The 72,089-nt window shown below is 35.6% G+C and overlaps 3 protein-coding genes across 3 annotated transcripts; 2 read left to right on the top strand and 1 right to left on the bottom strand.

Moving 5' to 3' along the window:
* The first annotated feature begins 13,876 nt into the window (after positions 1–13,876).
* Positions 13,877–23,151, top strand: LOC125823069 (uncharacterized). The gene is made up of 8 exons (XM_049502485.1): positions 13,877–14,705; positions 19,057–19,133; positions 19,265–19,433; positions 19,576–19,664; positions 19,762–19,926; positions 20,117–20,194; positions 21,607–21,710; positions 22,656–23,151. Exons 1-8 carry the CDS (start codon positions 14,195–14,197, stop codon positions 22,759–22,761), a joined length of 1,299 nt encoding a protein of 432 aa, XP_049358442.1. The 5' UTR covers positions 13,877–14,194; the 3' UTR covers positions 22,762–23,151.
* Positions 23,152–27,336: 4,185 nt separating this feature from the next.
* LOC125823129 (FT-interacting protein 3-like) lies at positions 27,337–32,471 on the top strand. The gene is made up of 5 exons (XM_049502551.1): positions 27,337–27,344; positions 27,451–27,571; positions 28,119–28,553; positions 28,755–28,771; positions 30,401–32,471. The coding sequence occupies exons 1-5, from the start codon at positions 27,337–27,339 to the stop codon at positions 32,139–32,141; spliced, it is 2,322 nt and encodes a 773-aa protein (XP_049358508.1). The 3' UTR covers positions 32,142–32,471.
* Positions 32,472–34,411: 1,940 nt separating this feature from the next.
* On the bottom strand, positions 34,412–59,720 carry LOC125823087 (exocyst complex component SEC10b-like). Its single transcript, XM_049502507.1, has 24 exons — positions 59,610–59,720; positions 59,247–59,504; positions 59,087–59,161; positions 58,610–58,711; positions 58,246–58,296; positions 58,019–58,124; positions 56,322–56,441; positions 52,340–52,439; positions 51,876–52,042; positions 51,716–51,792; positions 51,352–51,450; positions 51,161–51,251; positions 48,799–48,884; positions 48,064–48,237; positions 47,256–47,309; positions 46,083–46,208; positions 45,876–45,968; positions 45,580–45,726; positions 45,297–45,394; positions 44,929–45,013; positions 38,066–38,124; positions 35,803–35,901; positions 35,633–35,716; positions 34,412–34,869 (listed from the first exon to the last, which is right to left on the bottom strand). Exons 1-24 carry the CDS (start codon positions 59,703–59,705, stop codon positions 34,791–34,793), a joined length of 2,526 nt encoding a protein of 841 aa, XP_049358464.1. The 5' UTR covers positions 59,706–59,720; the 3' UTR covers positions 34,412–34,790.
* Between the last annotated feature and the right edge of the window lie 12,369 nt (positions 59,721–72,089).

Genomic DNA, 72,089 nt, shown 5'->3' with positions numbered 1-72,089 from the left:
CATTTTTTATTTTTATTTTTATTTTTTGAAGTTGAATTTCGAAAGATATATTTTTCGATAAAAGAATATAATTTCAAGTTGAAATCCTGCAAAAAAAATTATTTTTACTGGAGAGAATAATATTTGTTGATCAGTGTTTAATTATTTATGTGTTTTAAATCTTAATATTTCAATTTAATATTTATCTTATCTTATAAGAGAAATCATAGGCATGTCTACGAGACACCCTTAGAATTCAGGAATTTACTTTTATGTTTTTCTCCGTACTTTTAGATTTTCTTCTCCCTATTTTAATATTTTATTCCTTTAAACTCATTTCTTCAACTATTGTGTCCCTTTAGACTGTTATAACCCTTCGATAGCGCCTCTTTAGGAACTACCTATAAAAACTATGCAAATCATATCCGTTGTTGTATCTTCTTCTTCGTGACAAATTTCATCCCTAATTTCTGTAGAAGTTCGTCAATTTTTCGGAAGTCTACTTTGGATCTTCACCCAAAAAAAAAAAGAAACAAAACTATAATTTTTTTATAGTTTTTTCCTCCATTCAACATGTTAAAAGAAAAACCATTTCAACTGCTCAATTCTTAAATAACTAATCACAACCATGACAATTTTTTTATTCGTAGCTACTTCTTTTTGTGGATTTTTTCCTTATGTCATCACTTTGTCCGACAATTTACGTTTATTCAATATTCTTTAAAGTTTTATCTTTTACGAATTTAATTTGTATTGAATTACTTTTGTGTTTTTGGCTATGTAAACTTTTTAAACATTTTTTATTGACCGATATGGAATAAACACAATCCTTCAAAAAAGTCACAACTCATCAGAAAAAGTTACAATCTTTCAACGTGAAAAGGTGTATGCTTTTAATATATTTTATAATATAAATAAATATAGTATGAAATATTTTTTAGGATTTGGCCTAAGGCTTTTGTTATTAGTCTTTATCTAGCTTCTTTGAGAAAATCAATAAATCGGACCAATGGTCCATAAAGTTGCTTAAAAAAATGTAGTATGAAATATAGAATATGTACTAAATTGGGTGTTAAAAAGAATGAAAAAGGGCCTAAAATACCCTTGAATTATTGGAAATGGTACAAAATTACTCTCCGTTCACCTATTAGCCCTTAAATACCTTTGGTGTCTACCTTTAGGTAGGGGTGTGCAAAAACCGAACCGACCGATAAATTGAATCGAAAAAAGTGTTATTAGTTTATTGTTATTGGGTTATTGGGATAACGGTTATTTAATGGTTTTACAAAAAAAAATTGTTGGGTTATCGGTTTGTTATTGGTTTTTAATATTGGGTTAACCGATAACCCATTAAGAATATAATAATTTACTATTTTAATTTTTAGTTATACATATATATATATATATATATATAATATATTTAAAAAATTTAATATAATTAGTAGTATATTAGACTAAATATATAAAAGAGCAACTTTCACATATAGCAAACATAAAAATCATATTTGTATGATATAACTATAGTTTGCATAATTGCACTCCATAACAAACTTTATGTTTGATATGACTATTAATATGTATATTTCGCTATACATATACAAAAGAAAGCAATTGTATAATATGTTTCGGTATACATATACAAAAGAAACAATTGTATAATTTGTGTTTGTATAAAGCGAGAAAGAGAGAAAGACAAAAGAAAACTGGGCAGGGGAAGATCGTATTTGTATAATCATAAGTGTATAGGACAAAAATATATGCATTTGTATTTGTATATACAATTTTCTCTCGCTTTATACAAACACAAACACAATGTATTACATTTGTGTTTGTATAAAGTGAGAGAGGCGAGTGAGAGTGGTGAGCGAGATCTGGGAGAGGGGAATGAAAATATATGTATATATACAATTTTCTCTCGCTTTATACAAATAGAAACACATTTTATACATTTGTGTTTGTATAAAAACGAGAGAGGCGAGGGAGACTGCCCAGCGAGAATGAGAGTGGCGAGAGAGATTCACCAGGGAAAGAGGCAAAATAACAACAGTTTGCTATGGGGTACAATTAAATCAAACTATGGTTATAACATTTAATTTGAATTAATAGTTTGCTATTATATACAATTTTTCCTATATAAAACCCTACGCAATAATTAACACTACTTAACAATTAACTCTCCTCTCTACTTTTAGTTATTTAACCTTTAGGTTTTATTTTTTAGTATTACTTATTTACTTTAGTTAGTTTATAATTGACTAATATTAGCTTTTGCACGATTATAAATATCTGCAATTTGATTAACGTTAGGAATTCAAATTGTGTGTGTGTGTTTTTTTTTAAAATAACGTAAGAACTTCATTTAGTTACCATAAGCATGGCCTCATTTGCTACTGTTTTGACTTTTGTCTATGATTTGGTTTTATTTGATTCTCTTTATTGCATAAAGGGGACCTCGTTTTATATATATTATGGTGATCGAAAATTAACCAAGTCTTTGTTGTGATGACCGAAATACAACAAGTTGGTCCTTGTTGTCCTGTTTGGAATGATTATTTCGATGTATGTGTAGCGCGTCAAATTATTGGATAAGTCATATATTTGTTTTGAAAGTATTTTCTTATTGGTTAAATTGAAAATCGAACTGTTAAAGACCTTAAACCGATAAACCGAAAACCGATAACAAATATCTTATTGGTTTGGTTATCGGTTTAGCATATTTAAAAACCGATAAACCAAACCAATAATACTTATAACCAAATCGAACAGAACCGATACACACCCCTACCTTTAGGTCCCATATTGCCCTTTTTTTTAACAGCCCCAAACTTAAACCCAATTAATAAATTCATTAATGATGTGGCTATTATCTATTGATCAACAAATAATCTAAACTAATTAAAAACCCATCCATTCCCAAATTAGATCCAAATAAAATCCACCCAAGTTCATCTAACCCATCTTCCTCATAATTTTTCTGAGTTGAATCCTGACCTTGAGGGATGGGTAAGTCTACTTTGCTGAGCAGGTCTTTCATGTTCTTGAGTTGGGTTCTACATGACATTATTCGTATTCATCTTGATGAATAACACCTTGCAGCTTTTCATCATCTATATAAAAGTATGTTCTTGACCCGATTTCATGAAGTTAACAAAATTAACAGGTGACAGTTGAATAAATCTAACACTTTCTTCAAACATATTCAGCATTGGATTATGTTGTTGCTCAGTATCTTAGATGGGGCATAGTTTATCAAATTTTGATTTTGATTTGCACTGCAAATTTAGTGGTATCTAAACAGAGATGTGCATAACTTGATTATTTGTTACTTGTTTTGAAATTCTAAAATAGTGGTATGTATTCTGTACTTTTGGACAACAAGTGCATAAATAAACAGAAAACCAGATCTTGTCAATGACATGAAATTTCATCATCAATGTCTGCTTGTATTTGATGAGAATGAAATCAAATCTTTTGGGTATACCTTATTTTGGATCCATTAGATAGATTCTACTCAAAACTTTGCTCAAGAAATATCATAATATAGGTCTTGTTTCTTTTTCAAAGAATGTAGCTGGGACAAAAATAAGAAAAAGAAAACGGTGTAGCAGCTTCTATGCTCAATGATTTGTTGCGAGGAAGATGGGTGATAAAAGATGAGTTAAATGAATTTGGGGCGGGTTTGATTTGGAAATGGGTGGCTTTTTAATTAGTTTAGATTATTTAAAAGTTGACCAATAGATAATAGCCACATCATTAATGAATTTATTAATTGGATTTAAGTTTGGGATGTTAAAAATAACGGTAATATGGGACCTAAAGGTAGACACCAAGGATATTTAAAGGCTAATAGGTGAACGGAGGGTAATTTCGTATTATTTCCAATAGTTCAAGGGTATTTTAGGCCCTTTTCCGTAAAAAGAATAGAACAAAAAACTTAGAAACTTTGTGGTTTATAGATGTGAGAGAATCCCTCTATTTGTATATAAACGTATTTTTCACATATTGCTTTTTAACCTTTCACATTCTTTATTTAGAAAAAATTAAATGTTTCAGTTGCTACTTTTTTTTATTCTTTGTTAATGGTTAATACATGAAAAAATTGGAGAGTCTCAACCATTATAACTACTGCTATTATGGACAATGATATGGAAGAGCAAGGAGAACTAGCTGCTATTGGCTGAAGAATGGATAATAGGTCACCAAATTGAGTATCTTATACTTTGAATGCACATATACATAACAATAGAGAAACTGATAATTAACTAATCTATGAAAAATCATTCAATATTGAGAAGCCAATTATATCAAAGAGTAAATATTATAATTGAAAATACGTAGAAGATAAAATTCATAAAAGAGTAAGAATTTTACAATCTTTTAAGTTATTAATATATGTGACAATACCGAATTTCTAATATTTAGATATTAGAAAAATGATCATTCACCTTCTGACGTGGCGCGACAACAAGCAAGGAATCCCTTTTTAACTCAATCTAAATTTACTCATCCCATCTGCATCCGAAACTCAAAATAGAAACGACGTCTTCCACTCTTCAGCCTCATGCCCACTCTTTGAATTTGTTCAAAATGAACAAAAACAACATCTTACCATCTTCAGCCTCAAGCCCACTCTTTGAATTTGTTCAAAATGAACAGAAACGACGTCTTCCCCTCTTCAGCCTCACACCCTTTCTTTGAATTTGTTTAAAACGAATAGAAACTACGTCTTCCCCTCTTCAGCCCCAATAGACCTCAACATCCTCTTTATTGATTTCTTTTGAACGCCTTCATATCCTCTCTTTAAATTTGTTCAATACTGTAACATCCGACAATTTGAAACAACTATGAAGAGGCTTAGAATTGGAAATAATCATTTTTGGAAGGAATTCAAAATTTGGAAATTTGGTTTAAGTATGGGAAAAAAATGAGTTTTTGGCCAACTTTGAACGGTCATAACTCCTAGCTCAAGATGAGTTAGGTGTAGTTCCAGTTATTTTTGCGAAGCTCGTGGAACGATCTTTTCAACGCCACCGAGTTTGCTCGATTTCAAGTTCGTCTGAGTGAGTTATGCCCTTTGGAAGTTGGGCAGTTGGCAGGGAAGTCCATCCGAATATTTTAAGGGTATTTTGGTCTTTTCCCTAGCCATTTCTTTTGGGTTATATTGAGGTGTTAGACTGATTTTAAATCAGTTTTTCTTTTTTTTTAAAAAAAAAAAGAGTGAGAGTTAGGGCTTTTGAGAGAAAAGAGGAAAAATAGGAGAAAGAGAAAAAAGAGCAAGTTTTCGTCAAAGATCGTCGTGGATATCGTCGGGGGTGATCCCTACTAGGTATGTGAGTTCATAGTGTTGGATTGGTTCTTTTTCCCACACGCCAAACTCGTTTTATTTCCGAGAAAAGATTGATTGTGTTGTTGAAGTTGTTGGTTGTGTTGTTGGAAGTGTTTGTTGGTTTAGTACATGATTTGATTGTGTTTTTGAGTTGAATCTCTTGTATGTTGAGGGATTTTATGATCCTTAGTGTTTGGAGTTGAAACCCTTGAAGTTAGGGTGGTTTAGAGTTGGAAAAAGGAAGGAGAAAAGTCGAGTTTTCTGGGGTCAGGGGTGGGGCGTCGCGCCTGCCAGCGCTCCCCAAAAGAGTTTCTGATTTTTCTCCCTTGGGGCGCCGCGCCTAGCAGAGCGCCAGCAGGTCCTTTTGAGCTTCAAGGGCTGGCGCTCCGCGCTTTGCAGAGCGCCAAGGACGCCAAGTTTCCCCATTCTTTTCACACTTTTTCATGCATATTCCTTGGTATTGTACCTATGTTTCCTAGTTGTTTCCAACACTCCAAGGTATGTTTAAACTTCAATAACTCGTCCATAACATGTGATCAAACACCTTGAATCCAAACTTCCAATTCAAGGAGAGTTAGTTTCCAAGTCAAGTGAAGTTAAGAGTTGAGTCTAGAAGTTAAAGAAGTGAGTCAAAGCAAGTCTTTAAAGTTGTTCAAGAGTCTTTATTGAATGTTTTAACTTCATTTTAAGGCTCAAGTTTCAAGTCAAGTAAAGAGTAAAGAGTCAAGAGTTTCAAGTTGAGTAAATAGTATAGAGTTGAGTTCATTTCTCAAAAGTTATTAGGGAACTATGTATTCCCAAAGAAGTTTCTAAATGTTTCTACATTTGAGTAAGAAAGGAACTGTGATTCCAAAAGAGTCTTTGGGTTAGTTTTCAAGAAAAAGGAACATCGTTTCCAAGTGAGCCTTTGGGCTAAGTTTTGAGTAATTATCTCAACTAAGAAAGATGTGTTTAAAACACTTAAGAGCTAAAGTATTTTTGGGAGTAGTCTTGAGCACCGAATTGGGGACACGAGTTCATATTAACTCAACTCTCCATAAGAACCATGTAGCCAAACATGGGATTTAACGGGTCATACTTTTTAGATGATCACGTAAGTTAAGCTAGTGGATCCACTTGGAAAAGTTAGCTTCTTATATCACGGCAAGGTATAGGATGGTCCTTGGGCAACGTGAGGTAAAACGTTGTATCACCACTTAGTTTCATAGTGGTGGTTGTCAGTTAGAGAATCTCCCACAAAAGTTATATTACTTTTATATAAGTAAAGTTGACCTTGTTATTGTTTTATTATTAACGAGCTAAGTTGTTTACACTGTTTTACAAGCTTTATATATTGCATGTGTCTTATTGCTTTATATATTGAGTTCAGTTATTCATGAGTCGAACAGAGCCAATGTAAGTGTTCCCTTGCACTCTTTTCAAGCTTAAGTTGTGGTTCAACATCCAACACGCCGTTGATCCAGTTGAGCACTTCAGAGTCAGTGGTGAGCCTCCTTGCTTTCCGGAGGACTTGGTTATTTTGTTCTCTTAGTTTTGTTTTTATCAGGATGTTGCGGGGTCTGTCCCAACATCCATCTCAGTATTTTAGAGGCTTCATAGACAGTCAGTCAGTCAGTTAGTGTTGAGTCTCTCATCTGTATATAATATTCTATTTTGAGACTCGAGTTGCCTTTTTGGCCAGATTTTATCAGTTGGTTGTTTTATAACCTTTCATTGCATTGAGTTATGTTGTCGAGTTAAGTTTCCGCTGAGTTAAGAAAGTCAGGCCAAGGGTTCGCTTGAGGGCCAGCAATGGTCTTCGAGTGCCGGTCACGTCCAAGATGCAGGCTCGGGGCGTGACAAATACACCGTTGGAAATTCTTACGGTCTACACAATTCTCATGTCATTGTTAGGATTTTTCCCTGATTTTCTTTCCTTGTTTGAAGTTTATTTTTTTTAAAAAGAAAAGTCAAAGTATTACCATAAATGCTTGAACTTTTTCTGAAAGGAAAATATAATTTTCTTCCATATTTGGTTTATTCTTTACTTAGAGGAAAAGTTTGGAGATCTATAAATTGAAAATCCCTACTCTCAAAGTAGAACACAATAGAATCCACAATGAGTCGTTTAGAAAGTTTTGTTTATGGGGAGATTTTTCTCTCAACAATTTTAATAGTTTCTTTTTATTAGTTTTTAATTATGTAGGCCAATTGGTCTTATCATATAATAATATTATGTCTTTTAGTATAGTTTTATTTGTCATCTAATTTATCGCCTTATGATTTGCAATTGTAAGCTTCCGCATGACGCTCTATTCACCTTCATAACCCAACAAGTGGTATTAGAGCACATGGTTCAAAGATCTGATGGTTCAATGATCCAATGCTTGAATATGGTTGAAGACATGCTCAAGTGGTTTCAAATCAATTTGTAACTAATTTGATGATAAAGAAGATTTTTGTCCAACTACATGTGGAGAAAAGATTAAAACCATATTTTTGACATTTCTGTTGTTGCATCTTTGAAAATAAAAATAAAATATTTTAAAATCATTTTTAACTCATATGTTTTAAACTTTATTTTTAACCATGGCAAGCAGCACTGATGAAGAATATGTGAAGAACAAAGATATCATGTATGTGAAGAAGACAGATCAAGTTTTATCAAGAAAATCCAGCCAAAAGGGGAGATTTGTTAGGGTTTTGCCCTGATTTTCTTTCCTTGTTTGAAGTTTATTTTTTTCCTTACAGAAAAGTCAAAGTATTACCATAAATGCTTGAACTTTTTCTGAAAGAAAAATATAATTTTCTTCCATATTTGATTTTTTCTTTCCTTAGAAGAAAAAAATGGAGATCTATAAATTGAAGATCCATATTCTCAAAGCAGAACACAATAGAATCCACAATGTAGTCGTTTAGATAGTTTTGTTTATGGGGAGATTTTTCTCTCAACAGTTTTATTAGTTTCTTTTTATTAGTTTTTAATTATGTAGGCCAATTGATCCTATCATATAATAATATTATGTCTTTTAGTATAGTTTTATTTATCATCTAATTTATCACTTTATAATTTGCAATTGTAAGTATCCGCATGACTCCTATTCACCTTCATAACCCAACAGTCTTGTCAGTGCAACATATGCCACTACGAATACCTACGACCAATCGACATGTCAAGTTCTCATGCCCTACGATTGAATTTATTTAACACGCTGCTTGAAGCTATTTACTACTCCTAACATATCATTTTAAATAAGTCAGTTTTACTATTTCATTTGGTTAAATTGTTCTAAAAAAAATGAGTCTTTTTATCCATTATTTTCAGTTTCAGGTACTTATCATCTCCCTCTTCTTTTTTTACACTTTATTAACATTTATGTTTTTGAGTCGAAGCAAGGTTTTGTGATTTCTAACTGCATTTGTGTTGATTATAATGTGATTCAATATATGTATTAGTTTAATTTTTATTTTTCATGCATGATAGTTAATCTTAAGAGACATATACGTTATTATAATAATAATAATAATAATATTAATAATATGTGTTTATCTTTAAATTAAAGTAATATATATATATATATATATATATATCATTCAAAACACAAGATCAATATAACATAACAAATAAAGTTTCATATTGTGTTCAAGCTGAAAATGATTTATTTGTAATGTGGAATCTAAAGTCATTATTCATGGCAACGTCTGTCCGAGTGTTCGTGGAGAACAATTCAATTCAAAATCAAGCTATTTAAATCTTTAAATCAAAATCAAAACAAAGATTTAAAATAAATCTATTTAAATACTTGAAGCAAAATCAAATTCAAGCTCAATAAATACTATATTCCTATTGGAAAGTATAAGCAGGGTATCATAGAAATTTTAACCAAAGATAAATATTATCACTAGTAGATAATTTATTTTCATCTTAAACCTTTAGCACAGAGATATACACAAACAGCTTTAATTTTATGAAAGAAAAAAAAATGACTTAAAGCCCATTTGGATAGGCTTAAAAATAGTACCAATTTTTAAGTCAAACTTAAAATGACTTTTAAGTCAAAAAATAAAAAATAGGGGGAAACAATATTTTAAGTTATTTTTAACCTAGCCAAACACTTCCTAACTTATTTTAAGTCATTTTTTTAGACTTATTTTAAGTTATTTTTATATTTGTCAAACACTTTCAAAAATAAAAAACTGACTTAAAAATAAATTTGACCAACTTTTAAGTCAATCGAAACACTCTGTTACTAGCATCTTAGAGAAAGGAGCAATAAGAATATATAATCCTTTTTTTTTTTTGGTTTAAGAATATAATACTTCCTAGTTCCTACATATAGTGTTAAAAAAAAACCTAGCATACATATGGTTACTTTATTAATAGGAACCCTTTTTACAGGGATATCTTGCTTGCCACACGGGAAAACCATATAGCTACAAGCTTTTGACTTAAATCCTACCAAACAAAGGATTAAATAATAATATTGTCAGAAATAAATATTTTTTTCATCATGAATCACTGAAAATTGATGTTATATAACATGATTTTTTTTTAATTTCCTGCTAAACTAGCTCATGGAGAAATGCATGGTGGAAAATAGTTTCTCATTGAAATAATATGAAGTTTTCTAACTTTTTCATATGAAACAATTACTATTTTTTTCTTTTCATACTAATTCAATCAAATATCTATGAGTGAATATTTTTCAATGAAAATTTAAGTGGAAAAATAATTATTTTTAGTAAACATAATATTTAGTGGCAATTAAACTATTATCAATAACTAATTGCCATTAAAAGTTATTTTTGATGTAGTACAATTAATGTGAAATAGAAGGGGTAGGTATTACTAATTATTTATAGCAAACATAATATGATAATCTAGAAAAATAAGTTACTCTAATAACATTGAAGTTGGGTGAGTGCATTTCATTTTTGTTGGAGATGGGCTGAATCATAGATGAAATCTCTTTCTTTTGAGTGTGTTTTGATATTGGGGTGACAATTAGGTGGGGTGGGCAAATGTAGGCGAATCATGATGGGTTAAGATAATAATTAGATCAAGATTTAATACAATTTGAATTTGCTTGGGTCGAAACGGGTTAGGTAATGAATTATATAACGATTCAAGATCCAACTCAATTCAATCTAATTTTTATTAAGTTCAGATATTTTATTTATTCTTTTAAACTATTTTAGTACCTAATAAAATTATTTTATTTTTTATTATGACTATATATAATATATCTTGAAAAAAAAAAGTTTTAAATTTTTTTTTTGACAAGATTTCTCATGAGCCAACTAATTACATATCAATTCAAATTTTAATGAGTTTAAATAGATTAGATCAAAATGAGTTGAATGAGTTGTGTTTGATTTTTCGTGGCTTTGCTTAGACTACACTCTAATCCTGATTAATAGGTGGGCCGCTCCAAAGGAATAATATCACATTTCTATAATTTTTTAGCAAACAATTTGTCAATTTTAAGCTGGAAATTAATGCAATTTGTCCGTTTTGAAAAATATAAATTAAAAGAGGAAAAGGTGCAATTTGTGTATGTCAATTTCATAATATTTTCTAGCTTGCATCACTCATTGTTTTTATATGTGATAAAACAAATAGATACTTATAAACTAAGATATTTGCCAAATAATTCCTTTTCTTAATCTGATATGTCCCAATCAATTGTCGTTGACAAGTGACAACCAATTATGCAATGCAAATGATTAGTCACTATAATAGTATCCATCTGCCATAACTTATTAACATATGTGATAATAATTATGCTTTAAATAAGTCTTGTAAACTAATTCATGTTAATTGCTAGTTTAAGTGGTGGTTCACTAGTTTAAAAATAGTAGCATTTGTTTATTATTGGATAGCTTTAAACTTCTTGAGGTCTTTGAGCGGTTTGGCATTATTAGCTCAAAGGGAAACGTACCTATACTAATTTAAATTCGTATTAGGTAAGATTTATTAAAGGGAGAAACACCTTTTATTAGAATTTTTTTTAAGTAACTTTTTTTTTTTGTGGAATTGAAAACCCAATACAAGCCAAACAATTGAAACAAAGACAACATTATATATTTCTTGGTGTTATTTAGAAAGCGGTCGAGGTGGTGTCAATATCGGAGAAGGATTTTCACTAAGGATGTTTAATATATGAAGGAGTAAACACACGAACTATCTAAAGTATAGTTCAACATCTATTATAGTACTATGTATACATAAAAATAATTTAAAATATATATAAATAATGTATTAACCGAGGGGGGTTTGGATGACCCCCCTTGCCCCAAGCTAGCTCCGCCTAATGTGTAGATTTAACGTTGTTTTGATTGAATTCAACAAGGTTTTTTTACACAATATATAAATGATATATTACTAGATTTTAATATACATGATATGGCAATTTCATAATTTAAAAGGCCATCAGTCTAGTAATAAGAATATTAGGTTGAATTAAAGAATCAAAAATTCAAAATTTAAATTCTAAATCTGCTCATAAAAGGTGGCATTGTCTATTATGAATAAAGTATTATAATAGCAAATGTAAATGTAACCATTTGCTATACGGTCATTTTGAGCATTTGGGCTCCTTTCCCTTGAGAAGACTTTTTTCGTTGTTTTATTATGAGAATTTTGATTTGCCGGGATGGATAGTACAATATTTGAGGTAATCGCGTTTCGAAGGAAATCAATTTTAGGATTTTGAGAAATGAAAATTCGGCTAAAGTCAACAAAAAGGTAAATGAACTCGGAATTAAATTTTGACGGTTTTATTAGGTCCAAAATGTGATTTTCAACTTGTGTGGATGATTTGTGCGGGTCCCAAAGGGCGCGAGAGTGTTTCAAATGCTTGTTGATTAGTACTCCCTTCGTCTCATTTTATGTAAGGTAGTTTGACTTGACACGGAGTTTAAGAAAAAAAGAAAGATTTTTAAAACTTGTGGTCCAAAATGAATGATAGAAATTTGTGTGACTGTAAATCATTTCATTAAAGGTAAAATAGACATTTTATAGTTAAATTGTTACTTAATATAGAAATGTGTTATTTTTTTTGGGACAGACTAAAAAGGAAAGTAAGTCACATAAATTGCGAAGAAGGAGTAATATTTAAGTTTAAGGAATATGGTTGACCATGATAATTTTTTTGTCAAGATGACCTCAGATTAGTGTTTTGAGTATTTTTGTAATCTAGGGCATATTTGATTTGTATTTCGGGGGATTTGAATCAGTTCTGACCGTTGACTCTACGTCTTGGGTTGTTTTGGGCATTGCCGATGGGATTTGCACCATTTCAACTAAGATTTTTGGCAATAAACAGGGAGGTTTTTCCTTCGTTTTTGAATCAAATTTTTCTGCATCTTTTCTTGTGGGTATTTGAGGTACTACAATTCCTACAACATATATAATTGTTTTATCGTGAGAGAAAGTAATTCATAACCTTGGATACAATAATGAGATTAAATTCCTTAAGGACATACAATGAACTTTGTATTCTCGGTTAATTCTATTTAAAGTTTCTACTTTCTATTTTCCAGTTTATAATTTTTTTTTGATTTGAAAACATTAGAACAACAATTGATTCTTGTCGAGGTCGTCCCCTTCCCATTCCTTGCAAATTTTTTTTATTTCTTTCTCATTTTTCTCAACTATTAATGGATGAAACAAATCAGACAATTTTGCATAGCTAAGGAATAAATTTAAACTTTTCCCTTTTTAAACATTTCTTCATTACTTGAAGCATTTAAACTCAGTATTTATTTGAAAATTCTAAGAGTTAAACAAGTATTAATGCCCTGAATTTATTGATGTAATAACAAGCAAGTTGTTACAAGATGTGCACCTTTATCATATTATATATTTCTTCGCCGCGTATGAGAATTTTTCCAAACGGACCGTTTACGCAAGCAAATATGTAACTCTTATTCAACGCGCACACACTTTGCTCTTTATCAAAAACAAAAACAAAAAGACTAGTATTCAAAATATTCTTAAATGACAATCTTGAAAACACCCTTCAATTTGATTAACTGAACTTAAATATATTTACAATCTTGTTACATGAGTAAAATACACTCCAAATTTTCACCAAGTTTAAAAATATTTTCAACACTTGTCTAGATTTTTTATTAAAAACTTCGTATTCCTATAAGAGTTTGGATAGCCTCATATACTCTTACAAGAGTTTAAAATGTATTTCTTGCAAGATCAAAACTGCATCTAAGTTTAGTAAGTCAAGTAGATAAATATTTTAAAGAAATTACTACCTCCGTCCACCTTTAATTGTCATGTTTCGTTTTTTGAAAGTCAATTTGATTAATTTTTAAAGTTAAATTAGATTACATTAATTCAATATTTTAAATAAAAAAATTAGATATTCAAAAACTATACGAAAAGTACTATAAATTACAATTTTTATACATATCAATATGAAAAAAAAAATACATTATAAAATATTAGTCAAAAGTTCTTACAACTTAATTCTAACTAAAAATGAAAATCATGAGAATCAAAAGTGAACGAGGGACTAATAATTTATGTTATGTTGAAGATATTTGTCTCCAAAAAGAAAGAAAAATTACGTTACACGTTAATGTTTAATGCTTCATCTTCCCTAAAACCCCTCTCTCTATAACTCTTCTGCTAAAAAGCTCTGTTCTTTTGATCTTTCTGTGATATTTTATTCTTCTGTCAGTATCTGAACATCAATTTTCTTTACGTTTGTTAGATTTAATAGTATTTTTATATCACGATTTCTCACTCATCTGACTTCTCTTACAATTTGAACATTTCTTTGTGAGATTCTTGTGTCATACATACCCTATTCTTCATCTTCAAGTAATACCCCATAAAAGCCATTCTTGGATCAATACAAATTACACAATCACTGACTGACCCTTTTGATGGATACTTCTGATAATGCAAATGTTTCTCCTTCATCTCCTACAAGTTCCAATTTGTCGACTTTTGGAGTACAATTCACACCGCTCTGGTTCTTCCAATCCCCTGTTTCCACTTTGCTTGAGTATTCCGGACTCTTTATGGTTCGACCCGATAACCCCGAAACGGACCCTCTTGTAGCTGATGATACTGTTACTAACGACGCTGAATCCAGTAGCAATGTTGATGGAGGTAATAGTAGCAGTGGGGAGGTTTCAATTAGGATAATTGGTGCTGGGGAGAATCAAGGGATAAGGGACGAGTACGAAGTTGATGGTGAGGAAGGGGGTTCTGTTGAGGAAAGGGGTTCTGGTGTGGACGCGTCGTCTACGGTGCCTGATGATGATGCTGGTAATGCTAGTAGGGATTCTTCGTACCAAAGATTTGATATACAGCAAGTTGCTAGGTGGATTGAGCAGATTCTTCCATTTTCCCTTCTTCTCTTGTTTGTTTTCATACGCCAGCATTTGCAAGGTACATTTTCTTTTCCACTCTCAAAGAAATTGTGGCTATCAGCAATCTGTGTAATGTGCAATATTTAGGTGTAGATGCAGTTTTTTGGGTGATATGCAATCATATTCTTGTATATATTTGTATGCTGTGGCAGATAAGAAGGAATACACACACATTGAACACGCAAACTGAGTAACCTTATGTAACAATAGTAACTTCAATATTAATGTATGAACAAGTAAATCTGTATATGGAGGTTATATACATTATCTCAGCATTTGCAAGGCTTGAGTGCCTAGGTGAGTACAAATGAAGGTTGGGACTTAGCTCACTAGTGCCATTTATTGGCTGCTTTGCTAACCTCATATCAGGTCTTGGTGTTACAGAAGCCTTTATTGGATATTTTTTCTTTAATTGTTTTTTGGTGTTTCTATGTACTAACAACTGCAATATAATGAGCTATTGATTCTAGGACTGGGACTGTTTCCAGGATAAAGAAATGATACAACAAAAACAACATACCCAGTGAAGTCCTACAAGTGAGGTCTGGGGAGGGTAGAATAAACGAGACCTTACCACTACCTCGTGGATATAGAGAGGCTGTTTCCGAAGGACTCTCGACTCAAGTGCAAAAAATTCTAGTATAAACAAAAAGGAGACAATGTAGAGAATATAGCAAATAACAAGAAACATTGCAAAGGTAGCGAAAACAACAATAAAATCATGTGATAATCGAAACACCATAAACAACAACGATACAGGTAAAAAAAAAACAAGACCTACAATTATACACTAGTACCATCGCAACCGCCAGCCATCCAAAGTAAGACACTACACTACCTACTACTCTTCTACCCTAATGCGAGTCCTCCACACCCTTCTATCTAGCATCATGTCCTCAGTAACCTAAAGCTGCGTCATGTCCTCAGTAACCTGAAACTACGTCATGTCCTGTCTTATCACCTCTCTTCAATACTTCTTCGGCCTACATCTGCCTCTCCTTGTGCCCTCTAGAGCCAACCTGCCGTACCTCCTCACTGGTGCGTCTAATGCATATCCTCTTTACATGTCCAAAACATCTCAGTCTCGCTTCCCTCATCTTGTCCACCACGGAGACCACACCCACCTTATTCCGGATATCCTCATTTCTAAGCTAATCTCTCCTACTCGAACTACACATCCACCTCAATATCTTCATTTCCGCAACATGCATCTTCTGGACATGAGAGTTCTTGACTGACCAACTCTCCACCCAATAAAACAAAGTCAGTCTAGCCACCACCTTGTAAATTATTACCTTTGAGTTTCAGTGGTACCTTTCCATCACACTAGACTCCAGAAGCAAGCCTCCACTTCATCCACTCCGCACCAATACATTGTGTGATATCATCGTCGATGTCCACATTCCCTGGATTATAAACCCAAGATACTTGAATCTATCTCTATTGGGGATATTTTGTGTGTCAAGCCTCACTTTCATGCACCTCATGCTTCACATCATTGAATTTGCACTCCACATATTCTGTCTTTGTCTTGCTCAACCTAAACCCTATAGCCTCCAAAGTTTGTCTCCATGCCTCTAACTTAGCATTCACTCCATTGCACGTCTCATCAATCATTACTATGTTATCCGCAAATAACAAACACCACGACACCTCATCTTGAGTGTCTCGCGTCAATACATCCATCACCAAGGCAAATAGAAACAGACTATGAGTCGACCCCTGGTGTAGCCTCACCTCCACATGAAAGCGCCCCAAGTCTCCTCCCACTGTTCTTACCCGCGTTTTAGCTCCTTCATACATGCCCTTTATCACCCTAATGTAGGCCATCGGTACACCTCTTACCTTTCCTCGGGACTTTATCGTAGGCCTTCTCAAGGTCAATGAACACTAGATGTAAGTCCCTCTTCCTTTCTCAATATTTTTTCCATCAGTCTCCTTATAAGATGGATGGCTTATGTGATCGATCACCTGTGTATGAATCCAAACTAATTCTCAGGAATAGACACACCCCTTCTCACTCTCATCTCCACCACTCTCTCCCAAACTTTCATAGTGTGACTTAACAATTTTGGATATCACCCTTGTTCTTGTACAACAGAACTATTGTACTACACCTCTGTTCCTTGGGCATCTTAGCCGTCTGAAAAATAACACTGAACAAGCTAGTTAGCCACTCCAGATCTGCTCTATCCGTGCTCTTCCAAAACTCCATCGGGATCTGATCGCCGCCTTTTCCCTGCTTATTATACTAATAGCACACTTCACTTTCTCAACCTTAATACGCCTACAATACCTGAAGTCCTGAAGTCTCTCAGAATGCTTCAATTCACCCATCATAATGTCTCTGTCCCCTTCTTCGTTCAAAAGGTTGTGAAAGTACGCTTACCATCTTTGCTTAACGAGGGTCTCCTCTGCTAACACCTTGTCGTCTTTGTCCTTGATACACCTCGGTTGATCCAAGTCTTGGGCCTTACTCTCCATCGCCTTCGCAAACCTGTACATCTTCTTGTCTCCGCCTATATCTCCTAGTTGAATATACAGTCTCTCAAAAGCTGCTGTCTTAGCAGCTGTAACCACTAACTTAGCCTCCGTCCTTGCCGCCTTATAAATTTCCCTATTCGCATGCTCCTTGTCTTCATCCATGCAGGCCACCCACTTCGTATACACAGCCTTTTTTGCTTCACTTTGCCTTGAACTTCTCCATTCCACCACCAATCCCTTTGGTATCCACCAAAGTTACCTTTCGACACCCCTAGCACCTCTCTAGCTTTTCTCTAATTCAACCAACTGTCTTTTCCCACATACTTCCTGCATCCTCACTACTCCTCCAAGCTCCCAACGCCGTCAACTTCTCCACAATTACACGGGAGAGATTAGGTGTCAACCCCTCCCCATTTAATCATAGGCCAGACATATAACTTCTTCCTCCTCCCTTGCTTAATCTCCAAGTCCATCACCAAGAGCTTATGTTGAGTAGAAAGATTCTCACTCGGAATAACTTTGCAATCCTTACAAAAACCTTTGTCGCCTTTCCTCATAAGCAAGTAGTCTATCAAAGTCTTAGCCACCACACTACGAAAGGTAAGTGATCATCCTTCTTCAGAAAGCACGAATTAGCAATTACCAACTCAAAAGCTCTAGCAAAATCCAATAGCAAGGTTCCATCATAGTTTCTAACCCCAAAACCACTGTTGACGTGCACATTGGCAAAATAATTAGGACTTTCCCCAATATGGCCATTGAAATTTCCGCCGATGAAAACCTTCTCGGTGCACGGAGTACCTCCCAGAATCGCATCCAATTCCTCCCTTAAACGCGTTTCATGAAATTAGTTAGGAACTTGTATGCTTTTTTTTGAGAAGTTGTTGAGTATGAAAGGATTTTGATGGTGAAAGTGGTAATGTTTGTTTAATGACCACTCATACTCATTTCGGGAAATTATTCTGCTTTCAGTGTTTTGGGGTTTCTGTGGTTCTTGAATAGTAACTATAAAGTAATACAGAAATAAATTAGCTCATATATGTACACGGAAAGGTATGGGCCTCTTTATTGTCATTTGTTTGCATTTAGGATTGTCATATGAATCCCATTGCAGTCAGTTTACTGATATTAAATCAGGGAGCGTTAAAGCTCTCTGCCTTTCCATAGAAATAGACAGAATAAGGACTGCTACATAGCTGAAGCTTGTTTAGCTGATGCCTTTTGAAATATAAGGACTTTAAGAGTGTAACTTAGCCTTTGTCTTTCTCCTTCTGTATGCTTAGTTTTTTACTAAGCCACCTCCCTGAGATGTTTAACAGCATATATTTAGTTTTTTCTATCTAACAAGATTTACTAGAGTTGCCGGTGGTACTTTCCCCAGACTGATGCATTTGAAACCAAATGAATCTTACAAAACTTTTAAAAGAAGTAGGCATTTTAATTGGGGTGGCTGTTTGATAAATGCTTAGTTTATCAGATAAGAACAAGGTAGATGGGCCACTTGTTGCCTTTGTTACATGGAGAGTGCATTATGATTGACAATTTAAATTGACTCATGCCTGATAAGCTTGGTTCTTTTTCTTTTCTTCTCCTTGGGATATCTCTAAGCTAAACACCATCCCTAAGAGAAGAAAAAAGGTGACTGTATTAGGTTAACCCAAATTGCACTGATGCAAATATTTCCAAGCAATTCTTGATTGTCTATTTTCATGTGAAGACTTGGGATTGCTTTTTCAATTGGTTGCAAGTGTTCCTGTCTTATTTCTACCTGTTTCAGATTCATGTATTCTGCTTCTGTTTTTGGAATTGTAAAAACATGTATATCATGTGAACTGTCATTTATGCCAAATCACATTCTTCATTATTTTTCTAATCTCGGAGTGCAGGTTTCTTTGTCACAATTTGGATAACTGCCGTCATGTTCAAGTCAAATGACATTCTTCGGAAGCAGACAGCTTTAAAGGTGCAATATATGCTCCATTTGCTGAATTGTAGTCTGTTTACTTTCTATTGCAACATTCATTTTCATCTATCTTCAATAGAAAGATTAAGGAACACTGCGAATCCTGCCATAATGAATTCTGAATTTTGCAGGGAGAGAGAAAAATAGATGTCCTTGTTGGTTATTTTGTGGTTTTTGTGATACATGTTATTGGAATCTACTGGTGGTATCACAATGATGACCTTTTCTATCCATTACTAATGGTTCCTCCGAAGGTCATCCCACCTTTCTGGCATGCTATTTTCATCATCCTGGTAAATGGTATGGTTCTTGACCTGCCTTGTGCTCCTGTTGTTCACGTATTATATGCAATATACATGCTGTTCTATCCTTTTCTCGGGAGTATAAAGCTGTTACATTAAAGTCTCAGAAAGAATTGATCCTCATTTATTGTTGTTTCCAGATACCATGGTGCGGCAGGCAGCAATGGCTTTGAAGTTGGTGCTGCTTATGTATTACAAGAATGGCAGGGGCCACAACTTTCGTAGACAGGTAGAGTATAAAGCAGTTTCTGATGTGGTTAATTTAGTGATTTTCCTCCCATTTTTTTTTTTTTTTGCAAGAAAATTGAACTCCGTTCGTCTTGTAGGGTCAAATCCTGACTCTGGTGGAGTACATGCTGTTGTTATACCGTGCCTTGTTACCAACTCCTGTATGGTATAGATTCTTTCTCAATAAAGAATATGGAAGCCTTTTCTCGGCACTGACAACGGGATTGTACTTAACGTTTAAGCTTACCTCCATTGTTGAGAAGGTAAGGTCTTTCTAGAACTAATCTTATTCTGCTGAACAAATCTTGTTTTTCATTAATGATATCAAGTTTTTCATGGGAAACCTCCTCTCTTCCCACACTACCTCAATATTCTGTGTTTTTTGAAAATATGTTTTTGGCATTGGTTCTTCCTGCTCTCCTTTGTACTCACTAGTCAGTTTATGTTGTTTAGGTAAAATCATTCTATACTGCTTTGAAGGCATTGTCAAAAAAGGAAGTCCATTATGGGTCTCATGCCACACCTGAGCAGGTATAATGTCGTTACTTCTTCGCTCCCTGTTTGTTAATACTTATTCTTAGGAGCAATGATATTTACAACAAGGAGGTGTCAGATATTTGAAAACTTTACTTGTTAGAAATGTAACAAATACTACACATTATTACCCCTTTCTTGGAGAATGATGGGGTTTTGTTCGAGGGTTGTTATTCTTTTCGTTCTTCTGTGGTTTGATAAGAAGTTTTATTGTCATTTCCCTTCAACTTCCCATGGCTTCAGTAGAGTGCTGGAGCAATTCTATTACTTTAATGATTGACCAGTTTATGCTTTTTATCAGTTTTTCCAAGTGCGTTCAACTTGATAAAATTGAAGTTGTGTTACAAATGCTAAAATACGTTCTAAATTTCTTCTTTGTTGGCCTTATACATGCACACAACAGTGTGTTGACAAGCTTTGTGTTAACAAAGAAGCAATATAAAATTTATTCCATCTGTTCTAGCTTATGTGACACTATTTCCTTATTAATTCGTTTCAAAAAGAATGACCCATTTCTATACCTAAAAAAATTAACCTTACACTTGATGAGAACTTTTCATATCCAGAAAATGTTATGGCATTTCTGGCCGTTAGTTTTAAAAGTTCGTAGCAACACAAATAATATGGCATGTTTACGACCACGAGTTTCAAAACTCTTCATTTTTTTCTTTGACTCCGTGCCGATTCAAACTAATGTCAAATAAATTGAAATAGAGGGAGTATTTGATGATTATAAAATGGTGCATATTCTTATTTGATTTGGCTTTACTCTAAGGAAAGTTAACCGTGAATCTCCAAGTAGAATGAAATTGTTTCAACACTGAAATGACCATTCCATCCCTAGTTCATGCATCCAAACAAGCAGGGCACGCCAAAGCAAAGATGTTAACATTTTTGTTGTGTAGAGGCCTCGTGCTTTAATTATGTTAATAGGATCATATTTCTGGATTTTGTCTTTGTTACATATCCAAGTCAAGATTGTGGAGAGTGTGATTTGAAATCTAGAATCATCAAATTCAGAAGTAATTGTTGAGTTAAAGCTAGGACTTCTCTAGAAAATAAATAGTTTCAGCTAGAAGTATTTTAGAAAGCCGTCTTTGGCTTAATATAAGTTGGTAATCTTAAGGATAACGCTGGATTTTTTCAAGCTGAAATTTCAGGATTTTTCTCTTTTTTCTAGCTAGTCCTTGGGTTAATTTGTTAATTGCAATCAGTAGCTCCCTAGAAGTAGCTGGAACCTGGAAGGCTGATTTGTCTGTTTTCCGTAGAGGTAGTGATAAAGTTGGAGCAGTAAGATATCTTTCTTTTAGAGGGAGGGGGAGAATCGTTCCATTATACATTTTCTTTGTAGATTTTGAGTTTTACTTGAAAGCTCTTGTGTGATCTCTGCTTTTAAAATGTTTATCCAGGTGAATGCGGCTGGTGATCTGTGCGCTATTTGCCAGGAGAAGATGCATGCACCAATTTTGTTACGTTGCAAACACCTCTTCTGTGAAGACTGTGTCTCAGAATGGTAAGTATTTCTGAAGCACTTTCTGCAGGAAACCCCCCTCTAGTTTGATAAATGCATTTCCAAGTGCTTTGCATATACTATTTTCTCTAACATAACAAGAATGAACTGACTTTATTTTTAACATTGTCAATTATCTTGTGTGCGTCAGTCCCAATTTTGAAGGGGGTCACTTTTATTCAAGAATTTTAACTTAAATGGAAAAAATTAGAAACTGTCGGTATTTATTTTTGGATCATTCCTTCTGCTATTATTAGAATAAAATTTGGATAGAGAAGTTTGATGCTATAATGCAAATTATTCTAAGAGGAAGCATGGAAAATCCAAGGTGGTTTGTTTTATGTAACTATTGCTATGTTTGCTGATCATGGATAACTTGGCAATGCATTTCTTTTTTTGTAATTGGCCTAATTGTTTTTGATGTTTGAGCTGATGTTTTTTATCTTTCTGGCTGCGTACTTTGTTACTTTATTTTTTTCTCTACTGCAAATTTCTTTTCTTTCCTTCCATCAAAATTTAAGAAACTGAAGGTAGATTTATCTCTGTGCGGTGGACTTTTCACCTCAAAATACATCGTTTATCTCTTACTTTATTATCTGGTCCATTAGGCATTGCCAGTGGCAGATGTAGTCTGTCAATTGTGCAAACTATATGCATACTAGGTAAACCAGAAAAAATAAACGGAGAAACAAACAGCAGCATTAATATGCATGATTTGGAAAGTAGAAATTTTTCATTCAAAAAAGTTGATGCTGTACATGAAACAGAAACAGATGAACAATTTATTGATTTATTGTCTTCCCACTTCATTTATCACCGACTTCTTTGCTTTATTTCATGGTTGCTACAATACGTCTTATAAATGCAGAGAAGACCTATATATCTACATATTGCTACCACAGTTGGTGTCCTGTAATTACTGAACAGCTTCATTCATCTTCTCATCAGGTTCGAAAGAGAAAGAACATGCCCTCTGTGCAGAGCATTGGTCAGACCGGCTGATCTAAGATCGTTTGGTGATGGATCCACTAGCCTTTTCTTCCAGTTATTCTAGACTACATATTAATTAGCCTACGCCAAAGTAAATATCTGTCCACCTGATATTACTGGATTCTGGGGGTTTCCCTGTTAAGGTTTTTGCCAGAATGCAGCATTAAAGTTAAATCAGGCTATACTCTTCATTCGTGCAGATTCTTTGAGGAAGAGATACACATCGACTCCCGTATCGTACATAATTTCCCCTACTGTGAAGAGATGAGATGTGTTCCCTGTAATACTTTCCAAAAAGAAAAAAAAAAAAGAAAGAAAGCAATTGTATGTAGTATCACAATTTCTTAACCTTAGAGCTTGAATTTTTGTTTCAGTATGTTGTTTTTTTTCAAATGCCAAAAGGCATTATGTCTTGAATTATATAACACATAAAGTTGGTTCTATATTGCACTAAGCAGTGGGTCTGGAATCTGGGGATGGAGTTTTAGTATATTTTACAAGTTGTCCTCTGACTTGTGCATGGCAACAACATTTCGATTTACGAATCTTTGTTGAGTTGCCTATCAATCTTCAATTTTTACATGAAACTGAGTATATGTGTGAAGAATTTGAGAAATCCAAGTCACTTCAAAACATATATGTATGTGAGTACGAAAAAGTTATGTAACTTGTCCAACTCCACAAGTGTTGAAAAAAGATGAGAAACAAACTATGTAACCCATTACAAATGCCAAAAGGCATTAGTGAGACTTTACAAGAAAAGAATTATGAATGAGCTTAGCATCAAGCTCCATAAACTTCAAGGGTTGATAAGAAATGACTATGGATTGAGCTAGTAAAACAAGTTGTAAAAGGGTAAAATTAAAAGGTGTGAATGATCATATTGGTAATTCCATAGAGGAATTTGTTAGGTTGTATGATTCTGTTGAGGATTTGAAGTCTACTAATCCTAGAACTGCTGTAATTTTTAGGACATTGAAGAATATAATTTTTGAAAAAGGGGTAAATTAAACATAATGTACATTAGATTATATTTCTTACACAAAAAATTGCATAAATGGTCATTCAACACTGTTTCTTCTCCTTTTTTTTAAATAAAAATTTGACCCGACTACAAATGTGAATCATTTCAAGCGAATTATATATCAAAAGATTCGAAACATCGAGATGATTACTATAACACCCCAAAAATCTCTTAGAATATCAAAGCATAAGACTTCTAAGCAAGATTCTTTCAAATATTTTTCAAGATTTTTCTTCGAGCGATGTTCTTTCAATTTATTTTCAAGATTCTTGTAAATCCTTCTACAAAGATTTCAATCTTTCCAATTCAAATTCCTTCTTATAATCATAAATCATAAATAGAATTCTTAATCTTTGGCAATAGGATTTTCAAGAAATTAATTCAAGAATCTCAAGAAAGGATTTCTTGATCGTTCTTTTTCAAGTTAGGATTCTTCTTCAAGATTTTTGGAGCGTTTAAGATATGCAATATTATCAAGGTGAGGAACTTTGATCTTCCTCATGCCCTACTCCTACCATATATGTTTTTAAGATCAAAGATAGGGTTTTTACCCAAGATTATATGATTTCGAATCCCCTTTATCTCCTATCATTGATTCTTGATTTTTATCATTAAAATTATGATATTTATGATACTAATGATTATTGTTGCATGTTTCATTTTTATACCACATGAACCCCTTTCTAATCAAAGTTATTTAAAAACTGTGCCGTATTATTTATTTGTGAAATTAATGTTTATGAAATACTACGATAAAGTTTTTAAATAACTTTGATTAGAAAGCGGTGCATGTGGTATTAATAAGCATGAACCATGAATCAATAATCATTAATGGCATAAAGTATCATAATTTTGATGATAAAAATCAAGAATCAATGATAGAAGATAAAGAAAATTCAAAATCATAGAACCTTGCCTTAGCTTTGATCTTAAAAACACATATTGTAGGAGCAGGGTGTGAGGAAGAACAAAGTATACCTTAAACGCAAGAAGAACCCTAACTTGAAGAAGAACAATCAATAGAAATTCTTTCTTGAGATTCTTGAAAATCCGATTACCGAGGGTTAAGAATTGTATTAATGATTCATGATTATACGAAGGAATTTGAATTTGGAAAGATTGAAATCTTTGGAGAAGGATTTACCTTAGAAAATCTTGTAAAAGATTTGAAAGAATATTGCATTAAGAAGAATCTTGAAAAATATTTAAAAGAATCTTGCTTGAAAATCTTATACTTTGATTTTCCTTAGCATTTTGTCTTAGGTTTGAGAGAGGAGAGGGAGGAGTTAAAGATGAGAATATGATTGTTTATGGCTTTATAGAAGTTGAGAAAATCGTTTTAAGGTTTTCTTAGTGGTATAAGGACAAGATTTTTTAAAAAAAAATTTCCCGTCGGTTAAAATGAAACTCCACTGCATTATTTAGTAAAATGATCATAACTCTCTACTCCGAACTTGGAATAATACTAAATTGATGGTGTTGAAAAGAAGACTCATAGTATAATAAATAAACACAATACATATGATACGATACATTATAAAATAATATGTAACAGTTAATCGAACAAGGTGTAAGTAAGTGCGTGTAAAGAAGGTGATAAGGGTCAATTCTCATACACTTATTGTAAATGTGAAATACTTATACAAATAAAAATGTTGGAAATATAAAAAACTAAAAAGATGCATGATTGTTTGTCTGCTTGGCTAGTTAAGAATGAGCTAATTCATAAATTTGTGGGCTTTGATTATCAAGAAATAGAGACTAAAATTATGTAAAAGATATTATAATTCACAATAATTAATAAATTAAAATAACTAAAATTATATAAAATTTAGGTGACTCTGCCAATCCGTTTGTGTTACGTAAATTGAGACAATCGACGAAACATGTCTTGGACATCGTCCAAACTCTTATATCTAATAAAAAAAAACTACTTCAAGTAGTCAACTTGATGAAATGATTAAGTAGCTTAACTGTTGCTTCTATATTTTTAATAAAATTAAAATAACTAGAAGGATAAGACATATTGAATTGAATTTAATATGAAAAAGTCTTTTTGACTTATGATCACAAGAATAATCATACTCTATGTATAAGGTCACCTAAAAAATATAATTTAAATTCATATATTGATAATATCAATAATTAAATTAAAATTCAATTAATCATATGAAAGAAAATATAAGTAGTTCAAAACCATTATTTGAATAATAGGTAAATACTAAATAAAAAATAATAATTAAAATATTTTAGTAAACAAATGCATATAAGAGGATAATAAAAATTATGCGAGGATATTTATAAGTCTGATTAATCCGTAAAATAAATAAAGTAAATGATTAAATAATGTTAAAACTTATTGATATCAAATTGAGACAATGAATTAAGCTTATATATTAATTTATTTTGTTAATTTGACAAGGTATGGCATATGCTAATATTTTTTCATATAAATGTTATAAATATCAATTTATAACAAGTTAAATATTGAATTATTCAATAAACTTATCTATTTGTAATTACGTTTATCAACTTAATAAAGTATATATTTAGGGGCGAATTTATTAGCAAAACATAAGGTACGTGAATTTGTGATCGCTTCGTAGAATATATATATATATATATATATATATATATATATATATATATTAGCATTAACCATACTAAAAAAGACTAAACAATACACTTGATTGAAAGCTAAATTATTTAGCTAGGGATTAATTCTCACTAAATACATCTTTCTTCTTTTTTAAATGGTGTACCAATGCTAGCTAGTATATATATTACTAAAAGTGGAAACAGAAAAAATTGAAAGTTGAAAAATCGTTTTTCCCCTACACTAGATTAAAACATTATAAATATTTAGTTAATTACATGTTTAAATATTAGTGATAATCAATTATTACATTGAGTAAATGGAGAGTTCATGTGTTCAAAGGAGGATTGTTTACTCTTCCAGATTTTAATGGAGGTTCATTGCATATATTTAATATTCTTAAAGTTGTTCTCTTTTATCTATTTTGGCCCTTTGAAACCTTCAAATAGTATTTAATTTAAAACTTTAAGATGTCTTTTGATATTCCTCTATTTTTATCTATATAAATTCATCTTTTTTGTTTCATGAAACTCACATCCAAAATTATCATTTTCATTTTATAGTTAACGTAGCGAAGTCATCAACATCTAAAGTATATGATATATCTACCTTAGTTTGATTATATATCACTTTACGAAAATAAAGTGATTTTTCTATTTGATTCATGCTTTAGTTTGACTCGATGGAGAAGACTTTTGAATTATGATTGGATATGAGAGAAGGTGTTGACAAAAACTTGAAAAATTATGTACCGATTTTGTATTTCTTTTTTCATTTATATAATTTTATAATTAAAGTCTTAAGAAGATGCGTATGTTATTTTTTTCTTCTATGTTTATTTTTTTTATATTTCTCTAGTAGTCTTCTTTATTTAATTTTCTATAAATTATTATCATAACATTTATTTGAGATTGTTGCATTTTAGTACTCATTACACGCATGTTCTCATTGAATTTTAATCGTCTTGACAAATTTATAACATATTGCATGAGACTCTAGAAACTAGTTATTTTATTACAATGGAAAAGTATTGGAAAGAAGTAAAGAAAAACAACAAAGACCCATCCCTTTCAATGAAAGTCACTTCCGACCGATGCAATTGTTTTACCGTTAATTAGATGTTTCGGTTCCAGTTGTGGGTATGGAGAAGATCTTGTTGGGAGGGTCACCTCAAGTGGGCGTGTAGTGCATGATCCAAATTTAGTTGGGGCTTCAATGCTGGCTCCGAACCGTGCAAAAACCAAAAAAAAAAAAGTCACTTCCAAGAAATATCTTTAGAGGAAAATTTTACTTCCATTAAATAGCTTGTGCTTATATTGACTATGTTGTTCATTACTATAGTCTATATACAGTATGTTATTTTTCCAGTTGGGAGAATTATTTTATCAAAATTTTGTTCAATATTGTTGCTCCAAAACAAATTGAATTGGATTTAGAGAACTCAAGTTTTGTGTCTGAAATTTTTTTATGTGTGCAGGATTGAAGCATTCAGATCAAATAGTTCTGCCAGTTTTCTAAGGTTCTGTTCTCTCTATTTAGCCCTTGAGTACTTCCATTTGTCCTAAAGATTTGTTTGTGTTTTCTTATTTTTGGTTACCTTGTCTAAGTCCGTCTTTTGGTTTGTGAATATTAACGTTGTATTGAGTTGTCCCTCTTTGCTAGTAACTTCTGAGATCCTTTTAGTTTTGGTTATTGATCAATGTAGTATTAGAAAGGTTTTGACTTTGGGTAATCTGAGTGACAAAAAGTAGAAACAACAAGAAAAAAAGAAAATTCATTCAAGAAGATTAGGGGTTATTAGCTTGAGCAAATGCAATACCTTTTTGTCCGGGTGGTGAAGGCTAGAGATTTACCTACAAAACATCTTACAGGTAGGCTTGATCCTTATGTTGAGGTTAAACTTGGGAATAATAAGGATAAGACTCGTCATTTCGAGAAGACTACAAATCCTGAATGGAATCAGATGTTTGTTTTCTCCCATGATAGGATTGAGGCTTCTTTACTTGAGGTGACTGTGAAAGATAGGGATTTTGTAAATGATGATTTTGTTGGTGGACATATGTTTGAGATCCCAAAACTGGTTGCCCAAGAGTACTTGGTTCCTCAGTGGTATAGATTGGAGGATAGAAGAGGGTATAAGGTCAAAGGGGAGTTGCTTTTGGCTCTTTGGATGGGTACTCAAGCTGAAGAAATCTTTCCTGAAGCTTGGCATTCAGATGATGCTAGTAGTGCTGATGTCATGGCAAATATAAGATCTGTTAGAATAGGAATAGGTTTATACAATCCTATTAGAATAGGAATAGGTTTATACAATCCTATTAGAATAAGAATAAGTTTATACAATCCTATTAGAACAGGAATAGGAATAGAAATAGAAATAGGAATACTAAATAGTATCCTACTTGGTAAAGGATTGTATTCTAGGGTCTATAAATAGGGTCTCAATGTAATAATGTAAACAACAACAATTCAATAATATTCTTTTCCTATATTTCTCACATGGTATCAGAGCCTCTACGATCTTGGTAAACGATCAAAGTGATTCCGCTGCCGGCGGGCGGCTATTACTCATATATGCCGCCCGTCTGGCCAACAATTATGTTAGCAAAAGTTGGGTCACCATGTATCTTTCCGGTGACTATTTTCTCATATTTGATTTATTTAAGCACTGTGCCATCATTCCGGTGACTACTTTCTTATATCTAACTTGTAGCACCGTGCCATCTTTTCAGTGACTACTTTTTTATATCTAATTTGTGTAGCACCGTGCCATCATTCCGGTGACTACTTTTTCATATTTAATTTTTGTAGCACCGTGTCATCATTCCGGTGACTACTTTTTCATATTTAATTTGTGTAGCACTGTGCCATCATTCCAGTGACTACTTTTTCATATATAATTTGTGTAGCACCGTGACATCCTTCCGGTGACTACCTTTTTTTGCATATCTTATTTGCGTAGCACCGTGCATCTCTCCGGACTACTTTTCATAATTAATTTGTGTAGTACCGTGGATTTTACCGAACTACTTTCTCATATCTGAGTTGCATAGCATCATGTCTTTTTAGTGACTCCTCAGATTTGATTTGCATAGTTCCATTCGTCTTTCCGGTGACTCCCCAAATCTGATTTGCGTAGGGTTGTGCCATCATTCCAACCATACCTATATAATTTCTCTTTTTCATTAGGGTTGTGCCATCATTCCGACCCTACCCATATTATTTCTCTTTTTCAATGGGGGTCATTCCATCAATTCGAACTATCCTATATAATTTCTATTTTCTAGTTGGGTCGTGACATCATTCCAACCCTATCCATATAATTTTATTTCTTAGATTGTGACCACTTTTATCCATCAAATCAATACTCCGGCATATAAGCATGTTCCGGCCAATTTTTCGGTGACTTTCTTGTTAAATATTGACACGTCTATTGATTCCAACATGATCCATACACTTTATACTAGATTTTGAGCACTTCCGGCGACCGTTGCATTGTGAAGAAGTCTATATGGAGCAACCACCTAATTTGTTGCTCAGGGGGAGTTTAGTAGCCTTGTATGTTGATTACGTAAGTCACTCTATGGTCTGAAATAGTTTTTGCAAGCTTGGTTTGGGAAGTTCAACACTGTAATTTTATCACTCTCTGTTTTATCGGCATTATGCATCAAATTCAGTATTTCATGAGAAGACCAAGCCCATTGAGATTGATTGTCAAATTTGTGAAGTCGAGTGATCAACTTGCAGATATCTCACCAAGCCCCTCATCGGTCCTCGTGTTAATTACATTTGTAACAAGCTAGGTACATGAATTGTATGCACTAGCTTGAGGGGGAGTGTTAGAATAGGAATAGGTTTATACAATCCTATTAGAATAGGAATAGGTTTATACAATCCTATTAGAATAAGAATAAGTTTATACAATCCTATTAGAACAGGAATAGGAATAGAAATAGAAATAGGAATACTAAATAGTATCCTACTTGGTAAAGGATTGTATTCTAGGGTCTATAAATAGGGTCTCAATGTAATAATGTAAACAACAACAATTCAATAATATTCTTTTCCTATATTTCTCACAAGATCTAAAGTGTACCTCTTGCCAAAGCTCTGGTACCTGAGAGTTGATGTGTTTAAGGCACAGGACTTGATTCCAAGTGATGAATATAGGCTTCCAGAAGTTTTCGTAATGGCCAGCCTTGGAAATCAGTCACGTCGTACAAATGTTACCAATAGAGAGAGTTTCAATCCTGTATGGGATGAGTCTTTGATGTTTGTAGCAGTTGAACCATTTGATGTATTGATTTTGAGTGTGGCAGATAAAGGTGCGTCAGACAAGTATGAGGTTCTTGGAAGGTGTGTGGTTCCTTTGTCAGATGTGGAAATGAGGTTGGATGAGAAACCTGTGAGATGTCTGTGGTATGAATTTGTGAAGCAGGTTACAATTAGGGGAGAAAAGGAGGAGAAAATCAGGTCTGTTGGCAATATTCTCATGAGTATTAGTCTGGAGGGAGGTTACCATGTTCTGGACAAGTCTACCTGTGACAGTAGTGATCTTAGAACAACGGCAAAACAATTGTGGAAGTCCAGTGTTGGTGTCCTTGAATTGGGTATTCTGAATGCTCAGGCCCTCAAGCCAATGAAGAGAAGAGATGGGCAAGCAACTACAGATGCCTATTGTGTTGCCAAATATGGGGTGAAGTGGGTTACAACTAGGACAATTACCGATAGCCTTTCTCCCACGTGGAATGAGCATTACACTTGGGAAGTATTTGACCCTTGCACTGTTTTAACTATAGGTGTATTTGATGATAGCAATCTGCAAGGAGGAGATAAAGTTGAAGGTGTAAAGGACTCCAGGATTGGAAAAGTTAGGATTCGTCTGTCCACTCTTCAAACAGACAGAGTCTATGCACGTTCTTATCAGCTAATGCTCTTCCATAATACTGGGGTGAGAAAGACAGGTGAAATTTACTTGACTGTACGTTTTATTTGCTCATCGTCGTTGAATACAACATATATGTACTCTCAGCCACTGTTACCCAAGATGCACTATCTTCAGAATTTATCAATAGCAGATGAATCCTACTTGAGGCATCACGCCCAACAGATTATCATTATGAGACTAAAATGTGCTGATCCACCTATGGGGAAAGAGGTAGTGGAGTATATGTTAGAAATCGGCCCTTCCATGTGGAGTATAAGAAAATCCAGGGTTAACTTTTTCAGGCTTATGGCTATTTTAGAGGCTGTAGCAAAAAGATTTGATCATATATGTAACTGGAGAAACCCCATTATAACTTTTCTGATCCATATCTTGTTCATCATACTGGTACTAAATCCAAAACTTATTCTACCTACTTTTTTTCTCTCTCTCTCCTTGATCAGTATTTGGAACTACAGAAAAAAGCCAATGCATCCCCCACTCACAGATATTTGTCTTTCATGTGCTGATACTGCTCTTCCTGATGAATTATCTGAGGAATTTGATGGTTTTCCCACTTCATTTTCTCCTGATATCGTCAGCATGAGGTATGACCGTCTGAGAATGATTGCAGCGACAATCCAGACTGTGGTTGGTGACTGGGCTACTCAAGGGGAGAGGCTTCTATCTTTGCGGAGCTGGAGAGACCCTAGGGCAACAGCAGTGTTTCTGATTTTCTGCTTGGTTTCTTCCATTTTGTTCATTGTCACGCCTTTCCGAGTTGTGACACTCTTGACTGGATTCTATACATTGAGACATCCGTGGTTCCGCTTCAAGCTTCCGTCTATGACACTTAATTTCTTCAGAAGGTTGCCTACCAGCACAGACTGCATGCTATGAGATCTCTATGCTATTTTTCCCCTTGAGTCTGAACTCCAAGAAAATGATGTGTCACACTAGCAAATAAGTGGGGCTTTTCTTCTTAAACTTTATCCCCTTCACCTAGTTGTAAAGTATTAAGTCCTTTTGTGTGCAATCCCCTCTGAAACTAAAAGTCCTGTGGATTTGTTCTTATTTATTCCTCAAGTCTGTTGAAACCTGACTGTCTGATACAACTCAATATCTAGTAGTTAGTAGGTTCTTTCTTTTGAAATGTTCTCCAGGCTCAATTTAAAGCGATTTCGCTGTTGAAGTTGAAATCTCTTTTTCTTGTGGTCATAATGTGTTTCAATCCCGTGAAACATGCTATCTTCTACTCCTATTTCACATTTGTACATATCAGACTCCAAAACAAGTTTTTTTCTAAGTGAAGTTATAAGTTCTGTTGATACGGTACCACGTATGGTTGTTCCTCAGTTGGAAGGATTAGAAGTTCAAAAGGAGATGGGTATTTCGTGAACTTAGATTGAGATGAGCATTTGAGACTCACATCTATTTCGTCCATCTACAACAGAATCAAAGTGTATAGATCTTTAATGATATGGTTATTGGTTAGGAGCATCCCATTGTGTTATATCTGTTCACAATAAGTTGTTATCCATATATTGATATGCCAACACCCCCCCCCCCCCTTTAATTTCTATGACCGTGGTGTCTGGGTCAGCTTTCGCACACCTCGATTAATTTCACGGGATGCCACCTCCACCATCAATAGGTATCAGGTAACTTTGTCCACCAAGGCTAGGACAGATGGGAAGAATCACCTAGTATTTTTTGTCTCCACTGAGTTTTGAACCTGAGACCTCAGGGTTCTCAACCACTTCATCGACCACTACGTCACACCCTTGGGTGCGTTATGCCAACCCCCCTTTCCCAAACCATTTGCTTAATTATCAATGGAAGAGATAATCTGGATAAACCAGTGCAGAAAGTGGTGGAGAAAGTAGCAGTGATGAGAACTTTCGTAGTATTCAAGTTTGTTTTCAGAGGTGGCTTACTATGGATTAATCAAGAATGGCCAGGAAGAAAATTCGAAAGATTTGTACGTATGGATCTACTGCTTTGGATGCCTGTGGAGTTGTTTACTTCTCCAGTACATCATTCTTCTACTCTTAAGTAAGTTGAAATATTGCTTTAGAGAATGTTGTATGGGGCTTTGAAATGGAAGTGCTACATTATGAAAGGACTTGTCTGATTATATGGAATGTTGTATAGAAATTTATATCTCCTCTTGCCTAGAGTATGATCCCTCATTGTCTTAGGATTAGTTAGCTGCTTACAGATTTTTGTTTGTGTAGAAGAGACTTTTCCCTAATGAAAAGCTGAGTATTTCACCTTAACATATGAAACTCTATTTAGATATATGTCCTGTTCATGCAGCATCCAGCAAATATTGATTTCTTGGTTCCACCATTCTTCTGAATTCTGATAATGATACCTAAAGATCTTGCATTTGAGGGTGTGACTAAACAGTTGATGAATTAAGTGAAAATTATGGGAGACCAAAGCAGGTATCTGATGAAATAGTTGAGGTGAGTTCAAGCTCGCCCTGCTACCACCACCGTTGTAGAAAATGATAACTAAAAGCTCATATACAGTATCATGCAAGACTTGCTGCTCTAGCAATTGAGAAAAAAGTATCAAATCATTAGTTGTAACTTGTAGCTAAAAGAGAATTTGTCACTCTGGCCAACCAGCCAAACAAAGGACAAGAAATATCCCAACTTACTTTTCGCAAGGTAAAAGTTTAGTGTAGTATCTAATTCGCAATACACAAGTTTAGAGAAACTTTACGGTCCAACAAATTTTTTGTAGGAACAAGTCACGTCTCTTAAGGCATAACTTTATAGATTCTAAAATCGAACTTACACATCTAAACATAATTTCGATAGGAACTAAGTTGTCTCACAAGGCATAACTTGTGCCTTTGCAAACTCTTTTTTTTTTTCTTTTTTTTTTATGTCAGATATTTTCAACCGCCTTTAATCTGTATGTATGAAATTTGTGCGAATGACCCTTTATTATCCTTGGTTCTGATTAAATACTAAGCAAATCCAAACTAACTGAATACATAGCTTGTCAAGACATAAAACTTTCTGCATAAATTCATTTTTTTTCCCAATTATTAATAATTTTCCTTCAGAAAGATGATTTAGAGATTTAACCACAAGTTAATAATAGGATAGACTCCGCTGTGAAACATGCACATGGTAAAGAAGATAACCTTTACTACAACTTCTATAAAGTCTAGGACAATCAGCATCTATAACAACAAATCTGGTACATTTCTCTCATCTACTTTTAACAATACAACTGCACACCTAGCATATAAACACACTAGTCACAATTAGCAAAACCTTACGCATGTTCGATACCTAGTTCCACAACATACACCAGCAGATCGTGAAGAAAACAATAAATGATGATTACACAGAAGGGGCTAGGGGCTGCATATGAATTTCCAAGGATGAATTACACTGAATTAGCAACGTTTCTCTATCTTCGAGCTCAGGTAAAAGACGGCAAGTATAGGAGGTGGAAAGCCCTCACCATACAACTGTATAGCTCTATCCAGCTCACCCCTATCGTAAAAGCTCATTGACTTTGGTTCTAACTAGAGCTAGGCAATAAGGAGCTGAGTCTCGCTGCAATTTTTGCACTCTTGTAGTCCTCCCGAAGCTGAATGAACCTGGAGTTCATAGAAAACAGAAGCATTCAAAAATATTAAGTCCTTGAGCATATACTCTTTACTGATTGACAATGAGCTTACAAATGGACCCACTTAGGCCTCATTTATTTTTATTAAACTTGCGATATCTGAATCGAAATGCACGTCTATGTATTAAGATGTGCATTAAGTTTTAGATGTCTGAATCAGAATTCATATATGACCACTAAGTTGTATTAAAATCTGAATACTACATAATTAAGACGGTTTGTTTTCTCAACATCTGAATGTATCAAATTTGCCTTTATTTAAAAGTTCATAAATAAAAAAATTCAAATAAATACTAGATTAATCTAATGCTATATCATTAAAATATTCTTAAAAAAATAATATAACAATCAATGTTGATGGCTAGCACTGTCATGGTTGTGGGTGTTGACTGGAGATTGTGTTGGATGATGGTGGTGGTTATGTGTAGTAGCTAGTGGTGATTATGACTAGCAATAGTGATTTATAGTAGTTGTTGATCGTGATGGTGGTGGTAACAAATAATTGTGGTGGACGATAGCGATAACTAATGGCGGTATATAGTGATGGCTGATGGCCGGTAATAGTCAGTGATTGGTTGTAATGATGGCTGGTGGTGATGATTGTAAAGATGGCTAATGGTGGTGATAATACACAATAGACATGTTTGTAAAACACATTTAATTTTATGAGAAAATCTGCAGGAGAACAGTCTGTTTATTCTCAGTATACAAGGTTACTTAAACATGATAATTACCTCTGTGCATCTTTCCTAATGCTCGGGGTTCCCTCAAAGAGTGTTGATAGACTTTCAGGTGCAACAATAAACACATTTGCCATGCTGGAAAAAAGATCATAAATCAGGTAATCAGGATTATATCATATTTTGTGGACGGCATTCAATTTTTCAAAAAGCTAGTAACTTACATGCCCAGCTGTTCAAATTTCTCATCAACTGAAGGGGCATTGAAACTACGAACAAACTCCCCATACTCTGTTATATCACGCTTCAAACGCAATCCTCCACTACAATAGACAAAAGAGATATTATGCAATGTACAAGAAAGCACAAACTCGTTTATTCCGTCACCTGTGTCTACTTTGCCATGGTTTCAATTTCAGAAAGAGACACGGAACAGGTAAGAAAAACATCACGAGTGACTGACCAAGTCATAAAACAATGGAGCGAATTGAGTTTATATAGAAGTGTGCAATTAAATGCACACAGGGATACACAATGACTTTAAATGTGAGTAAACGATAAAGCATTAAAGAGAGTGTGATAGTTATTTTAAATTACTGAGTGTACATGGGATTTACTTAGCATTGCAAAAAGAAATAGAGGTGCAGCACCCAGAAAACTTGGATTAATCCGAGTAAATGATCCCCTTTGGACTAGTGCCTAGCTTATCACTTGAGAAAAATAAGAGAACATGCTACAAACAATTTACTAGTTAGCACTGATAACAAGAAAAACAATTCACTAGTTAGTACTTCCTTTTTTAATGACCAAGAAATCTGCTATTTTCATCTTCGGAACTCAGTTGCTATTTGATTCTACCCTCCACCCTTCTCCACTAAAGCACCAGACTTGGTTTACCAGTCATGATTTGAACTAGTGATGTACGCCTACCATGCATCCACGCTGTAGTCTGTACTGCCTTCATCACTGAACCAAAGCCCTGGAGCTAGTATTTGTTTCTTTGTAATCTTGATATACATAGTCACAAGAGTACCAAAAAATGATACAAAACTCATGCTTAATCATTCTCATGCGTGCAACACCTCCCTTTTTTTCTTTCCTTGGTGGAGAAACTGCACAAGCTTTGACAAAAAGATTATTTTTATTTTTATTTTGTAATGGTAAATGTGTATTCCTCACCAAAAAATCTTTTTTTTTGACTAAAAAATTTTTTGATAGGTGAGCTTGACAAACATATTTGTTTCCAATTTCTCCAGTCAGACTTAATAATTTGGTCATATATCCAGAGTTCCAACCACTTAACGCCATTCAGATTGTAGAAGCTTTTGTTGGGAACTGTTTTATCATAATATGTGACTGAAACAGTTGGACAATTTTCTGCATAGGAGCTCCACGGATTCCCGAATACAGTCATGCACCAAAGAAAAGACCAGATCTGCTCAACACACATAGAATGAAAAATAGAAGATCTGGAACATAAGAAAGCTGACTCGAAATCTACAAATCTTTTATTTATCCATGTCATTGCATGGCATGAACTGTAGATAGTTTCTTACTTTAGCTTTAGGCAAGTCATAAAGAAAATATGGAGAAGTCTAATTGTCCTCAATATATAGAACATCTCTTCAGGACGTCTCAGCAAACTTATCTCCACATCCCATAGGACAGAATTGTGGAAAGCAATAATGAATTGAAGAAAAGCAGGTTAAAGAGGGTTGAATTGGGCATAGAACTGGGCTAAGTTGAAGATTGTTTTAAAATGGGTTAATGATTAAGCGGATTAAAATTTTTGCCCCTTTTTAAAAGAACTGGGGGTAGGGAAAGGAGAAATGGAGGTGGGGGATTACAAGAAGGGGGAATCGAACCATCACCAACAGAGTCAACCCATAAAATTCTGGGAGGGTAAAATATATTTGGGCCACATTTGACACCCCTAAATATGAGCTTAACTAGAACAACATGATCAGTAAGGGTTTATTTTACCGACTCCAAATTGGTTCGGATTAGCGTAGTTTGTTGTTGTTCTTGTTGAGTAATGATGGTGCTTTTCAAAATGTTTTTACTTCTTAACCCAAGAATGATCCCTGAAGCATCAGTACGATGCGTGACTATAAACAGAAGGAGATGAAAGTAATCTCGTGTCTGGCCTTTAATCTATTAGCAAAAACACCACAACTATTGAACTTCATGAAACTAGATTCCCACCTGGTTTACAATCTGCCGAATAGAGACTTTATATTTCTTTAATATCTATAATGTTGAAATGACACAAACATCAGAAATTTCTCTTTTGGCTTTATGCAATAGAAATATTAGCTGGCAGATAGGTTTCTAAACTCACTGACACTAGTGGAAGTATAAGCATTAGCTTGCTATAGGCAGGGAACTATTCCTACTATGGATCTTATAAGTCACTACGTAATTTTTGCAACTCCAATTTAATTAACTTAAACAAGCAGCAATAACAGCAATACCGAAAGGAAGTACCTTGCATTGAAGGTGAACTTTTGCCAATGATTAAGCAAGCCTTTGTGTAAACGATTCCCCTATTAAAAGAGAAAAACATACACCATATTGTTACCAGAAATTTTGATTCTAAGAGTAATAACTACAAACTGGAAAAAATTGCAGATAATGTAATCAGCTGTATCAACACAACACATTGTGGACAGCTGTAAAACAGCTGTAGACAGCCTAAATATTAACATGTTCCCGACAGTCAAAAAACAATAACATGGTGTCGCAGAGAAATTCTCCTTCTATTTTAAAATGCAGGTTTAGTAGTTTAAGTCGCTTGGAGCTTCCATTTGTTAGGATTTTTGAAAGTTATGGGCTATGGCATGTTTTTTTTTTTTGAGAATGGTAAAGTTGTATTCATCAGCAATGAGGGTATGCTGGCAACCAAACAAAAAAATTCCAAGGCGAAGTAGTCATGATTACAAATAGCCTAGGAAATCTACTAACTGATTTACATCATCTATACCCTCTTCTTTACACCAAAAATATAGAGTATTAATGCAGTTTTCTTTAACTTTCTGCATTGGGTTAGTAATATTCTTAAAGCACCTATTGTTTCTTTCCTTCCAAATTGACCACCATATGCAAGATGGAACTAGATTCCACCATTTTTTCTGTGTTTTACTTCCCCCTCTTCTCATCCAACAGTTTAATAGGTCAGCAGTATGCTCAGGCACCACCCAAGGATCTTGAATAATGCTTTGAAACAGATACCATATCTGGGCAGTCACTCTACAGTGAAGGAACAAATGATTGTTTGTTTCCTCCTTCTCATGGCAAAAGAAGCACCTAGAAACAATCTGAAATCCTCTTTTTTTCAGTCTCTCCTGAGTCAGACATGCTCTTCTGCACACTAACCATGTGAAACACTTTATCTTGGTTGGGGTGTTGGATTTCCAGATTTGTTTCCAAGGTCCAGCAATCTCCCCCGGCTGTGTTGCCAGGTCTCTTTTGTACATTGTTCCAACAGAGAATTCCCCATCCCTATCATGTTTCCATCTGATTGCATCAGGATTAGTGTTGAGTCCCGGAAAATCTTCCAACCTCTGCAGTAAATTGGCTACTCTATCCACCTCCCAGTCATTTAAGAGCCTCCTAAGGGTTATATTCCACCCTTGTTGAGACCACATCTCAGCAATAGATGCTCCAGGGTTGTCACAAAAAGAGTACAAATCTGCAAAGTCCTCCATGAGGGAGTTCTGTCCTATCCACTTGTCTTTCCAAAAAAGGATCCTAGTCCCCTCACCCACCTTGTAGCATATGTTCCTCGTTAGTTTTGGCCACAAATTTCTGATAGACCTCCAAACTGAGACCCCATAGGTGCTGGTCACAGTGTTGGATGTCCATGAATCAGTTTGTCCATACTTGCTAACAATAACATCCTTCCACAGAGCTTGCCCCTCTTTACCAAACCTCCATAGCCATTTTGACAGTAAACACCTATTTTGCAGACCTAGATTCTTAATGCCAAGACCTCCTGATTTCTTGCTTAGTTGGGCAGTTTGCCATTTGACCAAGTGAATGCCCTTTCCTTCCTTGTTGCCCAGCCAAAGAAAATCTCTCCTTAGTTTATCCAATCTGTCTTCCACCTTAGCAGGTAGGGGGAAGAGAGACATAACGTAAGTAGGGAGAGCATCTAAGACAGAATTGATCATTGTTATTCTTCCTCCCAGAGATAGGTATTGTGTCTTCCAGGTGGCTAATTTTTTCTCAGTCTTCTCCACAATTCCATCCCATATTTCTAATTCTTTGTGGTTGTTACCCAATGGCATCCCTAGATATGTAGTTGGGAGATTTTCCATCTTACAACTCAAAATATTTGCTAAACACTGGATGTTAGCTACGTCCTTGACTTGAAACATGCTGCTTTTTCTCCAGTTCACAGAAAGCCCTGACACTGCCTCAAAGATTACTAATATTATTCTGATGAAACACACCTGCTCAGCCTTGGCCTCACAGAAGATCACAGTATCATCTGCATACAGTAATTGGCAAATTTGTAGATCTTCCCCAGCTTGGTTACCCACTTTGAACCCTTTTAACCATTTCTTCTGAGTGGCCACCCTTATCATACTATTGAGTCCTTCCATAGCTAGAATAAAGAGGAAAGGAGAGAGAGGATCACCCTGCCTCAACCCCCTTTCTGAGGGAAAAAAACCAGCAGGTTCTCCATTAATCAATATAGAGAACCTGACAGTTTTAATGCAAAATCCTATCCACTTCAGCCATTTCTCTCCAAACCCCATTTGTCTCAGGATGTTAATAAGGAAATCCCAGTTCATATGATCATAGGCTTTCTCAATATCAAGCTTACACATGATTCCTGGGGATTCACCTTTAATCCTTGAATCTACACATTCACTAGCTATTAGAGCTGCATCTAGGATCTGTCTGCCCTGTATGAAGGCCATTTGATGTTTGTTGACTAGCTTGCTGATTACTTTTTTCACTCTTTCTGCCAGAAGCTTGGCAAAAATTTTATAGACTCCACCAATAAGACTTATTGGTCTAAAGTCTCTAAGTTCAGTTGCCCCTGGCTTCTTTGGAATAAGGGCCACATAGGTGGCATTGAGGCTCCTCTCAAACTCTTGTCTTTCGTGAAAGTGGTTTACTGCATTCATAAAATCAAACTTAAGCACCTCCCAAAAACTCTGAAAAAAACACATGGGGAAGCCATCAGGGCCAGGTGCCTTGTCACTGGCACATGACTTGATGCACTTCAAAACTTCAGCCTCCTCAAAGTGAGTTTGCAACCAATCTCTTTCTTCCTCAGTAATAGTTTCCAAGCCTTGCAACTTAAATTCCGGTCTCCACTGTTCAGTCTCTGTGTACAACTTTTGATAAAAGTTGATGATTTCTCCTTTAATATCTTCTGGATCTGAGATAGAGTTTCCTTCCACCACCAAAGTGTCAATAGAATTAAATCTTTTGTGAGCTGTTGCAACCCTATGGAAAAATTTTGTGTTTTTATCACCTTTTTTAAGCCATTGTATTCGAGATCTTTGTCTCCACGCTATTTCTTCTTGTTTGGCAACCTCCTCAAATTCCATGGCTAGATGAACCTTTTGGAGTAGTTCATCCTCTGAGAGTAATCTCAGCTCCTGCGTCTTTTCCATCTCTGCTAACTGTTGGAGGATTTCCTCCTTTTTACGTTTCCAATCATTTCTATGTGTCATTCTCCATTCTTTCAATTTTTGCTTCAACATCTTTAGTTTAACAGCTAAGATGTAAGAACCTGTGCCATTTATTTTGAAAGACAACCACCATTCCTTAATCTTATCAGCAAAACCGTCCACCCTCAGCCACCATTGCTCAAATTTGAAATAGGACTTATTCAAATTCAGTTCCCCACAATCAAGCATGATGGGGTTATGATCAGAACCTATTCTGGGCAGCAAGTTCTGTTTGATCCGAGTGAAAGATTCATCCCATTGAGATGAATATAAAAACCTATCAATTCTGGAAGCTGAGCTATGGCCATCTCCTCTTCTCCAAGTGAAGGATCCCCCCAAAAGCGGGGGGTCCACGAATTCCATCGCATTTATCCATTCCGTGAACTCCTGCATGTCCCCTGTTATTCTGTGTCCTTCTGATCTTTCATTTGGGTACCTTGTGACATTAAAGTCACCACAAGATATCCACGGGCCACTGCATACCTCCTTGATGATGCTCAACTCTTGCCACAACTCTCTTCTAGACACAGTATCACAGGAAGCATACACTGCACTAAGGAACCAAGTAAGAACTTGGTTGATGCCATCAAATTTTATTGTTAGACTCTGGTTGGTAGTTGACACGACTTCCCCTCTCCAATATCTCTTGTCCCACATTACAACTATCCCCCCACTTCTACCCGTTGCATTCAGATGACACTCCCCCATCCACCTGTTCTGCCACAACTGCCTAAAAACATGAGTTTCCTTTTCTGTCAGTTTCGTCTCTACTAACACATATATATCTGCCCCCCATTGTTGTATTATTCTCCTCACTAACCTCCTCTTATATTCACAATTTACCCCCCTCACATTCCAGCTGAAAATTTTCAGCTTCATTGATAACTGGCTGATGTTGTCCTCCCTCTACTCCTTGGCTCACCTTCTTTAAATTTAACATGGAATTCCAGGTTCTTAATCTCTTTTGGAGTGAGTTTCTTACCACTGGTGGATGCAATAGATGCTGCCTTTTGTGTTAATTCACCCCTTTTTTGATCAATTCTTAAAAAAAGATCAAAGGCCACCTTATCGCAGCCTTCAAAGGCAGCCCCAAACAATTGGCTGAGCTTTAGGACATTTGACTGGACCCAAAGAGAAGCTTTATCTTCAATTTCTTGCTCCGAGAGGGAATCATTGATTTGGAGAGGCAGTGGTTCTTCGAAGTTCGTCAATTGCCCAACTCCTTCATCACCTCGAGGTCCCGCTTCCCTATCAGAATAATTAAGACTTTCCCCTCCCCCATATTCCTCAATAATAGCCACAGGTCTGTTCTCCCCCTCCATTGAACCATCCCCTCTCTCTTTAGCACATTCTAGGGGTCCAGGAGAGAGGCTTTCCAGCATGCCAAGTTCTTCCTCAGAGAGACATGGTCTCGGTGAAGGCGTAGCCTCTTGCCCGAGAATATCATCGATGAAAGGCTCTGCTTCAGGAGTTTTTGAAGTGTGGAGACATTGGACTTCCTTCATTCCTGACTCTTTATTATTTTTTAAATGGCCCAAAAGGCCCAACAGGCCCAACTGCTCTTTAATTAAATCAGGCCCCATCTTTTGAATTAGGCCAACCACGTGCCCTTCAGTCAAAACCGCGTGGTCCTCTTTTCTTTTTGAAATAAAAGTCTCCTGCAAGCCTTTGTCCGCATTGTACTTTCCATTATCCAATGGGTAATTGGTCTGAGAGGTCCCCATCAAGCTTGATTCACCTCGAAGGGGTTGTTTCCTTGCTTCTCGGTGTTCGAGGACTTTATCACTGCTGGGCCTGAACCTCGCCGGAGCTTCACACCATACTGGCAAGGTGAACGTGAACTCGCCGTCGTCGACCTCAACTGTTGTCGGTATCTCTTCCATAGGTCCTCTGACTCTAATCCGAGCCCATCTCAAGTGGTTTCGAAGTTGGGTTTCCTCTTCTGTCTCCAGCCACCCGCCACACTGGTCTCCTATGTCTTTCATTACTTCATCCGACCATAGTTGAAGAGGGAGCCCTAAGATGCGAATCCAAAACCAATCAAATTTCTTTTGCATCGGAATGGCCCCTGTCGTAGGGGACCACCATTCTAACTCCATGCAGTGATTATTTCTCATCCATCTTCCTGCTAGGACATTTTCAGCATCTCGTCTTGATTGAAATTCGAACAGAAACTGGATCCCATTCAAATCGAAAATTTGGATGTTGAAAATGCCCTGCCAATTCTGATGAACCCATTTTCGAAGGTCATTGCGAGTTGGGATCTCGTCACAGCCAGGAAAGCATCCCACCAGACTTCTTCTCAGCGGATCTGTATCATCCTCGTTGTTGTTCTTCTCCAAAGACTGTAATGAATAGTTTGCCGACCATCTATTCCTAAGGATTGCATCCTTGTAACTCCCCTTTCCTTTGTCCCCTTTTGTACTTGTTCCCCCTGTATTACCATTCAATTTCTGTACCTGTTTGGTATCATTAATGAAAGGCTCAATTTTTTGCAATACATTGGTCCACCCTTCATTAAATGCGTTCTCCGGAAGAATAATCACAGATCTCTCCTTTCCATTAACTGTAATAACAGACAGAAACCTCCCAAACGTATTGAACTTTAGATTGCAATAAATATGTGTAGTCCTATCTCTGCATTTCCAAGCTTTAAAGGATTTTCCTTTGATATCTGAAGCCTCCTGAAATCTTTCACACAGCCAAAAAAGAGCAGCTCTGCTAAGCTTCATCCTGCGCATATATAATCTTGCATCCTCCACCCATTCAAACCAGGTTCCTGAAGGGAGATGTGACTTTGTCAAATCATAAGACTTTCCCCCAAGTCGGAAATAGATCCTATCAGCCATCTAAAAGAAAGAAGATGTGTGTCGTTTTAAAAAGGGAAAAGAAAGGATTAGGTCTCCGGTGAAGGAAGTTCACCGGAGGTGGTGTAGCTCAGGGCCAGAAGGGTCCCTAAGCTTTTACCTAGGGAAACGTGCCTGGGAGCAATATATTCATGTTTAAGGCCATCTTAATGGATGGCATGTTTAAGGCCATCTTAATATATTCATGTAAATAAAACCAATAACAATAGCAACAACTATACCTCAGTCCCAACTCCCAAATAAGTTGGGGTCATTTATATGAACTTTCACTGACCATGTTATTCCATTTAAATCCATCCCATGCCAACATTATGCAAATACAAATAAGAAGTAATAGAAGTTCTCTATATTTCCTAAACGTATAAATATCTTAAAAGCTAAGCCATTCTTAGAAAGCATAGGACCTAGTGAAAGTGTCAACATGTCTATAACATGTTGTCAACCAATAGGTATCGCCTATATAGATCCTTTTCTTCCCACCCATCTTTCACTAAGTTTGCATTGATCCCCAGAAATTGTATGTCCTCAAAGACAACTTCCTTCCATCTGATTTTAGGTCTACCTGCCCTCTTTTAACACCTACACTCACCGTGGTGACGTGGTCCATGTAAATAAGACTAAAAAAGAAATAAAAAAATTAAAGCATTAACCAGTAGGATCAAGGAACACCTAGCATAACTTGTAGAATAAGATGGAGCAATATCAAGCAAATAACTTAACACACTGAACATTGTCAGCATTTAGGGGTCAGACTAGGATATAAGCGTATGCAGAAATAAGAACAGGAATATACCAATTCAGTCAAAAAGGCTTGTTTGTTAAGCCCTTCCAGCGCTGTGAATGCCGATTCAAGCACCCTTGAAAGGTATGCGACAACTCTGATAAAGGGAGAAGCCGTAAGAATACAGGAAATATCCTTCAGAAAAGAAAAAAAAAACTTAAGATGTATTACGAGGGAAAGAGACAAGAAAATATATGAAAGGCCAAACACTATGCATAGGAGATTTCAGACTCCAATGCATTCTTGACATATTTAGAATGGCGTGTGTTGATATTTTGAAAGCCAGTTAAATAATAGGCAGCTTAATATCCTTCCAGAGATCATCTTATTATAGTTTCTCTACTCTACATGGCATAAGTAAAGCTTAAATTAGTTCAGACTTTGAACAAGCTTGCGTTGGCCGATGGTCAGGGACAATGCTGTCATCAGGTGATCGATAATCTGCGACCTTTTGTTCAGTTGACAGTACGCGTTCCACCTGAGAACAGTCAAAGAAAGTGTAACCTAATATCAAACGTAAACTTTGATCTGAAAGGAAACAAAATAGAATCTGAGAAATTCAAAATGACTGATAAAAGGTGCCATTGTGATTGTAATAATGAGGCCAAGTCCCACATAAAGACTACCACAACCGTCAAACACATTAAATGTTACAAATCAGACCTCTGCCATAACAGTTTCAATGCACTGCTGAAGCCCCTTATAAGCAGCACCCTCTGCACTTGACATAGCTGTAGCCATTTCTTCACAAGAAGCAGCATGCGCACCATCCACAGGTAGTAAAAGTCGAGATATAGAGTTTGCAAAATACTGAAGAAAAGGAGTTCAATGAGAACCCAAAAAGAGACAACATGAGATTGTGTTTATTTTTCTTTAGAACTGGTAAATTTGTACATGAGATTGTGTTATATTTTAATCACAAAGATTTTCACTAGTTCACTAGCATCAAACCAACATACTTGCTGCACAATAGCCACACTGCTCCCACAGCGTTGCACAGAAACCATGAAAGATCTGAAACTGCTTTCACCAGCAGCAGCTGCTGCTTCTGCCTAAATACCACAGATGATATGGTTAAATCAGCTAATCTACGACTGTATACTCATGCACAAGGAAAATTTACATATTTTTCAGACTGTAGTAGGCATGAATGCCAAAGTAATTACCGCGGAAGCAGCTGCAGCAGCAACCCTTCGACTTACACTAGGAAGTACAAATCTTTCCCTTAAAGCAGCAGCCTCAGTGAGACTGTCTCTGGCTCTTTCAAGACCTTCAGTTATGTATATGCTCACCTGCAAGAGTTGGAATAAGGCAGCTAATGATACCACGTAAAAATGACAGAGAACAATGGCAGAGCTATCCTCCCTCATTGAATATGCTACATTACTAATGCAAGGTAGTTAAGTAGGAAATGATCCATACATAAATTCCAGTCTCCAAAAAGTAGAAGAAATAAAAGGATATCTATGTACAATGAATTACACTCAACCTCCCAAAAAAGTAATATTCAATTACATAGTCCGCATGCCAAATGAAAATAACGTAAATACTTCCAGCTAGAGCCATTAAAATGGGCTTAGCCCATGGGGCCGGCCCAACCCAACCCGCTACCGGGGTAGGGTTGGGATATGATTTTTCAAGCCCATTTAAAACTAGGGCTTATAAGCCCAGCCCAAATAAGCCCATGGGCCAAAGCTATTTATATAAGGGTACCTTACAAAAATCTCACTAGTGTATGAGCTAATCACTTAGATGCACATTATGTTGTAATATTATGAATCTTACCAGATTTTGGTTTGGTGCGTCCAGATACATATAACTCGGGATACATGGACTCAAAATTATGTAATTTATTCTAGATACACTCTATCCAAGTGGATTCGCATATATCTAATTAGATACATAGACAAATCCCGCACCCTCGCCTCCCTCCCATCTCGCTCGCCACTCTATATGGGATGCATCACACCAGATACATGTATCTCGCGTATCTAGCATCCTAGATACATGCTAATCACACTAGATTTTTTGCTACTGTTATTGAAACAACACCATTGTTTGTCATATTTGATTTGAAAATCTTCTCATTTTCTTTAAGTTAGAGAATTTTAAGTTAGAAAAAAAAAAGAAGGGCTACCCCCCCCCCCAGCTTGCGACCCTTCTAGGGTTGGGTTGGGTTGAGCATTTTTCAGGCCCTTTTCAAATAAAGGACCGGCGCGCCCTAGCCCATCAAATTCCTTGGCTCGCGAGGCTTGGGCCTGGTGGGGCTGGGCTGGCCCTTTTTGACAACTCTACTTTCAGCAGAAACAAACTTTGAAATAGAAAGGTAGTGAACTTACTTGGTCCAGAAGGCATGTAAAAACAGCCCTTACATTAGCAGCAATTGCAGCAGGCTGTACAAAAAAATTAACAAGCAATTAGTTCAATCCTGTAGGTCTGAAACGAATCAGTTTGGATCAATATCAAAGGCCGAGGACAAGGACTGCACCAGTCTACAGGAAACAGACAACATGACATTTGATTATTTTAATCCTCTAACATGACCGATAAACTTATCAGAAAAAATGTTGTCTTTAGTCTTCTTTAGAACTGTTTGCTAATTAATTGACTTTGTGTGTGTGTGTGTGTGTGTCTCTGTAGCATTCAGGCTCAATACAATACATATTCTCTTGGATCTTCCACCTAGCTAATTTTATAAATCAGGAGGCTGTGCCCAACCGTCTCAAAGGTATATATGCATTCCAAGAAAGAGTAGGTTGTAGCCAGTGCCATACGCAGAATTTCCATAAGCGGTGTCACTATTGAATTGGGCCTTACAGGTTCTAAATATTGGGCCAAACTGCCAAAAGCCCAAAACTGCATTTGCAAAAAAAAAAAAAAAAAAGAGGTTGTGCAGGTTTGATCCCGCAACTCTCACACAAAAGTTGGAACACCCATGACCCAACCACCAAGCTACTGAGTAACATCGGTACAAGCAGAGTCCTTTTAACATTTCTACCTTTCATAATTGTTTTATTTATTACTTTTATAGGTATATCTAGTTAAAAAAAATCAACGAAACGGTGTCACGTGACACCCCTTGGACCAACGTAAATCCATCCCTGGTTGTAGCTCCCTGCAACATCCTGAAACATATGTCACATATACCTGTGATGAAAACAAAGTGCATCTGGATACTGCTTCTTCATTCCAACGAACAAACTCTGTCACCACAGTAACAGAAATTTGCTGGTGAGAGGATGCCATTGAAGCACCTTTTGAGCGTCCAATTGTCCCAGATGACTCGGAGGATTGCTGGCCTTCAGCACGTAGCTCCTCCATCTGCAAGGTATAACCAAAGTGTGTTAACGCTAGTTCATGAGTAAGAACCGAGTTCGGCAACTTGTTGCAAGTTTATGGCACTAATAATGATCTTTTTCTTCTAACAATGTACCTCCCGAAGTTCAAAATTGTTTAATGGTTTTCAGAAAAACATGAGTCAGCTATGTACATTACTTTATCATACAAATAGATTAGGTAAGAATCCACCCAACGTAGTCCTATTGAAACTTATTTGGGCTCTGCAAGGAAATAATTTCAAGCTTTCCACAACCTGCTAACACAGCCAATTGACAGTCCATAAATCATATCCCTTCCTCTCTTCAGACTCCAGTTTATTACTTATATATATCTCACCATCATCATCATCATAACCAAATAAAATACTGGAAAGCAGATATGTTCACATTTAGAGTGTTATTTCCAGAGTTATTTATGTCCATGCTGTAGAGGTGTCTTTATAATTTTTTCTTCTGCAAGTTTGACCAAAAGGAAAGAGAGAACTAGACAGAGATATATCCTAAAATTAAGATGATGGACCACTAAGAGACAGACTGTCCCAACCTTAGCTTTGTAGAGTTGTCTTAGAGAGGCCTGCTCGTACTCAATGTATATGTCTTTGTGGGGTAGAAACAGGGATTCTGTTAAACCTGTCCAGAAGAAAAACAACATGAGATTGTAATGCACAAACACCAAAGTCACGATCAAGTACAACAGAAGCTAAGGTGCAACCATATTTAAACAGTAGAAAACTTCTTCAACAAAAAGTGTTGCAGTGCAATTATGCTTGATTTTACCAATCAAAATCTTTCCGTACATTTCTTTTTTTGTGGAAGTAAGATGTTATATAAGCATGGCATTTTCTGTACTTTTTGGGAACTCAAGCAGATAGAATGACAGGATAGCACAAGAAAGGTCAGGTTTTAGATTTGATATTACATCCACATATTCTCCATTGTAGTTAGTTCTATTTTAACTAAAGATAACTATGTCAGCAACTAGGAAGAGTAGCATTCAATGTTAGAATGCTAAAGGTTAAATTAGAATATTAGAAGTGCCCAGTTCTAAAGTAAGGTATTCTCCAACATTGGACAGATAACATATGTGTATCATGGTTGACACCAATAAAGACTAAAGAGGTGTGTCTTTTATTTATCCAATCACCGAATCATCAGTATCTCTTCTTCTCTTATTTTCTCATATGGTATCAATCCTCTACAATCTAGGTAAAGATCCAAGTACTTCAGTCTACTGGGAAGGTCAGCTGACTAAAGTTTTTCTGTTCTTCTACACCGTTGGTAAAGGCTAGCCTAAAGCACACTTCAGCCCTGAAGCATGGTGAAGCCCACGTTGGGTGCTTCACCTTGCTTAATAGGCGCTTTAGGTCAAGGTGCTAAGGTGTGTGCCACCTCACCAACGGGGGTTTCTGTCTTCAAGGGCACAACAACATATATAAATAATTTAACTATAGATTTTCCATTCTTTTGTCCAAATAATCATTTTTTGTATTTATAGTTACATTTTCTTGCATTACATTTCTTTTTTTTGTTCTCTCTTCATTGGTGGTTTTTCTGCAGTTAGCCTATAGTTTGATTGCATTTAAAGCTCCAACATACTTTGATGCTTTTTTACTTTTCACTTTTCACTAATTTGCTCTTTTATAATTTTAGTACTGATACTGTAAAGATGGATCTTGGGCCCAACTCAACCCCAAAAGCTAGCTCATGAGGGGAGGATTGTCCAAGTCCATATAAGAGACCAAATTCCCATCCCTTATCCGATGTGGAATTCTTAACACTCCCGCGCACGCCCAGACCTTGTCAACTGGAGCGTGGACACTATAATATGGGGGCCCAACATTGGCGAATAAAGAATTGGGATGGGTCTGGCTCTGATACCATGTAAAGATGGATCTTGGGCCTAAATCAACCCCAAACTAGCTCATAAGGGGAGGATTGTCCAAGTCCTTATTAAGAGACCAAATTTTCATCCCTTTTCCGATGTGGGAATTCTTAACAGATACCATGCTAGCGGAACCACTCTTAATTTCGGTGAACATTTCAGTCTACTGTGCTCTTTTTTCCTGAACGTTCTAGCAGCACACACATGTTCCGATGAAGAGAAGTCGTGTGAGTCTGTTTTGCATAAGTTTTAAAATTAACCTTAGATTCTTGCTTTTTTCTCTAAAGCGCAGAGCTTCTCGCTTCGACACCAAAAGCGCATGCTTTCTTTTCCTTCGGCGCCTCGCTTCAGTAGCAGAGAAGCGCTGAAGCTCGCGCTTTTAATAACACTGGATGGTAGTTCCTTCAACGATCTATAAACGAGCAGGCTTCACTAGCCCAATTCTACCTTCTTTTTTCCCCATTCAATAATTGAAAATATCCAATCTTCTTTCTTTTGCTTCTACCTCCCATTCAATTAATTGATCTTCTTCCTTTACGCCAGAAGGAAAAAATCAAAAGAAAGAACTTCTCTGTCATCTTTTTTCACAACTGAGTAGATCAAACTTATTAGCTGCTTATTCTTCTGCTACTTTTTAGTTGTTTTCTAGCAATCTTCAGTGTTTTTTCACTTCCTCGAGACGAGAAAAATGAACTGTCTGCAAGTGAATTGGGGTAAATCTTTTTTTTACATCCAATAGCAATACCTTCTAGTGTAGCGCTTTAGACATTCGTCACAGCCCTTATTGTTTCCTCATCTTAGTTAATAAAGCTATTTCAGAGTCACGACACTGACAAAAAATTTTGGGGATTGTACATGTCTCCATAAAAGTGCATCTCAAAATATTATTTTGGAGCAATATTTGGTCCAAATGAAAAGCAGTTATATGCAGATCTTTGTATCTTCACTTGAATCTCCATCACATTTACACAATAAAAACTCAACCAGATGTTTGCAAGGATGAGATGATGGAAAGTATTTCTACCTTCAACATCCAAATCGCCACACCCTACACCACGCAAGTCTCTAGCAAGCTCTTGTGTCTTCTCATATGCCACGGCTAGCAATCTGAGATACTGAATGCACAAAAATGAATAAACAAGGATAAATTAGTGGCTCATGTTTCTCCCTCAAGGTCTGTACGAACAGAAGAAAATTCATTGTCATGTTACTCACTAATATAAGTCCTCCTTCTTCCATGGGAGGTGGACTAACAAGAGACGGTTTCAGTACGAGTTTCTCAAGTAGCTTTGGAACACGATCCTCCAAGACACGCTGAACAACCACCACGGATTAGTCAACTATATAACAATTCACAATACAGTTTTTACAGTGACACATTCGGCAATCATTTTAACTTGAACGGCAACACCAGAATCAATAGAGAATAGAAGATGGCTTAGAGGAAGCTCAAAACATCTATAGGGAACAATGTTCTGAGCTAGCTTGTTTTATTACTGGCATGCACCATCACACCCAGAAGAAGATAATTCAACAACTAACTACCTCAAGCACAACGCCAGTAATAATACAACCATACCTGAACTAGTATTGACATTACATCATTTGGGGACGGAAAAACAGCTGCTATTGTGGCTGCTTCTTTGCGCACAGTCTCTGATATTAAATCCAAGGCATCAAGAGGCATGAATTGAAAAGAAAACCACTTTTCGATTCAGATCAATTTCAGTTTTTATAACCTGTAATCTCTTTAAAAATTGAAGAAAGACCACGTGCAACATTGCTAGGGCTGGGTTGTGCACCCTGATCTCCAAGAACCAATTCAGCATCTGCATTCATGACCTCCAGATCGAACATTGGACATAATCCCACATAGTGTTGCATAGCACTGGTACCCCCGGTTAAACTGATTTCCAACATTAATATGTCAAAATCAGAAAAAGTTTCTGAATGTATATAACCTAGAATCCGATACTGAATTCTAAGTAAACAACGAAAATTTCAGATGGCACTCAAAAGGGAAGCAACCAACATGATCTAGAATGAAAAAGTAATAACAATTCTCATAAAGCTCCATGTTATCTGTACACTTTCTTTTAAAAAAAATCATGATCAGCTGCACCTTATCACAGTTGTTCCGTAGAACAACTTTACACATGGAGATTTCACCTGAGGAACAAAATGATAGGTCTACATAATTTACTTGTTTACCTGTGACAAAATTTTAGCGCATTCCCGCATTGTAGACAGCTCACGTTTCTGTGAAGCCAAATCAAATCGAGATAGTAATCTGTTTTCCAGCTCTACAGCCACAAAATAAGAAAAAAACTTAATCTGTCCTTTAACAAGAAAGCAAACTCTATTGAATTGCAAGTAAAAGGCAAGGAAGAAAATTAAGTATGGATAATGAGAGTTCTCACTTCTTTCTTTTAATCAGTAAGTTGCCACAGTTTCTATATATGTTATTTTCTCAACATCATCGTTCTACAAATCATGCATACCATATATACTATCACTCAATCAACTACATCTAAATTCTAAATTATTTGGTGTCAACTTTCTGAATCCTCTGTATTTACTCCATTCTATCAGGTCTATTTCTTTCGCATGCAAGATCGGTAGATAACTTGTTTCCTAGGGAAAATTAAGGGTTAATATCTAGAGGTTTTCTAAATCTCACTTACTCTTACATGTACATATATGTCTTTAAATAGAATAGCAAGACTTTATGAACAAATCTAATGTAAATATAACAACAACTAAGTCTAAACATTTAAAGCAGAAGGAAAACAAGGAAGAGTAAAAAAAGTAACTGCCAAACACAGGAGAACATTAAATTCTCAAAAAAAAAAATTATTCTCAAAAAAACACAGGAGAACATTAACAGCGGAAACCTTCCCCAGTACCACCTAAGACAGATCTTATGTGTCCGACTCATAAAAAAACGCATGAAAGAAAAGACGGACTTCATATAATGGTTTCTATCTCAGTTCATACCAATATCACTTTCAACTATATGGTTAAAACAGATAACAGTTACCAATTTCGAAAAATATATGGTTAAAACAGATGCATAAAAATTAAGATCTCTGTCAATTTTGTTGTGTACTTATTGAAAAAAAAACACTAGCACTCTGAGCTACATCAATTCTGACTTATAAGGGGTCATTATTAGCATACCTCATACATATATATATTTTGAGAAGGCATGTGTCTACATATAATTTTTTGAGAAGGCATACCTCAATGCATATATTTATCAACTTCTTTCTCTTTGCCCTTTTTCTTTTGGTTGATAACAGTATTATAGGGGTTAACTTGTTGGCACCTAGATTAACCAACTGAAAACCTGCTACCTCCAACCAACACAACCCTAGGGTTACTCTAATTTGTCCTCATGTCGATCAAGATTAGACAAGTGGAAAGATACATTCACATTTGGTGTCCTATGTGATGAGAATGCACTACCAAGAGTTGAGACTTAAAGGTAAGTTTATGGAATGGTTGTCAGACCAAATATGTTGTATGGAGCAAAGTGTTTGCCAGTCAAGAACTCACACGTCCAGAAAATGGAAGTAGCAAAAATAAGGATGCTTAGATGGATATGTGGGCACACTAAGAGAGACAAGATTAGGAACGAGGATATACCGGGCAAGGTGGGGATGGCCTTCATGGTGGAGATGTGGGAAGCAAGACTGAGATGGTTTGGGCATGTGAAGAGGAGGAGGAGGAGCACAGATGCCACAGTAAGGAGGTGTGACAGGTTGACGGCGATAGTATTAAAGAGAGGTATAGGTACTCCGAGGAAGAATAGGAGAGAGGTGATTACACATAACATAGCACATCTACATCTCATCAAGGACGTGATCCTAGACAGGAGGGCATGAAGTTCGAGGATTAAGGTAGAAGGTTCGTAGGTAGTCGAGCAATTTCTCTCTTTTCTCTGGGTCAGAGGATGGTTCTAGTCAAACATGGTATTATTAGTATCATTCTACCATTTTCTTACTCTTCAATTCTAACACTATTGTTGTTTATTTTGCTTTGGTTATCTTTACTCTTTTTGCTATAAATACTTTTTTTTTCTTTGATATTTTCATCATAGCTTGTTTTACTCGTGTATTTTTCAAAACTGTTTAGAAAAATGTTTTTCTTGAGTCGAGGGTCTATCGGAAACAACCTCTCGACCCTGCAGAGTTAAGGGTAAGGTATGCATAAACCCCACCCTTGTCAGATCCTACTTGTGGGATCACACTGGGTATGTTGTTGTTGTTGTTGTTGTGATTGGCCCAAAGAGTTGTCTCTAGATGGATTTCTCGTCATAAGAAGTAAGTGCTAGAGATGTGGTGTGATGTTTTGCATTCAAGGCCTTTGGTAAAGCTACTAAAGGTAGATCCAGGGGGTTTCAAATAAATCACAATATACAGAGCATCAACAGTGCCAACCAATGTAAGTGACAATCAAAGGAGAGCTAAAAGTTTGAAGAAGCATTTTGGCAAGGTGCAGGTTAATATCACTTTTCATTATGCAGCCGTGAGTATCCGCTGCAAAACCTTACCTATCAGAAGTTGTTTCTCAAAACAAATTAAAAAAAGAAATCTCACAAATCAAAAAAAAAAAAAATCACGAATAAAGGAAATAAAACAGGATAAAGCTCAAAGAATTCCTTTAACTGAATACATAGCTCTAGTGCTCGACAAGCTACTCAAATTTAACCTAACACATAAGCAATTAAAATAGTTATATTTGATTTAATAATTCTATTCTAAATTAAAAATGAATAAGTAAATAAACAAAAACCAACATGGTCAAACCCAAATAGCTCACAGAAAGGCTTCCCTAAGTTAACAACCTAAGTCTAGTTTCCTTCTGTCTTAGCTATCCACTCATCACTTGGTATATCTCACTATCTTTTCGATAAATCCCAAATTTCTATATACTTTTCATGAATCGTGATTTTTTTCCTTTTAATTAAGCTTTGAACATTGTACTATTTAAAAGTTACACACTGGTCACAGGTTATGAAATTCTTTGTTCTTTTTCTCTTTCGTTTTACCCTTGGTAAACCTGACTCCTTTCCCACAAACCCCCTCTATCTTTCCCACTTTTTTCCTTGGTGACGGGAACACCACCCTCAAGGTTGGAGGTGGAGAATACTTTCTACTAGGCTATCCCTACCTTATCCTCGTGAAATTTGACCTTGCAACTTAAATTCTTGTCCCTCGATCACCAGTTTTATAATATAAATTTCAGGTTTTGAGATGTTCAAATATGTTTTCACACACTTCAATGAACAGTAATGCTTTATACAACTAATCATGGGGTTCAAGCATTCAAATACTCAAAATTTCCTTTCGCAACAACCTGCATAAAATGTTACTCAAATTGAAATGACTTCTTAAGACCTTAATTATATCACATAAAAATTGGACCATGAGATATGATCTCTAGTAATCTACCCTTACGAGTATGTCACAGCCAAACTAAGATACTGAAATGGAACTATGTATCAGTATAGCTACTCGCATTAGGTTACTGAGCTAGTGGCATTGGTGTACCTAACTGAAGCTTTCACAAATTCCTGCACCAAACAACCCTTGCCAAAATCAAAACAAACTATAAAACACTTCACTTAGAAAAAGACTAGAGTAACTCAGGACAGTATTTGCCAATTGAACCCCACAGGAGTTAAGTTCAATTGGCAAAGGTTGAGGAACTAGTGTCTTAGGCCACAAGTTTGAGCCTTGCGCCAAGTGAACTAATTTTGGTGTTTAAGTGGAGAAGGGTAGAGTGCAGGCCCATCATCTCCAAGTTTCTGGGGCAGGCTCTAGGCCTAATAGGTTGGCTCCAGACAGATTTCTCAATCATTAAAAAAACACCCAGGACAGTAAAAAGGATTGAACCATATAGTCACTAAGCGCTTGTCTCAAAAATTGGAAGAATCGTTCATAGGGTTTTGAAGCTTCATATCTGACATTTATAGTGACACATTTACTTCCTTTACTCAACCACTTAATCTATGGTATGGAGTTCAATCAAGTACCCTGTTCCTTTACAAAAATGCTTCCTGCACTTATTAAGTAGAACAGCAAATGGAGGGTTCGAGGTCTTTAAAATCTGTCTTACAGTTCTAACAAGATAAAACAAGTAGAAGTAGTATATGGAGAAATAAGTTCCTGATTATGTACCATTGCAGTATTCTTGGAGATTGGCAACAGCAACTTCCAGTCCTCTACTCGCAGTTGCATTACCGACAGCTGATGAGATGGTCATGGCTTGTCCTCCAATATCATCCTCAGCAAATGATCCTAGTATGTATGTGGAACGATATGTAACTCTTCATAAAAATCAAGGAAAATGAAGAAAAGAAGTCCTAACATGAAGATCCCTGGAAAAGAAGAATAATACTGAATGTAACTGCAACTAGAAGAAGACACTATTGTTACACTCTTGTATACCAAGAAAGAAATCAAAGTCGAGTCCATTTCTTTTATCTAAAGAGGAACATCACGGAAGGAAAGGATAAGAAATCCTCAAACAAAAAAGAGCATTGTGTAAAGTGCATGCCTCAGTAGAATTAAGATATTAAAAAACTAAGTCTAAAGTAATACGAGCAATAAGAAGAATGAATAGTGATTGAGACAATGGGTCACTGACCAGGACCTGCAAAATCCAACTGTCACACTATACCACTCTCAGATGCGCGCCCCTCCAGTGGAGAATTTATGTGTAAAAAAAGAATCATGTGAACCCATGGTCATCTGACTAAAATAGATATATTATTTGTTATAATACTTAAATATACCTAGTATTATCTGAAGGCACGATCAAAAGAGATTGAGTGGTTCACTGGTTGAGAGCTAGTCCTAACTCCATCAAGTCAAGGGATCGAATCCCACTTACTGCCATTTGTTTCTTTTTTTTAAAAAAATCTAGAGCAGCCTTCCTTATAAAACTGCCCCCTTCATTTTTGTTTTTTTAATTTCTCTGATGATATTTTTTGTGATAATATAATTAATTATTTGCTCGCCAAGTTGTTGTCATCATAACATAAAAACTTAAATTTTTTTTAAGAAAAAAACAAAAGATATGAATCCTCTAGTCCAATTGTTCCTTTGAAATTTATATCTAATCTTTAAACAATGGTGCACCCGTTGTCTTGAAATCCTGGATTCATCTCTAGCCTGCCCAATCCTCAAAAGAGAACGTAAAAAGGAAACGAGCAGCAGGATATTCGCATCAGCTATTCTATTATGCTATTTACCATAAATATGACAAATCCCTCAGTAATGGAAAACATCTGCAGAATGCAAACCATTACACATTTTAAGGCACTGGGCCAAAATAATTTGGCATTCACAAAGTCTCGTATGATTATGAGATGATAATACAGAGATACAGATCTTATGCCATGGAAACCTCATGGGAAGACAAAGTGTTTAGCTTTGGGTAGTCTAGGAAGGAAAATCTAAATCCAGGGTCTACACAGGAAAGAGAGAACCCTGCTTCAGGCTGCTCTATGCATTGCTGATTTTTTTCATTTTTAGGAAAAGGGAACTGAACCGGAAAAGAAAGAGGACAAAGACAAGATAGAGAGAAAATAAAGAGATTAGATTCAGGACACTGCTATAGAACTCTAAATTTGAAGTCTACTATATAAACTGTAAATTAAAATTTCAAGGAAAAAAAAAAGGCTAATGACATGTTGGCATCTTTCTTAAAACTAAGAAGCAGACGATTTTCTTCACTTTATACATTGACTAGTAGGTAATAAACACAAGGAGTTAATACAATTGACAGCTGAAACAATCATGGAAAAAAAATTTAGGTAAAGCAAGTGTGATGTTTACAACATGAGAATATCGAGGAAGCATATGGATCTCACTTAATTTTTGAGCAATCGAAGCAGCTTCTGCAACACGACTATCATCAGAAAATAAAGGAGAAAGTTCCATCAGGTCTCCTGGACTGCCATTGAACTCCATCAAGTACTATCAAAGGAAGCAACTAATACTGTCAGTTTTAAAATGAGGATAGAACTTGTTTTACAGCATGAACGAAGTAAGTCAGAAGTCCTTTTGATAACCGAGAAGTTAACCAGTAAAAGTTTACCTTTATGAGCTCTATCGTCTGACTAGCAACTTCTCTCTGAGCATCTGCACTCTGAACACAAAAGGAGATTCACTATATTCTGAAAATACTAACAGCATTCTCTGATGACATGGTCTTAAACAGCTTGGAAAACAGATCAACATAAAAATTATGGAGTTGAGCAAAAGATTCTCTTTCTTTCTACTCATAAAAATAGGCATTTCATTATCAGTAGGCGAAACACAAGTTAAAGTGGAAGAATTTTTTTCTGGAAACAAAAACAAGTTGCACTTGACCATAAAATAAAAACATTAACCTTAATCAAGCATCAAAACAAGTGCTTACAAGACTTTCAAAATACAAAGAAGGTATTAAGCAGCTATACCTGTAGATGATCTCCTATTTTGGCAGCCGTTTGACCCACACTAGATATACGCAAGTCCAACCGTGCAAAGCTATCAAACAAGCCGTCTACACCTTTTTCCAGCTGCACAATGCAATGTTCTTAAACTTGAGGCCTTTATTTAGGTAAAAAGAAGCTCCACACAGCATGAAGGATATTGAACACCTTTGGAAGTACACAGGAAAGAGAGAGACACTGATCGAAACAAGTGGATCAACTCTCATTTTCATAAAACAAATTTCAGAAGTATATTGAAAACAGCTCCATACATACTGTGATTTAAAATGTTACTCAACATCATTTTGTCATTATTTATTCTATCAAGACACTTATTATGGGACAGAGTACAACACAATGAGGTAATTTATTACAAAGATATTTTCCAGAAAAAATATTTCCGATGACTGAAATATTAACTTCATCTCATAATGGCCACGATACGGAATTCAATACACTAACCTCAGAAAGTGTCTTCCGGTGCTCTGAATCTTGGACAACAACTTCCTTTTTAAGATCACTAAGGTTCCCATCAATCTTTGATTAAATATGAGGGGATTAGAATAAAAGTCATCAGCAAAAGTATTATCTCACTGAATCCACATATAATGCTTTACCATACCTGTTTTCTTAGATCAACCAATTGTTTACAAGAATTCTTAAATAAGGATAATAAAGCATTAACTTCAGGGAATAGGGGACTTGACAGTCCTTGTGCTGACTTTCCCGCATCTGGTGGTGCTCGCAAATTCCCATTTGGTAGAGCATCACTTCCAACACCATTTCCATGCCCTTCTGTGGAATCTGATTCTTCTTCTTGATAAGAAGGCAATATCTCATTCACCAAGTTACCAAACAAGCCATCAAAGGAGAAAGCCCCCTGCATTTAGTAAATAGAACACATTGCTGTCAGTTAACTACAAAATTTCTAAAGCTTAAGTTGGCATACTCTTCCAGTCAAATTAAATGGTATCCAAGGCATCACCTTAAAATCATCTATGTCAAGAACAAGCGGATCAGAGTCGGCAGATGCAGATCCTGAAAACCTGTCAGCCGTCATTCCATCTCTAGACTCTCTCATCTATTCTAAGTCAAAAGAAAATGGAACCAGAAATTATCTGTCATCTTCACTAAATAACTGGATTGTAATCATTTGACAAGCAGGAAAACAAAGTTAAAAAGTAGCATAAAGTTGGTGTACAACAGAAGAACTGTGATCAGTCCTCATTTGTTCATTGAAAACAGCTATATGACAGACAATTAACGAAGAAAAAGGTAGCAACAAAAAAAAGTGAATTTTACTAATATAAATTATGCAAGGGAAAAACAAAAGCCGCAAGACTTTCAGCAATTTCATACAAAATCAAAATTCAGATGAGATATAAGTGTGCATATTTGCCATTTCCATTAACTGCTAGATCTGCTCTAGACTAACCTTATACTGAGCAGGGACACTTTTTTACCGATTAAATTCTAATTTTATTATTAAGGGAGAAAAACTCCCGTATATGAGAGGTATACCAAAAAAAGTAACGAATATAGAAAGATATGATTCTCTACGAAAGACATCCAATATTCTACAGAAATGATAACTTCATAGGTGCAAGCAAAAGACATTAAAAACATGAGGTAACCTCAAATGTACAAAATCAAGCTTTTTCCCTACAAAAACTCTCTTATTTCTCTCCCTCCATATTGTCCTTATGAGTGCTTATGAAACAACATGCCATGTCTAGTACCTGGCATAGTCCATTGTATCATGAACTATCTTGAGATCTCCCACCCATACTCGTGATGCTCCCTGACAATTCAGTAAGAGATGATCCACATCCTCTTCTAAGTGTTTACCCTTGAGCACAAACCAACATATGTAAACAGAATCCTACTCTTTCTCAAGTTTTCAACCATCAGAATCACACCTCTAACCGCCAGCCAAGAAAACAAAATTCATCTTTCTTGGCACCATGGGGATTCAAACTAATAGATGAAGGAAACTTGATTTCTCAAACTAGAAATGTACAACAATAACTCCTCACTGAGCAGGGACAGATATTTGTTCTACATCACCTTCAACTAAATTCTGATGTCTCATTTAAAACAACCAATACCTTATAGCATTTTATTCTACCTTATAGCACTCATCCTGATGTTATGGATATCAATGATACATGTGTTCTTTTTTGAAACTGGTAACATTTGTATTTCATATAGTACTTAGGTAGTACTGAAAAACAATATTTATTTACAAAAGCAGAAAGGAAGTATAATCTATACAAAAACTGAACCAAATCTAAACGGACCCTAAGACATCTATGATTGACTCAGTTTCATTGGAGTAGACATTTGTACACCAAAAGCAAAACAACAAAATACACTTAAGCTTTACTTCCTGCAGGTTGTTGTTCCTATTCTCAAAATATCTATCGTTCTCTCCCTCCATATAGTCCACCAAAAACAAGCAGGGATCATCCTCCATCTTTCTCTGTTTGTAGCCCCAACTCCAGCCATCTCCCAACTGAATAGAGTCTCATCAATCTTGCTAGGCATACTCCAAGATATGACTCTGAGATTAAGGAAAATCTGCCACAGCTGCCCAGTAAAGTTGCAATGTAAGATGAGATATCTCACTGTCTCATTAGCCATACCACATAAGGAACGTCTGTTGCATAGAGAGATTCCTCTCTTGGCCACATTATCCAATGTCAAAACTGCTTCATTGGCTAGTAGCCATGTAAAGCATGCCACTTTGTGTGGCACTTTGATCCTCCAGATTTGCTTCCAAGGCCATTTGAAGCCTTGAATGCCACCAAGACTTATTTGTTTGTATCCTTCTTTCACCTTGTAACTACCTTTGTTGTGCCCCTGCCACCATAAATAATCCTCGCTTGTTTGTATACCTTGGAAATTCTCCAGAACCTTAAACAGTTCAAGTATTCTGGGAATTTCTTAGTCATTCAGATTTCTTCTAAGGATCAGATCCCAGCCTTGTTATGTCCACATTTCAGCGACAGTCTTCTGTTGGTGTTGAGCCAATGTAAAGATGTCAAGAAAACAATCTTTGAGACTCATACCACCCATCCATTTATCAAACCAAAAACTGGTTTTTCTGCCATTTTGTACCTTGACAATTGACTGATTACTCAGGAAAGGCCAAAATATTCTGGTGGATTTCCAAAGGCTAATCCCATAGGGGGTATTTACCTCTTTGGTTACCCATTTATTCAGCTCCTCATACTTCTTGTTGATCACCCTATACCATAGTGCTTGATCCTCCCGGTGGTACCTCCATAACCATTTCACCTTAAGAGCTTTGCTATGGTTTTTGAGATTCTTGATACCTAATCCACCTTGCATCTTACTTCTGATGATGTTCTTCCACTTGACTAAGTGAAAGCCTTTTCTTTCCTTATTTCCTTGCCACAGGAAGTTTTTTCTAATCTAGTCCAACTTCTGAACTACTGACTGGGGAATATGGAAGATAGACAACATATATGTAGGGAGAGCAATTAGAACAGAGTTTATCAGAGTTAATCTACCTCCCAAAGAGAGGTATTGTGATCTCCATCTAGCTAGTTTCTTTTCGCATTTCTCCAATATTGGGTTCCAAATGTCTATGGATCCCGACTTTTCCCCCAAAGGCATGCCCAAGTATACTGATGGCAGAGTACCTATCACTCCTCCCAAGGTTTGTGAGAGGTGTTCCATATCCGGAACCACATTAATTGGATACAAATGGCTTTTGTTCCAGTTTATATGTAGTCCAGATATGGCTTCAAAGTAAACTAGTATAAGTCTCAAAATCAGCAATTGCTCCTCCTCAACCCCACAAATAATTAGTGTATCATCGGCATACTGCAGGTGTGTGATCTCCACACTATTCCCAGCAACCTTACTGACTTCAAATCCCTGTATTCTTCCCGTTGTCTTGGCTATCTTCAACATATTGTTACGCCCCTCCATAGCTACGATGAACAGGAAGGGTGATAAGGGATCCCCTTGCCTGATTCCTCTGTGTGCACTGAAAAAGCCTTCAATAGATCCATTGTTGAGTACTGAAAACTTAGCAGTTGAAATACAAAACTTGATCTAAAGGATCCATCTGCTACCAAATCCCATCCGTCTCAACATACATAGAATGAAATCCTAATTCACATGGTCATATGCTTTCTCAATATCAAGTTTGCATAGTATACCAGGTTTCTTCTGGGACACTCTAGAATCAATTGCTTCGTTAGCTATAAGCACTGCATCCATTATCTGTCTGCCTTTAATAAAAGCCATCTGTTGTTTGTCTACCAACTTATTCACAACTCTCTTCAACCTTTCTGTCAAAACCTTGGGCATTAGCTTATAGAAGCTTCCAATTAAGCTGATGGGTCTGAAGTCATTGAGTTCCTTTGCTCCTATCTTCTTGGGAATCAGTGTTATGTAGGTAGCACAGGGGCTTTGTCTATAGCACACATTTTTAAACACTCAAGTACTTTTTGTTCCTCAAAATCTGCCAGCCACCTTTGTATTGGTAGGATGATAATGATACATGTGTTCTCAAAAAGCATCTAACCATCTATAGGCCTATTCCTAGTTCGAAGAAATTCCAAGGTGATTCATAAAGGACTTGAATCAGCCCTTGTCGCTAATAGGATAGCATGTTCACAACTGCCAGAATAAGTCATACTTCTGGGCCAATCAAACTCACATGCTGGTGGCAAAGCAAAATCACAACATTAAATATCAGTGGCACTTGTTATTATTATAAAAATTTTGCCTATGTGAGCTCGCTCACATTGCGGTCCCAAGCCAGGATAAAGGATGAGAGTGGTCAATCTGAAGCAGCCTCTCTACCCTATAAAGGTAGGGGTGAGGTTGCGTACATCTTACCCTCTCCAGATCCCACTTGTGAGATTACACCGGGTTTGTTATTCTTGTTGTTGTTGTACTTAGTATTATTATAAAAATAGAAGGTTGTGATTGGTCCAAAGAGCGGTGGGTCACAGACGGATTTCTCGGTTATAAAAAAAAAATAGAAATAATGAAGATGGAAAGCTGAAATGGCATATGACCATGTCATTGACAATTCCCACCAAAGTTGTAAGATCCATCGGCATTGTCAAATATAGTCTGGTTGGAGTAAGCTTGAATCTTATCTTTCAAACTAATTACCAACCGCATACCTAGCAAGTGATTCCTCCCCTCTTTGTATGGAAAAGCTTTTGAAAGCTATTAGTTAGTATTAGTAACAAAACTAGTTAAGGGGTTCGTAGTTGTCGCAATCGGTTAATTTAGTTGATCTTGGCTTTGCAGCAAGGAGACCCTTTTCTTGTATAGCTTCTAAAGGTTCCTTTTAGTTTCTCTTGGCTTTGAGATAATATCCTTTATTTTATTTTTTTATAAGACAAGTTCTATTAAAAAGGTACCAATATGGAACAAAATTAAAAAAAACCAGCAATAACCACAACAAGGTAACTACATTCCTCCCATCTACTCTAGAAAAAACATATATTGTTCCATATTTTTCTATAACATGTCTTTTAGACCATAAATACAAAGTTAATAAGCATCTATTTTTAATCCCGGATACATGATGCCTTTACCCTTCAAAGCAAATTCTATTTCTTTCCAACCATATTGTCCATAAAAAACAGAGAAATTTTTCTCCATACTATCTTTTGTTTTTTGCCATTGTTTGGTGTTGCCATGTCTCCAACAAACTCTTTATACCCGAAGACATTTCCCACTTGACACCATATATGTTTAGGAAGATCTCTCAGCACTGTCTTACCACTTTGCAACGAATGAGTATATGATTAACCGTCTCTGCCTCTTTTCACATGTAACACCTATTACATAGAATACTTCCTCTCTAATGCAAGTTCTCCTAAGTTATGCAAGCTTCCTTTGTTGCAATCCAACTAAAACAAGCTACTTTAACTGATGCTTTTGGTTTTCCATAAATTACTGATTGTGATAAAGCCCTTGTTATTTTTGTAACAGACTATAACATCAGTTGACTGTGAAAATACCATCATTGCTTGCTTCCCAGATTAATGAGTCTTTCATGTTGTCCTCCAATCTAGTGTCATCAAAAGCAAAAAGTGCAGAAAAAAGCTCTAAGGCTTGTTGGGGCTTTGAGTGCAAACCGCAAATAAAAAGGGAGCTTTAATGAAAAAAGGCGCAAAGGGAGACTCAATACAAATACATATATGTTTAATTCAAAACAAATAATTATAAGCATGAATGACAAATATATGAACAACGAAATATTAAAAAAGAATTAGGATAAAGTGAATCAATTGTTTAGGGTCGCCTCTTCTGAAGAAACTCATTGGCAAGGAAAAGTATGTCTCAAAACGTTGATGATGACATTGAAGCGCACATTAAGCGAGGCGAAGCACTCAACACGTTCTGAGCCTCGCTTCGGGACTTAAGCGTGCCTTCGACAACACAGCTCCAATCTTACAGTGTCCAATAGTTGCATCAATCAAGCAAATTCATATACTTCCCATTGAGAGACCCCTCCTAAAGAAAAGCTGTCAACCAATGCTTTAGTACAAGTCAGATACCTTTCATTTTGTTTGTGGAGCAGCGATACAAAACAAAGAACTTTGATCTAAAACTTTCACTTCCCAGCCATACATCAGACAAGAGTTGGGCATTATTAACATTCCCTAGTTTCAGTTTCACAAACTGATTATATTGATTCATTAAATTACTGATTGTGCTCCACACTCCCCACTTAAAAGAAGATTTAACTGAGCTTGGAGCCCACATGTCTTTCCAACCACACTTGGCATCTATCAACTGTTTCCATGATTTTTGCTGTCATCATTATATCTCCAAAACCGTTTAAATAAAAGGCTTTTGTTATGCAACTTTAGATTCCTCACTCTCACCCCCTCTTGGAACTCTTCCTGCCAAAAACAAGGGACCTACTTCTCATCCTAGGAGTAAGCAGGTAGAAAGAGTCCCCTCTCTGTCTTTTTTTTTGTTTTCTTTCATTTGACCAAATGGAACTTTTGTTATCAACAATGCCTTCCCACAGAAATTTCTACCTCTTAGTAATCAACTTCTTCTCCACTGCTGTTGGCATTTTAAGAGAGACGTCAAATAAATCGGTATACCATCCATGACACTGTTGATCAGTGCATGTCAACCCCCAAAAGATAAATGTTGTCTCCCATGGCACCAGTTTACTGCTACACCTATCCAGGACCCCTATCACATCTTTGAATTCTGTTTGCCTCCAGGTGGTAGGCCTAAATAGATGGTTGGTAGTTGCTCCACCTTACAGCCCATGACATCTGTCAGATCATCAATACAATGCTCAACACTAATACTAAACACATTATTCTTGGTTCAATAACAAGCCTGATACAACCTCAAAAGCTAGTAATACTCCTCTGAGATGTAAGAGTTTATCTTTTTTACCCTATGCTTCTTTAGCTTATTCTATTTATTATAAGTCTTGAGCAAGATGTTGAAGAAGCGATTGTCGACAGATTTCTCTCTAATTTACAAGCCAAAGATGAACAATGTATTGTCCCAAGATTGAGGATTGCGGAAATCTGATATCCATCATCTATTTACTTTTTCGCTAACAACGCATACTTCCTATACCTTAGATGAGTACAAATGCTGAATGGCACTTAATGTTGCATCAGAGTTGCGTTGAGATTACGCGTCATACACATAACATAAAGTTCATTCTGATTAATGATGTTTCAAATATCCAAAATCTTGCTAGTCTTTAGGGGTTGTGAGTATCTGCATCACCATCTAGGCTCTAGATGCAGCACTAAGGTTTTGGTTCCTATGAGTTCAAATTTTGGCAGAATGATGGCTGCCTTGGGAAAATCATACCTTTCTAGCAAAAGTAAGTCATTGTGCAAACCTACGTGTGAAAAAGTAATAATGCCTCTAGAATAACTGAAGGGAAAAGAGATATTACTTAATAGTAGAGTAAAGACAATACTCTCCTCACCGTGGGTAATTTGGGTATTAGATTCTGTCATCCTTCAAGTAGGCAAGTGATTGTTGATGATTTAAGATATCCTCCAACAAACAGAGAGTAAGTGGAGGGGAGTAGCTGCAATGTACTACGGGACTAAAACATATGACTGCCATTCTTTAGCATTTTCTACATCTTAAGTTAGTGGAGTATGGAGAGTTTTTCTTCTTCTTCTTTTGGGTTAGTGTAGTGGACTAAGGAGAGGAATTATTGAGGGAAAATTGAGTTCTCCAAGTTCAATAATTTCATGTTAGAAGCAAACTTTGAATTTGGCTTATCAACTCAGTGTCAAAGACTCTTCCGGTGGACTCTCTCAACTTTCACTTTTAATCATCGCTCAATGTGTGAAGTGAAAGACACGAAAAGTCCCCTTGCAATAAGCTCTCAACACCAAGAAGTATGTCCACATGACATGTTGGTGATAGTAGAAAATGGCATGTGGCGAGCAAGGACAAAAGAAATGCATTGGAACCCCTTTACATGTTATGGTCATTTTGGATGGAAGAAATAGAAATGATTTTAATGCTATTGAAAGTCTCAATTGGGAATCAAAGGGCTCCATTTACTTCTTATCTAAATACATAATGTTGAAATGTCTAGATGGACAGATACGTGACAGCATAGCTTTGTAAATCGTAAGACCATCTTTAGCAGCATCGCCTTCTCCTTCTGATTTCCATACATCTCAATATAGGAGTCGGTTTAAGGCACATACTCCGAGCTGCTCAATTTAAAGTGCAATATGCCATTGTTCCTTCCCACCTTTTAAGCTGGTTGGGAGCTTATAATATTGGCTAATTTCAAGTTTCAGCATCATCCTTTCTCTTAGAATATCCAAGGATTGCAAATTCCGCCGTCCTATTTATCTTTTTTTATTAAGGTAAATTATTTTACTAATAATGGCAAAATCTCTGGTATATAAGCAATAAATATACCAAAAAGTAGAGAATTTACAACATTTGTTGTCCTATTTATCTTAGGGTCGCAGAGATTTAGTTTACCCTATGTTTGGTGAAATAATAAAATTTTCAGATATCCAAAAACTAGCAATTTCAGAAGATAAAGCCGCAAATTCCTTCCTCTTTTAAGAACCTGATCTGTTTCCCAATAACTGGAGAATACTAGACACTGCCACTTCAGTGGAAGTAGATGAGATATCATCACCGCGTCACTCAACATCAGAGCAATTATTAACAGGCAAAAAGCAGAAACACAGAATATAAGCATAAAAAAACTCCACCTAGCAGCAACATGTACATCAAAAATATCAGCCCAAGTAACATCAAGATGTCCATAGTAAAGCAAAATTAAGGAACCAACTGTTTTACTCCAATTTCAATCTAGAACAAAGATGTGAGCAAGAGAAATTATTTAACATATATAGTTGCAATAGCAGAGATCAACTAACGAAATTATAATAATATCTTACTTAACGACTCAGATGTGAAGCTGAAGAGTATTATTCATCACAACAGACTTAGAAAACTAAAAGTTTCAGATTCAAACCCTTCAACTACATAACTTTAACAGTAAAAAGGAAAATCAAACAAAATAAGAGCTGATCGCTACAAACATCCAGTTAAACCTGCAAGGGAATTACTATTTTTTTCATAGACCCAATTTGTTAGATAATAAATTACACAGCAACACAATTGCAAGAAGTACAAAACATATATATTGAGTAAACTGTTTAGAGAAATAACTCGCCTCTTTTGCTCAATTATGCTTCGAGAAATGCTGAAATGGAGTTCGCTTTGTTTCCAGCAAAGTGGCGATCGAGATGAACAGTCGAAAATCTGAGGAATAACAAGAAGAAGAAGTATACGGCTTTCCTTGGAGTAGAGCGAAGAAGATCTCAATGAGCTTTAGTTTATTTGTTTATAATTTTCTCCGTTGTAGACCGAGAAGTTCAGAGTCATGGAGTAAGGGACAACAAAGGAGAGGTTACAGGTTGGATCCGCTCATTTTTTATGGGCCGGGTTGGCCTGTTTACCTTGTCTCTTCTTTTTGCACCTCCGAAAGAAATAGGCTTCTTTTGTTCAAAAATATATTATTAATAATATTATTGAATAATATAATAAAGCTATATATAAACAAAAGATATAAGAGAAAATATTTTATTTATTATTTTTCTGTGTATATTACGGAATGAGAAATACCTTTTTATACGGTATAAATTCACTGAATGTATATCTAAAAAACATTCATTTCAATTGTATTGAATATAGTGAATTCACCAATAAGGGTTGTGGTGGAGTGATAAGTACTCCTTCATCCTTAACTAAGAAATTGAGTAATCCTTTCATCCCAACTGAATCTCCTCATACTACAACTTGCATAGAAATCAGTCCAACCTAACAGTTCTACAATATGCAAATCATAGTCCAGTAATCACAGTTCAACAGCCCACAAGTATCAAGTATGTCAATAACAAGTATTAAGTAGATCACTCACAAGTATCAAGAAGATCAACCACAAGTATCAAGTAGATCAATCACAAGTATCAAATGCATCATTTTCCAGTATCAAGTTCCTCAATACATAGTAATCAAACACTTGCCGGAATCATTTTCCATCGATTTTATATCATATTACTAGCTGGAACCATTTTTCTTATATCACATCACTAGACGGAACCATTTCTCTTTGGCTTTATATCATATCACTAGCCAGAACCATTCCCCGTCGGCTGTATATCATAGCATTAATCGGAACAATTTTCCTTCGACTTTATATCAAATCACTAGCCGAAACCATTTTCTTTCGGTTTTATACAACACATGTCTCATCTCAGTGCACAACAATCAAATGCAAATAAGTCACTTCTCACCATTAGAAGGAGGCAATAATTCAAGCAATTCAAGGCAACAACAATGACATCAAGATTTTTCATCAATCAACAATTTAAGTCTACAACAAGCCAATTCACAAAGCATTATGATCAACACTGCCTTTTTCATTAATTTCCTCTTTTATTCATTAAGATTAATCAAGTGGAACAAATGAATCCACCACCTCATTCCCATTATTCCCCAACACACATGATGAATGAAAAATACAAGAATTTTACAAGTTTTACAAGGTTTAGAAATTATTTGCCTTAATTCAATCAGGGTTGTGGTGGAGTAGTAAGTACCCCTTCATCCTTAACCAAGAGGTCTCGGGTTCGAGTCCCCTTGGGTACGGAGTCGCTTTGTTAGGGAGCGTTTTTTTACCATGTCAGCACGAATCCGAATTTAGTCGGGCTCCAATGTGGGTGCCGTACACCGGGTGGAAAATTAAAAAAAATCAATCAAAGTCAATTCAAGACTTGAGTCTCCCCCTTCCGAATAATATCCAAAGCCTTACAATCTAATAACAACTTTCAATTCATACATTTTGAAAAAATGGGTCAATTAACTCAAAAATTCAATTTCGAAAAGAAAGTTTGAATCCGAAAACTTTTACTTGAAAATATTATCCAAGGCATTTGAAATTCATTGGTGAAAATCATTTCGAAAAAGGATTTAAAATCAATTCACAATCACCATTTCACTTTAGAACTCAAGTTCTTGAAAAACATAACCATTTGTCAATCAAAATCTCAAGTATTGATGTTAAAATTCACAAATAATTAATGGGAAATGAAGTTTTAGAATTACAAAGGCTTACCCAAATGATTTAACGCAAGAATTCTCTTCAAAAACGTCTCAAAGGATTTTACTAAGCTAAAAATGAAAAATGAAAAATGAAAAATAAAAAATAAAAAATGGGTAGAACCCCGAAAATGGCAGGCATAAACCCCTTTGATGTCGCCAAAACGAACCCCAAATAAAATTCGACCTTCGCAAAAGCGAACAGATTTTCGCTAAAGCAAAGGTCGCGATCACAACATACTCCATCGCGATTGCGAAAGTCAAGGGAACTGACCTCTCGCGAACATGACCAATGCTTCGTTGAAGCGATGATCGCTAAAGTAAGCCATCCATCGCTAAAGCGAAGCACATAGACATCGGAAAATATCAACCAAGTCTCAAAACATCAAATGGATCCTTGGGATTCGTTCGAAACACCATACATATAAATCATATATGTAATTTGACTATACTTGACATTTCAAACTCAATGGAACCATTGAAACACGAATCTAAGGTGTCTTTGACCTGAAACTCGTAAAAGTCACATGAAACGAACATAACGCCTAAAAAAGCCAAATCAAGCTCGGAACTTCTAAATATACAACCAAAACCTCACCAAGGTCTAAAATCATCCCACAAATCTAATGGAACTCTTGAAATTCTGATTCGAGCATCTGAACCTCAAATGTTGACCAAAGTCAAACTCAAAGACTAAAATCTTAACAATTTAGTAACTTAGGACTTTAGATACTCAAAAGGACTCCGAATCAGAAATCGACAACACTTTCAGATCAAATTTCATATTTCTGGATGAATAGAATCAACAGAATCCCATTCGGACACTCGAAACTCCAAAAGACTCCGAAAATCACTTTTTAATAACTTCAGTCTTTTGAAATAAAAAACTTTCAAAATTCACAACTTCCACTCAAAGTTCGAAATCAACTTTCAAAACTCAATCATAAATGACTAGGGATCGATAACGAGGGTTAGGGGGGGTTAAAATGATAAATTTATGAAATTTTCCAAAAATGACCTTCTAGGTCATTACATATACGTAAATCATCTATTTTATCTGATCATTTATCTGGCCGCATTTATCTATGTTATCATTTATAATATTGAGGGTTACATTATATTAAAGATGTCATCGACGGTTATTTGATATCGATTTAATACAACATAACTTATTGAGATTTCTTCACTTTTCGTCATTTTTAGGTACTTGAATTATGTGTTATGTTGTGGTTCTCTTTTAAAGGACCTATTTGGCCCTAAGAATACTTGGGAAAAACTTGGGGAAAACTTGAGAAATGGTGTTTGGTCATATAACTTGGCAAATATATTTGCCAAGTTCCCAAGTACTAGAAAAAATTGGTATTTGGGCCAAGTTATAATATTTGGGAATTTTAAAAAATTCAAAAGTTACCCCAAACTTTATATTTTATATAAAAAAATACTCATTATTTATTAATTCCAACTAATATTTGTTATTACCTACTTTGAAAAAGTTTTGAGTTCTAATTTGAGTGACAAAATTGAGAAAAAGGAACAATTTGTGTTTAATGAGTTATAATTATAACCGAATCAGTGACAAGTTTGAGTATGCGATTAATGTATTGTCTTGTCAATGTTGTTATTGTTAATTGTTATCAATTATATTATAAGGTTATTTTTTAACAGAACATATTCATTATAAAATGATAATACAAATTTATGGGTATTTTAATAGTTTTTAAAACTTATAGGTATAAATCATATTTTTTAAAGTCAAATATGCTTGGGAAAACTTAGGGCCAAACACATTGTGTAATTTCAGCAAAAACTTGGCCCAAATATTATT

The sequence above is a fragment of the Solanum verrucosum genome, unplaced genomic scaffold (assembly GCF_900185275.1).
Source record: "Solanum verrucosum unplaced genomic scaffold, falcon-dt-bn FXZP01000199.1, whole genome shotgun sequence".
Classification (NCBI taxonomy): Eukaryota; Viridiplantae; Streptophyta; class Magnoliopsida; order Solanales; family Solanaceae; genus Solanum; species Solanum verrucosum.
The sequence above is the reverse complement of the archived record's forward strand: the minus strand, read 5'-3'. Positions and strand labels throughout refer to the sequence as shown.

What these genes read in the sequence shown, in the direction of transcription:
- LOC125823069 (XM_049502485.1), top strand. Translation starts at nt 14,195, where the DNA reads ATGGATACTTCTGATAATGCAAATGTTTCTCCTTCATCTCCTACAAGT. An exon ending in CATACGCCAGCATTTGCAAG is followed by an intron (nt 14,706 to 19,056) that starts GTACATTTTCTT and finishes CTCGGAGTGCAG; the next exon opens with GTTTCTTTGTCACAATTTGG. An exon ending in GGAAGCAGACAGCTTTAAAG is followed by an intron (nt 19,134 to 19,264) that starts GTGCAATATATG and finishes TGAATTTTGCAG; the next exon opens with GGAGAGAGAAAAATAGATGT.
- LOC125823129 (XM_049502551.1), top strand. An exon ending in CAAAAACCAAAAAAAAAAAA is followed by an intron (nt 27,572 to 28,118) that starts GTCACTTCCAAG and finishes AGGGGTTATTAG; the next exon opens with CTTGAGCAAATGCAATACCT.
- LOC125823087 (XM_049502507.1), bottom strand. Translation starts at nt 59,705, where the DNA reads ATGAGAGAGTCTAGAGATGGAATGACGGCTGACAGGTTTTCAGGATCT. An exon ending in TGGTTGATCTAAGAAAACAG is followed by an intron (nt 59,162 to 59,246) that starts GTATGGTAAAGC and finishes ATTTAATCAAAG; the next exon opens with ATTGATGGGAACCTTAGTGA. An exon ending in ATTAGGAAAGATGCACAGAG is followed by an intron (nt 34,870 to 35,632) that starts GTAATTATCATG and finishes TATGAACTCCAG; the next exon opens with GTTCATTCAGCTTCGGGAGG.